The 72089-nt window shown below is 41.6% G+C and overlaps 1 protein-coding gene across 1 annotated transcript; it reads left to right on the top strand.

The window, feature by feature from the left end:
* The first annotated feature begins 22277 nt into the window (after positions 1-22277).
* LOC139448849 (sucrase-isomaltase, intestinal-like) lies at positions 22278-60443 on the top strand. Its single transcript, XM_071230373.1, has 25 exons — positions 22278-22397; positions 38018-38162; positions 40055-40132; positions 40915-41131; positions 41908-42071; positions 42435-42603; positions 43555-43651; positions 44400-44518; positions 44776-44901; positions 45245-45376; positions 47021-47158; positions 47438-47557; positions 48784-48868; positions 49714-49843; positions 50195-50331; positions 50678-50712; positions 51316-51447; positions 51706-51854; positions 52161-52245; positions 53707-53763; positions 54138-54262; positions 54918-55006; positions 55731-55780; positions 59673-59828; positions 60381-60443. Exons 2-25 carry the CDS (start codon positions 38026-38028, stop codon positions 60441-60443), a joined length of 2790 nt encoding a protein of 929 aa, XP_071086474.1. The 5' UTR covers positions 22278-22397; positions 38018-38025.
* The last annotated feature ends 11646 nt before the right edge of the window (positions 60444-72089 follow it).

The following is a 72089-nucleotide window of genomic DNA, read 5'->3' as shown; positions in this document are numbered from 1 at the left end:
GCTAGCATCTTCAGCAGCTCTGATTACTCTGCTGTAGTCATTAAAAGTGAGTTTGTATTCTAACCTATTGCCTAGGGATGCTTGATAAAAGGGCATGTGGGAATCTAGTAATTCAAAGTCGAGCGCAAAATATAAAATAGGTTACCTAATGCACCGGCAACAGCGAGATCTTTTACGACGGTATTATCACCATTTTCAGCACCCACACGCAGTCTCAATGTGTTCCGATTGCAAATAACTTGATACTGTAAGTTTTCCCGCTCTTTATCCGTTCTCCAGAGATCCATGTAACAATAGATACATCGCTATCGTCGATACTCAAAACCTCATTACAGCTAATTTTAATCGCAATTTTCTTAACGATAGCATGACCTATGTTCTGAACGGGCTCCCTGTTACCGACGGTAGAAGTCAAACTAATCGTAAATGCTAGTCGGACAGTTCCCGGAACTGACACATCATGTGCGCCAAGATTAGGAAAGCTAAGCAGAAGCGTTTGATTCTGATCGATGGTACTCGTGTTATTAGTTATAGTTACAGACTGACGAATTGCTTTGACCCCTAATGGATTCCGAAGTCTACGTTGTGGTTTTAACTTGCGTCCGTATTGCGAAGACATTGTTATATTGAAATTATGTAACCGTATGTTTAATATAAAAATGGATGATTTTAATCTAGATGATTTTGATAACCCTAGTACAATCGAAGAGGGTGGTACTGATGAAACCAGCTTTGGTGGTATGAATCTTAACAATGAACTTTTGCAATCAACTGTTAATGATTATTACGATACCTTTAAAGATACCCCAATTGGTCGTGACTATTCAAAGTTTGAATTAGATAGTAAAAGGAATATTGCAACTGATTGGCGCTCCAGATATTGATCTTATGAATTCTCGTACTCGTAAGCCCCTAGCCTTGTCTACGATAGCCGCTAAACATGGCATCAGCACTGTTTGTGATGAATTAGGTTTTGTGGACTACTCACCGCAAAGACTTTCCGCGAAGACTACTAAGGTTCTTCGGACTGTGCATAATGAACTCGGTAACATAGATAATTTGGAAGAAAGCTCGAAGGTGGCCTCGGACGGACTCAGAGAAATCTTGGATACCTGCTACGATAATTCCATGGTCAGTAAATCAACTTATTCAGAGTTCAGTATTAGGGAATTACAAGGTCTTGACAAGGCAATGCGAACAATGCGGGGAGAAATCATCAATAATATAGCCAAGCTATCGGAACTCGACAAGCATATAGCTTATGAGAAAACAAAACTTGAACAGACGGGTGATGAATTCAGTAGATGCCGCGTTGCAGAAAGATTGCGTTACTTAGAAGACGAAAGATCAAGTCCTCAACGATGACACTACACCGGCCGATAAAATTAAAACATTGTTCAGAGAACCGGGGATAACCATTACCAGTATTTTAACCGCATTGGGATTTATTATATTGACTTTGACTCTCGCGTTAACGGGTGGTACAGGAGGTGGTATAAAAGAGTGGATAAAAAAGCATTTAAAAGCATTAGGTTCAGCACTGGGAAAGCTCGCTGGGAAAGCCGCGTCTGCACTTCGTGGTATAATAGGAAGTGTTGTTTCCTGGCTCTTGAATTTATTAGCTAAGACCAACACTTGGCTTAGTTCAAACTTGTGGGCACTGAGCGTAGCAATTGCAGGGCTGTTGAACGTATCCGCTAAGAACTATTTAACCAAATCAGTTCACTAACCAAATCATGAGTAAACCAGCCACGACTCCACCTGCTATAAGCGCTGTTTTTTCGTCGATATGTTGTTGAGTGGCGCTTGCGGTTGTGCGTTAGTAGATGGCTGAGCGTTAGTAGTTGTCTGTGGCTTGACTATTCCCATTTCAGCTGTGTTTGTTTGCGTTATTAATATGGTGTTAATATCTGAATTTGTACCTGGTTTTTGTTGATCGGTAGCGATAACAATTTTATTATTATAGCCTATCACTTGACCGATCTTAAGTTCCATATCACTTGGAGACATGTATAGTCCCGGTGCATAAACGTAGTCTACCTTGGATTAAGCGTACTGTAATACATCTTGATATCGTTTTATAGAAGATGGTATGTCAACTGGTGAATTAATAGCATCCTCAACATTTGCGAAAAAAACTGTTTTTGTGCATCGAGCACCGTCCCAGAACCGATTATTCCTGTTCGTGTTTGTGATTGTGCACAGAGAATTGCCCATACATCAGTTCTTATTGATTCATTAACTCTTACAACTCCTAGGTTAGTAAAATAATTTTCTGTTTTATCATTAAGAAATTCATTCCAAGCATTTCCAGGTGGTTGCTCAACCTTTTGGATGGTGAAAGCAACACCACCCTAAAAATTCATACGATCATCTCTCCAATCGTTACTCGAGAGAGCAAAGCTCGGAAGAAGCCGACCACTTTTCAGTAAATCATTGCTGACTTCTTTAACAGAGTGTGCACCAGTGTACGGAATACCTAGACCATGGTTAACGCCACTCAGACGCCAATCTTTACTCGTAGAAATATTAAATTCCTGAATACGTTCGAATGCCCACCTATTGTACGGTTTATTTGATGCATTCCATGCATGATCCTGCGGTAATGGGGCACTAATTTCTTTAAGTATACGTCTAATCTGATAGTACACGTGAAATGATAAAACAGACTTATTTAGTTCAAATCCTGGGGCATTAAGAGATACACCACATCCCGTTGTGACACACCATATGGCAAAGTTTAACTGATTCTGCCAAAATTGCTTTGGATTGTGAAACCAATCATGCACCATTTTATCGCTAATTGCCGTGAACCTGTATTTTTCAAAGATATCAGGGAATTCAACAAAAAAATTAGCACCAGAGGCACTAAAATCGACTAATTAGTAATATAAGTTGATTTCATATTTAAGTTATGATATAGTATCATTTTATATTTAATATGTATGTCACACTCCCGGGAATAACAAAGGGTCAGTCTATTCAACTGCTTCATACTATCGATAACTCGGATGGACAACTTAAAGTCACTATCTGTGATGTAACGTATTACCGGCAGTGGACCAATATAAGTACTGCAAGAGGTAATAATAATATGTTTATATATGGTGGTGTAGGCATGCACATTACACTACTGCCTAAAAGTTCGTTCCCCTAACACGCGTTGAGAACGCGTGTAACACGCATGTGACACGGGTGCTCAACGGGTTGCACACGGGGTGAGCACCCGTTGGACACGGGTGTGCAACGGGTGTGCGTCGCGTGTGCAACCCGTTGCACACGCGTGTGCCACGCGTGTAACACGGGACCGGATTCCTGTTGAAGTTGACAAATTTATCAAATGAATAGTGAGATAAAACAAAACAGTGAGATGTGAAATTTGAGTTAATGAGCGGCCATTGAGCTGTGCTCACCAGACCGTAAATACAAGGTCGGCCCATCTTAATTAGTGTTCGGTTGCTAGACTTTTATGGCATGAACCATTCCACTAGCGTCCAGTCTAGCCATTGTGGCTAGCCGACAGTAGAACAGTAGTGAATTTAGATGCGAGTTTATTGCTAGGGGAACCCCCGTATTGACACGATTGTCGCGGGTTGGTAAATGTTCGCCATTAATAAAATGATTGTTTGTGGATTGCGAACATATTCATTTGCCCACACGAGTCATTCCATTTGATTGCAAATATAACGTTTTTCGTTCGCCAAATTTATGCTTTAGACAGTACAATTATGATATAGCCGTCACCACTACTAATGTCTCATTATTTCACGTAGGAATATGTCCCATTTCCCCACACACCACTTTCTGTGTTGTATTTTGAAAGAATAAATAAAAGAAGGTTTTGTGTGGGACACTTTTATACTAATTATAAGAGGATGTTGTAAATGAATATGAACAGCCATGCTGTCTGACAGTTGATAGAATTTGAGATCTTCACAATCACCGGGTGTGACCATGTTGACAGAATCTCGTTAGGGTTTGTGATTTTTACATTTGCCCAATGACCATGGTGAGTATTGCTGGGGATACCAAACGTAACAGTTTATTATTAGAGGTTGTGAGTACCTATACCACGTAGATAGGATATCTTTAGGATTTTAATCCTTCTTAGAGAGGCATTTAGAAGTTGGAGTACTACGTTAGGAGAAGATTTATGGGTGACTTTAATCATTTCTTTCTCTGTGGGTAATCCTTTCATGTTGATTGGAGGAAGTCACTCAACCAGGTCATGAGAGGTCGTGAGTTTACTCACTAACTACTGTGAGCGTTTTTGGCATGACATCTTTTCTTGTATAAACATAGAAACGATGCTCACTCACTCACTGTTAATCTTCTGCAGTTTGCTGGCAAAGTGGGGATAAACCTCAGTGTCAAAGACGATCAAATTTAGTTCGAATCCTTGTTTATATGTGACATCTCCCAAATGGGGACATTTTCATAAACCTGGCAAGTGATGATGAATTTTAATATTAATATTATTATAGTTTATGAAATTGTTAATAAAACTTTAATAAAATTGTGCTTCACTCTCACGAAAAATATATTGTCCGTGAGTAAATTTATATGTCACGTTACATCGGCATTTTTCAGTGATATTGGGACTACATGAAACATGGCTGGTTTAAAAGTAAACTCACCTTAAGGTGCTTGGCAAGTCAAAACTTACCTCCCTGTATATGTTTTTTAGGTTTGACAGCAACTATGCTTGTAGATTTCATAGATAGACATGATTGGTTAGCTAGATGTTATCACAATAAGCGAAAATGTCTTAAAAGTCCACAGTTTGTTTAAAAGTACAAAAAGTGTGTTATAGATCTATCAACGTTTTCTTTTATTGAACATAATATTTGCACTATATTGCTGTAAGCTGTAAATAATCTAGCCTCCCCATGTACGTAACTTACATATATTTATGTATGACCAGAACAGCAAATAAAGTTCTGGTAGATAGGTACCTCGGAGATTTAACGTGCGCTTTCCGACTTTAGCCTATCTCGCACACGGGGAAGCACTTATACTATTAGGGTAAAAAAGCGTAATGATTAAATAAAGAAGTGCAAACACCAACCCCCCACCCCCCCAAAAAAAAAAATTAAAAAAATCATTGTAGTAGTCTCTTGGTCAGCTTCTCGTCCTGGGGGTCGGGATTCTGGTAGAGACTCTTGGCAAGGAGGGCGGCGGTATTGGCGACGAAGTGGTTTGAGGTCGGTACGCCACTACTCTGTAAGAAGTGGTACAAGTCTGTGTAGTTTGTGATGTCTTACTCGATGTCCTGTCCCCCCTTCTTGTGCACCATGACGAAAGGGACTCCTTGTTTGGCGTAGAGATATTCCTTTGGGGTGTTGATCTGGTCAACCTTGAGATCCGGCCGGGGCTTGTAGTGGTTGATCGGAATGTCTGATTTTTCCACTAGTAAATAAAGTTCTTTGGTATGACCTCTTTTATCCCTGCTGACGTTATCCTAATGTTCAATTTCAGTCTGCCTCACCAAGCGTAAGAAAGCATTGTACATGATAAACCACACTGATGCAATTGTCTATATATATATTTGTAGATATGAAGCATTCTAGTTAATTGTGGATACACTGGGCAGACAGAATTGTGTTTATTTCCAGGCCATCCTGATCGTCGTTTACTACTATAAGGTGTATGGTTGGAGGCATGATCAAAGGCTCCGCACAGCATTTATTAGATAACAGACGGGGTCGTCCGTTTCGCTTTGAACAACCACCCCACCTGTCTGTAGGAGTTATATAATCAGTGCGCAAATAACTGTGTCAAGTCCACTGCCGGGCTGATGCAGTGTCAGTGTCAGTGTCAGCGATGAACATGAATGCCCAAATCATAGACCTGTAGCACTCACAAGTTGCTTAGCCAAAATATTTGAAAAGTGTATATTCAATTCTCTGATAACAGCAAATATAACCTTAGAAAAAGATTCAACATACAAACAATCAAATGTAGAACACAGACCTATGCTTATTATCATTTCTTCTGGATATGATCAACCTGCGGAACCCTCTATCCGATGAAGTAACTAATGCTCGCTCATTAAAAGAAATCAAATCCTTAATTAATCGTTCTGATGCAATTATTAATAATTTTGACTTCAAATATTTTCATAGATGATGCCAAATTGTCCACTGTCGCCTTAGGCTCGGCTGCAGTGACTTAAACGCTGATAAGTTTAGACGACATGTATCAGACATACCAGACTGCACTTGTGGATATCACCTTGAAGATGCAGTTCACTTTTTCTATAACTGTTAAAAAATACGATAATATCAGAAACACTGTGTATTTCTACACACATGGGTATGGTCTAAACATGATATTACATGGCAGTAGTTAAGCAGTTCTACAAACATGACTCTTCTTAAATCAGTTCATGACATCATTGTCAAAAGCAAAAGGTTTGAGTAGCTTAATTGTATGCATGTAGTAAAGGAAAACTGCATTACCTTATTTCACAGAAACCACTTGCTTCAGTGTACTGGCTTCGTGTATTTCATTTGTGCATTTTGTATGTTTATGTTCATCACTCTCTTATATATATATATCCAGCTGTTGTTAAGTTGTTACCTGGAGAGGTATTACAATAGCAAGTTTTGCTTGTTTACCGATCCAGATTTCTTTTGAAATAAAAATACGTTTAAGCCAACACAGCTAACCCTAAAACACATGATTGTAAACTATTCAAAAAGAGGCACTAATCTCTAGCTTCTTCTCGGGTGTCGAACTCAAACTCAAACTCATTTATTCTTAGAATAACATGACATACAATTATCTACAATTTTTATTATGTACAATTTAACAAAAATAATAAAAATAGGATACGTGGATACTAATACAATTTACCAATTGTATTGTACACATTGTTAAGGAATTTAGATAGGCCTTTTAGATTTCTTACACTGTTATTGGTCATAATTTTCTTAAATGTTTGGAAACTTAAGATATTGCTTATTTAAGAGTTCATATCGCCGTTGGTGTAAAGCTTCACATCGGAATGAATAATGCAATTCATCTCCCACAGCGATAGAATCACAAAGTGGACACTGGCTGTCTTCCCTGGGAATGTTCAGCCATCGACCAGTTTCAACTGGTAATCCTTGGTTAGAAAGTTCTGAATTTTAGTATTGGGAGAAATATTGATTTTAAGAGCAGTAGATATTTCGCAAATGAAGGTTGATTCTTCATGTAATACGACCTTTGGATTTCCGCTTGGGCTTACTAGCTGCCGTGAGTCAATTTGCTCGTTAACGCAACCGAGCGTGACAAGAGACTGGGCTACCAGTCTGCAAGGACAGCTAAATAAACTTACGCATTTTTGAAAACTGATTGGTTACCCGTGATCTATGAAGATTTCAACAAAGGGCGCATGGTAATTAATTTCTTCAGCCTAAACAAACAGACAAATAACGGCGAAAGCTCATCGGATGTCGTTATTTGGAAATACCCCTGATTGTTACAGTTTGATAATAAAAAAAGTATCCCTGAGTGAAAGCATTTGCGGATTTCGGATTGCGTGGATGATACAATTACTACTCCCTTGTTGTCATCCACATTTTCTGGTATAACCCTACACTTGTGTATTTGTCGTAATTCACATGCTGCTCAGTTAATGAATTTATATTATGTATACTCAGTTGTAGCACCACTCAGATTACCGGATAAAGGTTCAAATTTGGTCTTTCTTGTACCTGGGGTAATTATTTAATCTAAATCCAGGTTTGAAGTGAGGTGGAATGTGAATTATACACGTGGCAGCCCAGCAAGAGATGTATGATCAGTTGATTTACTTTTTTTGTAAATCAACTGATCATTCCCAGACATCAAAGGATCAACAGGAAATACGTTGATTGATTAATTATTGTTATCTTGCACAGTGGATATGTCAAAAGTAAGTGTTTACATCTGAAGGTAGGGTTACTAAACCTAGGGAATACACTCATATCATGGCGTGAAAACAGATGTAAAAACAACATACTTTGTTCAAAGGGTAACCGATAATACACTGACTGGTTGTTCATTGTTATCTAACTCAATGTATGTTTGTAAGAACCGTGGACATTATAAAAATAGTTGTCACGTGGGCTTTCTCAGCTAACTTGGCACCTATGTGAAACAATTGAAACAAACTAAGTGATCAGTTAAGAAACAGACACGGGTTATAATATTCGATACATTTAAATAACGTTTAAAAACGATATATTTAAATATTTTAATATATTTCATATATATTCCAAATATTGTTTCCAAATAATTATTATTAAAGTATTTGATTCTCACATAGACATTTGACATCGAATAAGTATTTTTGTACAGCTGCAGACGCAATGGATATTGTTCCTTTATGTTGATATTCCCGGATACATTATAACTTTGGTAGGTTGTAATAATGATATTTGCATTTTGTTTTCATTCATTCGCTGCAGCTTTGAACAGAATCATTCTTGTTCCTTTCCGTTTGGTTGGGAAGTTTTTCGATGCGCGATAGATGTTGTTTTCACAAGTATTTTCTTTTGTAAGCGTGTATATGTTACAGTCAATGTGTAAAATATGATTCACTCAGGCAATTTATTAAATATCTAAATATTTCAGTCATTTTACAAATTGACTGAATAATCCATTCATTTATTTAACCGACTGACTAAAAATGATAAAGACGACCAAAAGAGCTTAAACACATCACAATATATTAATTATGCTAAGAAAAGAAGCCAAACAATACAGAACTGTACTTGGTGATGATATTAAACATAAACAAATATTTGGAATTCGTTATCATATTAATAAAGATGGACATATTTTTCAGTTAATTTGTAAAATAAACTGAATATTTAGGCGTTTAATACATTTCCTTAGTGAAATCTGTTTACATTTTGAATGTAAACATATACACACGGTAAAATAAGCAATGTGCAGATGAAATATTTACTTTGTGTTGCAAGTCAAAATAGTGTACACGAAGATCGCACAATTACCAAGCAAGTGACTTATCAAAACTGCATCACCATTACCGATGCTCCCCACAAATATACCTACATTTCAAAAACTGTATTTCATTTTTGTTGATCAGTGTGACCATATGTCCTTCTACTTTCAATAAAAATGCGCTTACGAATGGCGAGCACAGGTCGAGAACAAGTCTAGATTTCTGCTATATCATCCGGGTACTCACTGAGAAAATACAGTAGTGCACAGGTAACAACTACTCCCGCGGAATTGCTTTAGATCAGTGCTCTTTTGTACGTTGAAATACTATATATTGTGAATGCCAAAATGATGTATCAAGGATCAAGTAGAAGATACATTGACCGGAGTTTATTCAACAGACCGTGAAAATAACACTGCTGTATCTTATTATTTATTTTAGATGACGCAGTCAAAGCTCACTTCTCCTGGCGGCCATTATCGAACGGCCAGCTAAAACACAACCCCGCGCTTACGTCTACAGGTCTCTTCCTGTAGTACGGTAATTAGTATTCTCTCCCTCAAGTGTATCCTCAATGATATAACCCACCCTCATTAATTACATGCTGCTCTTTTCCAGCCTCACGGCTATGGAGCTGTGATAAAGAGTCCAAGTCATCATAAAGTAATTAGGGTCCAATAAAAACAATGCGCCGCCAAACCTCATACATATTATCACTGAAAGTCGTACTACAGACGGTTAATGTCAAATCACAATAAAAGCATTTCAATTGCAATAACATGTTCCAGGACCATGTATTCTCATAACACCATCGGATTTAGAAGCAATGGTCGTATAAAACAAAACACATCTATTTGATCACAACAGTATTCATGTTATTCCCACAAAATCACATAAAGAAAGGAGACATTAGGAAATACATGTGCATTATCATTTTTCGTCAGGATAACAAAATTTTCTCTCCTTGTTACCACCTCCAGGTTCAGCTTAAGACGGGTCCTCCTTTGGTCAAAAGTTTGTTCCCCCTCTAATGAGTGTGTCACGCGTTGCACACGAGTGGCGGACGGGGTGCACACCCGTGTGCAACGCGTTGCACACGGGTATCACACGCGTGACCAACCCGATGCACACTGGTTGCGTAACGCGTTGCCCATGCGTGTAAGGGGAATGAACTTCTAGGCAGTAGTGTATACCTGATGGGAATTACAGCATATGCTCACTCAGTGATGAAATTTTTAAACCTTTGGGACATAGTCTTATACAAAATGAGTCGAATGGGATGCTGATTTTTACAGCTTGAGAAGAAAAGGCTGGAGTAAAGCTTCTCCCATACTTAGAAGTTACACTTGGATTTGAAAGCGGAGAAGTAATACCACCCGGCGAAACATTGCATGGAGTTAAATTACCCGATTTAGTTTCCTATAAAGAGTTGTGCATCCATCTTGATCAGATCAGTACAACGGATAATATTCCACTCTTAAGTCCTTCAACTCTACTCAGAGCTGTTCCAGTCAAAGATGAAAAACATAATAGCGGTAGAAGGAATCTTTCTCAACATTACAATATAAAAAAATTAAAGAGGGGTATCATTTCAGATCTCAAAATTTCTGTATTAGATGTAAAACACCAACCTGTACATATAGGATACTTGAGTGTAACGCTCCGTATTATAAATAATGGTTGATTGATCAGGCCCTGGAACACTCAGACAATGTAATACAATTGCGCTTTCCAATTTCGGAGACACAGAAGGATTCGGTAAACCCGGTACCGATGGCAAGTTATATGCTTTACACTTACAAGATAATGTTTACAAGCAGAAAGAAGTTACATTCACAGGTAATCTAGGAGATTTAAGGATGTCGACGTAAGTAGACTCCATAAAAACACTTCATACAATATTATTCACAACGGTGATAATAAATGGACTATGGTCGAAGCAAACAGCGAGTGGCTACTGAATATCATCATTAGCCCATCGTATGTGATGACGGGTAAGGCACATAATTTAACTAAGATAATAAATAGTGGGATTGTATTTGCGGCTTATATCCCATCAAAACGAAAAAGTGTGTTAGTCACCCCCCTGCCAGAAAACCCAGGTCATATGTTATATAGTCGTCCGGCAGTAAAAATGTTAGTTTAAATTTTGTTACTGAATTCAATGATATTAAACAGAACTTGAGTGCAATACCAAATATTTCTACGCTTATTATTGAAGTCTTGTTTGGAGATGCACCGGAAAATGCCTTCGAAATATTACCCTGTCTATCGATTAAATGGCTAAAGAAACACGAGCGTCGACGTTGCAGTTGCAACCCTTGAGTCGGTGCAAATTATGAAAAGTGACAGCATTTCTCTTACTAAGCTATTCATGCCGTATAATATACATTTGAAAAGGTTGATGTATACTCTCAAAACATTTAAGCAAGACCAATTAAAGACTATTATAAGATCGTAATATACACTATGAGTTTGTATCCGGCGCTCGATGAGGCATTTGAAAAGATGGATACTGTTGATGGATTTAGATTACATCAAATAAGCAACATAAAACATCAAATAGAGAAGGAGAGGGAGTTTAGACTTGGATTGTATCAAAAGTATCGCAGAGCCGTGAATGCTCTCTACGGAGTTGACACTGCACTTGTGACAGCTGGCATGGGACTCGGTGTAGCCGGTGTTGGTTTATTACCAACTATAATCGCCCTATCGTACTTGGCATGAAATAGCGTCCAGAGTCTCAGGACTGGCAGGAATAGCGATAAAATTCATTCCTCGCAGGTTGCAAAAGAAAGTATTAAAACATGATAGTATTTGGATACTCGCCAAAGCAAAGTTGAACAGCATTGAGGATCATATTTCAACAGCAATGGCTGATTGTAAATTATCTGAGAAGGCGTTTCGTTTAGTGCTGTCAGAACTTACCAAATACAACATAATGAAGCAGGAGATTCGATCCAATTCTCGTAAGACCAGTGGTATTAGCGAAGAAGAGAAAAAAGTTTATAGAACAGGGGAGACAACAAGCGCGTCAATTATTCTGTGCCAAAACCAAAGAACTGGTTGGAGATTAAAAATAGATTGCTTACTATCGTTGGATCACATTTAAACGAATGCTTACATAAGTATAAAATAATGGAAAATTACAAACCAAGAAAGGAAGAACTCGAAAAAGCTATCGAATCATTTATGCTCAGGGACAAAATTATCAAATGGAGAGAATTACCACAAGGTATATATTATATCAGTGATGTCAAACCAACCAAATACGGTCATCAATTGTTTCTTTTCAATATTAAGTGTCACAGATCAAAACATTGACATACAAATCAGGCACGACACCTTAAAGATTTACAGGTTAAAGGGTATTGTTTAGTTGGTTAAACTATGTCATGTGAACGTGTACTTTGAGCATGATATTTCTTATTTAAAAAGTTCAAGTGCAAAGATTCGGGACAATAGATTCGTAGAATGTGGAGAGTGTGGAATATGATGGTTGATTTGTTATAATGACTGCTCTGTAAGTGCTGGTCTCAGAAATTATCTGTGAATATCACTGTATTTGTCGAGTGACTGAACATGAGTTGGGCTAAACGCTGCCGTCAACAGTATTTCCTACAGGGGAATGTCCGTGTTAAACCGGGCAGTTAGCCTAGCTCCTTTAGCCAACAGGCGGCGGCCAAAAAATGTGGTTCAAATATGTACCATGTCCGGTACATATATACATGTACGACACATATATAAACACGAGACATGTCTATACAGTTACAACAAGCTGTTCTGCTGATGTCATTCAGGGCATGCCAGGAATCTATGATCGTAGGTTCGAATACCGGTTCGCCCCAATTATGTTTCTAGGTTTGTCAGCACCATACCCGTACTCGTGGGTTTCACCGAAGTGGTAAACGTCTGAGACCTACATCACTTCGGGATTTCCTCCCACATTAAGCTGACACGCTGTAATATAACTGGAATAATGTTAAAAGCGGCGTTAAACCCAACTCACTCACTCATTATTCCCAAACTTGTAGTTAGTTAAATAAGTTATACGTGTTCGCTTAATAAATATCCTTACTGTTGACGCAAATGCTTACGAGAAAATTTGTGTTGATGTGTAAATTTGTTGGCGGGATGGTGATGGTGTAAATACATTTGTTTTAGCATCCTTCTTGACATTCTTCCATCTCCAAAATATGTTATGCTTCAGTTAGATGACTTCTGCAGTTGGATCTGTACAATTGCAATTGTGGACCATGTGTATGAGGGCGGTCGGGTAGCCTAGTGGTTAAAGCGTTCGCTCATCACGCTGAAGATGGGGTTCGATTCCCGACATGGGTACAATGTATGAACAACATTTCTGGTGTCCCCAGCCGTGATATTGCTGGAATACTGCTAAAAGCGGCGTCAAACCATACCCACTCACTCATACCATGTGTATGAAGAGTACCTAAATCCGTAGAGATCTTTGTATGTGTATTTTTTAATATTTATGAATATGCTGTAGAGGGGATGGAGTCACTTATGTCTGGAACCTAGTGGCGTAGAGCGCCATAATGTGTAAATAGAGTTGTGTCCCTTAGCAATTTTCAATTGGAAAAACATGTTATTGCTTTGTTTGTTTGTTTCTTGTCTAAACCCACACTCACCAATGCACCAGCTAGACCAACAGTCCAGTTATTGACATCATGAGCATCGATGTACGTATATGCAATTGGGATACGATGACAGGTCAATGATCCCGACCACTCGTAAGTCGCCTCTTACACCAAACATGGTTGACTCTTACGACAAACATAGTCGACAGTAGTATAGTCTCAGTCCGCAGGAACCCTTTTTGGTTGAGGGAGGTTGAGGGAAAATAGGGAAGGTGATTGGCTGATCCAAGTCACATGATCAGATAGGATGACTCATGGATCAACGGCGCGTCGGGAAAGGGGGGAATGAAAGGTGTGTGTTTTTAATGCAGGAAACCCTTTATATGAAAACAAAAGCAAAGGGTTATGAATAGAGCTATGTGTATAGCGTGCTGCCCTGGAGTACCCGTCAGCCCAGTTTGAATTGAGCGCGCTTGACAACTCACATGGCCTCGTCATTTCAAATAGCCCGCGCTCGCTAGAGCGTGCAACTAGGAACCGATGGAACGTGTCATCCAAGTCGGCGAGACTGACCAACCGATCCCCGTCAGTCGCCAATAAGCATGGGTTACTGAAGGTCGATTCTATAATCCGGACCTTCACGGGTGTAGCTTTTTTAACATACTCACAAGTGTGCTGTGAAGAAAAGAGGGGCTTCCAAGATTCCCTGCACGTGTAAGACAGTATAAACTCTACAGTAGTGTAGCCCGACAAGCAGTTTTACTCTCGCCAGCAAACGATTGGACGTGAACAACATGAAGAAAGCATCAGAGATTAGACTTGACCCTAGATATATATATAGGAAGACTACTTTGAGAAAATCACAACAGAGAAAGAAACCACAAGCAGCCAAGAAGTCGACGCTAAAGACAAAAAAGAGACAGGTAACACCTCAAATGAAAACGATGACAACCAAACAGGGATCAAAGACAACACCCCAACCCGTGAAAATACAACATGTGTCGGAGGTGAAGGCTGTGATGTAACGGGCACTTGCTGCCTTGAAGCGTCAACAGAGTCAAAGGTATAAAAGAAAGCTTCATACCCTCTAATCGCACACCGTATTGGATCACCATGGGGGTTGCCACCTGTCCGTACAGTGAATAAATATTTCAAGGAGAGATGTCATGTTACGACACAGGAGAAATAAACATAGCATACCGCCGCAGTTACTAGCCCACCCGCCGCCGCAAGTCCACTCGCCATTACAAGCCCATCCGCTAACGCCGCCGCCGCAAGCCCATCCGCTACCGCCGCCGCCGCAAATGCACCCGCTATTACAAGCCCACCCGCTAACGCCGCCGCCGCCGCCGCAAGTCCACCTACAGCCGCCGGTGCGTCAAGCCAACCCGCAGTTAAAAGCACATCCGCCGCCTTCGCCATCGCAAGTCCACTCGTGGCTGCCTTATTTACCATGTATATCTGATCTTCGAGAACAATTCAAGTTCCTGATTCCCTCAAATGCGCTCGTTGTGGGACCCAGTGGTTGTGGAAAGTCTGTGTTTACCTCTCATGTACTCTGGCATGGCCTGATCCAACCCCAACCTACCCGCATCGTTTGGTGTTATACTCAGAGGCAGACATTATATCAGGACCTCGGTGAGCAGCTGCCTCAGCTGACCTTTGTAAAAGGAATTCCCTATGATATCTTGGACGAGGATTACTTTGATGCTCGTCAACAGAACGTGTTGGTCCTGGATGATTTCCTGGCCGAAGCAAAGCACGACAAGCGTATTTCCCGGCTGTTTAATCAAACCTCACATCACAAGAATGTATTGATCTTTCTCTTGATACAAAATCTGTTTCCGAGAGGTAAGGAATCGAGAGACATTGCTTTGAACGCGCATTATGTCACCCTGTTTCATTACCCCATAGATAAACCGCAAATCAAACTCCTCGCTCGTAGAATTTTCCCCGAACATATGGATCACTTTATGGCTATGTATGAAAAGGTTGCTGAGACAACCTATGGAAAACTCACCATCGATCTAAAACCTACCACCAGACATAAGGATCGACTGCATGTTAACCTCATAATTGAGGAAAACAGGAGAACAACAGCACAGTCTGAACCTGATCTAAGTAGGGAGAAGTTGACTAGTCCTCTGACACAAGAAGAGAGATTGCCCCAACATCAGCTCACTCCAATTGAAACCGATTCAGACACGAGTAGTGATACATCATTGACTATGGCCACGGCTTGCGCAGATTGCGGGGTGCTGATAGATAACATGCACGATATACAGCAACATATCAGACACTGGTGTCCGGCCAATAGCCTTCAACCTAAGAGAAAGCGTGCCAGACTCGAGAGTGATGACGATGGCAGTGACTTTGACGACCTAGCCTCTTCCCAGAAAGGCAGTGGTCTTGCTGTCAAACCTCCACATGGGAAGTCAACATTCACTAATATGGAAGCCGAGGAGTGGCAAAATGTAGGCTTACAACGCAACTGGAAGCAGGTGTACGATACGTTTCATGACAAGATGAAACTGCAGAAAAAACAGTACAAGCGACAGGGACGAACGCAAGGATAGATTGAGAGAAGATTGAAACTGAGGTGGGAGGATCTAGTCCGTAGTACTCTCAACTATGCGATGGAATATACCACGTACTTTAAAGAGGCACCTCTGTTTCAAAACATGCTATACAACCTGGGAGACATGAATCCTTCCACCGAACAGTCCGTTCTCAAAAATCAAATCAAACTCCTCCTAAAACCCAAGATGAAAGAGATCCTGCCTTTGATGGATATGCCGGAAATAGAAAGTGAGACTGAATCTTATAGCGTTGCAGAGGATAACGACGGTGATGATGAGAAGGAGGATGATGATCGTGAGCAGAACGATTGGGCATAAATACCCATCACTACTATATCAGTCTAACAGTCAGAAGAGAATGCTGAGTCAACGCCACGCGTCTAGTTTGATTCATATTTTGAAAACACGTCGTAAACTGAGGCGTTTGAACGATAAGAAACGCCGAATTTCCCTCTACGTGAGAGGAATTGTGAAAATGGGACCTCCTGGACGGAAATCGTTACAAGCAATGGATGAAGCATAGACTATAGACAACCATTCAACCTTAAAACAGCGTAGGAAAGGAAACATTCAACAGTGCGAAATGTGTTTCAAAACATGGACTCGCTGTTTAAACAATAGGGCCTTCGAGCAGCAGCAGCATGTGTATATGAGTGACTAAATAATGTTCCAGAGTGAATACTACTGTCCATTCGTACATCACGGCTTTGTATGGAACCGATTGACTCGAATCAATAAATGATACGAATGAATTGTTTGTTTTTTCTCAGTTTTTGCATATTCGTCATACTACACCCGTGAAGGTCCGGGTTATAGAATCGACCTTCAGTAACCCATGCTTATCGGCGACTGACGGGGTTCGGTTGGTCAGTCTCGCCGACTCGGATGACACGTGCCATCGGTTCCTAGTTGCACAGATCGCTGCTCATGCTGTTGATCACTGGATTGTCTGGTCCAAGCTCGTTTATTGACAGACCACCGTCCTAGAGCTGGAATAATGCCGAGTGTGGCGTAAGACTAAATTCACTCTCACTGACACCAATACATCTAAAAAGTAATGTCATCATTTAAATGGTGAGTTTAAACGCGTATTTTACCCTTACAAGGACGAGTGCATTCCACACACCCTTCCTGTTATCAATGTGTCACTGTTTACAGTTTGGGCGAACATAACCCTATAGACATGTGTGCGGGCGAGTTCAATCATCAGAAATCTGTCATTTACGATGTGTTTATAAATATGAACTGCTAACCACGCTCATAGTCATGTTGCGCGTTGTGGTTAGAACCGTAATTGATCTATTGAAAGGTTTCATACATTCGTGTTCGGATATAGGTACAACATCTACACGCACATACTTTCCTGCATCATTCAAATGTATTAAATACCGGATACGTTTAATAGACACCAACGAAAGAAAGGTTTAATGAGAGGAATACACATATTTATCATATAATGAGTAGGTTTCTCGGCAGGATAAAGCCAACGGATAAAAATGATATCCGTTGGGGTCATATGCGGATAGAGATGAAAATATCAAAGGTCAAGTAGGGACTACTTTCACTGTTTATAAACAAACATGGCGTCGCAATCGTCATTTGGCGATCGAGTCAGAATTAACCATCGGGAATCTGGTTAAACTACAGGGATAATTGCTATCATTATCAAAAGAACAGTCTAATATACTGAAAATCAGTTACTAACTGTGACGTAGCTAAGGCATGTTATAAGTTTTGGCAACTTTGGAGATATACATTTCGAAACAATTTGGCGAGGGCACGAGGCCTAGCCAAGCGGGATCAGTAGCCGTATCTGTGCTTGTAGACCTCTGCAGCTTGAAACCTTCTCCACAAGTTAACATAGTTGGATTTGGAACCAAATATGTTTGAATTGTTACCTTGTTTCCTTTTGTCGCTGTGTGTACAACTGACTACACTTCTAAACGTTATGACAGACCGACTGTCAACAACGTCTGACCGTGGCCGTGACGTCTCATAGACTAGGGTTAGAGTAGCTTCCCTTTGACAAATGGCAGTTACTCTAGCGGAAAGACTGATGGATTGCCGCGAAAGGCAAATAAAAACAATTGTTGTTTTGCGTATATGTTGCTTCGCCACTGTATAAGAAACAGATTTCAGTTGGAACTATATTGGCTACTGTCACTGTCTGACTGACACATCACTTACCCTATGACGTATTATATATTAATGCGCGCATTCCAGGAAAACTCGCAATGTTTCGGTAATGTTTGTGAGAGAAGGAAAGCAATTTTGAAGCACACAATTAAAGAAAGACATTATATGATAAAGAGGTTATCACGCTTGTGTGTTTGGGGATGGTAAATATCCTGTATTAGGAATAAACACTATGTATTTAGCTCGCCAAGGCTCGCTAAATACAATGTTTATTCCTAAATAACAAATGTACAACACATCTTCCCTAACATATCATAAATACGGGACACTGGTCACACAATTTATGAATGGGAAGCTTCAGGCGAGGCTGGTATGTTGACATTTATTGTAAGGCCAGGGTATGTTGACATTGTTATGGGCGGTCGGTCGCTTAGTCTCTTTGCTATACATTAGCTATGAATAAACCTGCTTCAACATATATTTCCAATAAAACATTTTCCTCGTCAAACAATTTTCCATGATAAACTCTGTTCTCTCTTCGAATTAAGGGTGATTATTGTAAACATGAAAATGTCCTATAGATTGCTTCCATCACTTTCCCAACAAACCTAGCTTCGTGCCGTCACACTGGTACATGCACTTATCAGTTTTCTATCTATTTTCAAAATAGCACGTTCTGAAGTAAAACTGTGCACATCATGTCACACGGTTAAAACGCAAACCGTAGGGCTTATTTGTCATCGCGTTAAATGGAAAAGCTAGCATTGAAACATCAACTATGTAAGTCGGGACAGGGCTGAATAATTCTTTACAAATGGTTCACAATAGTACGCAGCGCGGGTGATTGACTACCTCGTTCTTGCGCGCTAAATGTAATCAAACGACACTGCTAGCTTGCTGATTGTGTAATCTTATCTATTTCTTCTATGCCTTTTCCATACAGGCTGTCTAACGTTCATGGTGTACAACTTGTAGACAGTATAAGATGGATTTGATCCAGCTAGACGTACATTATTTTTTTCCCCCTACATTACCCGGCGTATGTCATGTTGACACAACCCGTATCTATTGTGGTATGATTGTACTTTCAACACACACCCTGTATCAAACCAGGTCGCACGCTCTAGCGAGCGCGGGCTATTTGAAACGACGAGGAAAAGTGTCATGAGTCATCCTATCTGATCACGTGACTTGGATCAGCCAATCCCTATTTTCCCTCATCCTCCCTCAACCAAAAAGGGTTCCTGCGGACTGAGACTATACTACTGTCGACTCTTACGACAAACATTGTCACCTCTTCCGACAAAGATAGTCGCCTCTTATGACAAACATATTCGCCTCTTACGACAAACGTAGTCGCCTCTTACAACAAACATAGTCGCCTCTTACGACAAACATTGTCGACTCTTACGACAAACATAGTCGCCTCTTACGACAAACATAGTAGCCTCTTACGACAAACATAGTCTACAACAAACATGCAGATTTGAAACCGGCAGAGGGAAAAGGTGCGGCTGGCCCAGTTCCTGACCTAGGTGACTCTATACCGTAAAACCGTAAATAAATGCCTGTCTTAAAATGGCGGCTGCCTCAAATATACGTTGCGTCCAGGGATCTAAAAAATGCCACTTTTTAAATGCAACTACCTCCAATTCTGATTAGCAGCCTCACAGACTGCTTATTTAATCACCAATGCATATAAAAACTGTAGACACAGTGTGCAAATTAATGACATTGTTCAATGCAATAATGCAACACAAGCGAAGACAGTAGTCCGCTAGTGGACGTGGGCTATTTATTTTAAGGATTATGGAAACAGGAATTGCTTGGTTATCAAAAACGTACTTGAAGGCATTGAAAGTGATACACGATGCTGTTCAATACCGGGCCAGTAGAGTCATACACGTTAGTGTTTAGTAACAGGCTGTTGGAATGATACACGATGCTGTTCAATACCGGGCCTGTAGAGTCATACACTTTAGTGTTTAGTAACAAGCTGTTGGAGTGATACACGATGCTGTTCAATACCGGGCCAGTAGAGTCATACACTTTAGTGTTTAGTAACAAGCTGTTGGAATGATACACGATGCTGTTCAATACCGGCCTGTAGAGTCATACACGTTAGTGTTTAGTAACAGGCTGTTGGAATGATACACGATCTTATTAAACATCATTGGGCGGTGAGTCTATTCCACCCTACAGAGACAGGCTTTAGGTGCTGGGGCCACCCAAATGGGGATCGGGTCAGGACAGGGACCATGTCAGTGTGTATGTAAGCCTTGTCTAAGTAGCCTGTCTCGACCGGCAGCAGGCGATCCATCATCAACACTATAATGTCAACAACACTCATAGTCAGCACTACACATTCACATTATCTCTCCTGATTTAGGTTGAGGTCGTATGTGAGTTGTACATTTACACTAGCCCAAAAGAGGCCTTACTTGTCTTCCAAAAGGAGCGGTGGGGTAGCCAAGTGGTTAGATCGTTCGCTCGTCACGCCGAAAGGCCAGGTTCGATTCAAAGCTGGTGTTCCCCACCTTGGTATTGCTATTGGAGATGTTGATTGAGGTGTCGGTGGTGTTTGATGAAGGGGATAGAGATTAAGAGTAAACATATGGTTCAGGCGTCAGGGTAATGATGTGGATGTTTAAAGAAAGACTGAGTTAGGACGAGATAGAGGAACGAAATTGGTGTGTCAGGAGCGAAGAGGAGTGAGTGCGTTGTTTCATGCAGGGGTGGATATGATGGTGGAGCTACAGGGTGGGGGTGGGAGAGTCAGTCAGGCGACATGGAGCACGGGGCAAGGGTGAGGATATACGGTCTGAGATGAGGTGAGGTCAAATGGGGTTTAACGTTGCGTCCAAGATTATTGCTCTTCTATAGCGACGTGCGTGCACGTGTGTGTGTGTGTATGTGTGTGTGGCTGCTTATAGTGGTCCGGACTGATGCCGATTTATAGTGCCAGCCCACTGAGATACCATACCGCACTTTAACATAAATACCTCACTCAAACACAGTATACTGACTCCTAACCGACCAGTCCTTGTTTTAGCCCCTTAATATCCAGCGCCAGACAGGGTAACAACAAGTACCATCGTTTAACGTCTTTTGCTATGACGAGGACGGGATCGAACCCCGGACTTTCCGCTCTCTACCACTAGACCACGGAGGCGGTCCAATCTGGTCTGACGTATGTACAGGGGTATGTGGCTGACATGCAATTGGATGGTTGCCAGGCTAGTACTTTTATTATTACCGACACATCGTGTTTCCTGATCAGCTACCGAGGTGTGCGGCACGAGGCTCCTGGATGCAGCGGGATGCGGATGAAACACATGAGGCCTGTGTGTCCACGCAGGCAACCCGGCTAGCATGATGCATGTATGTTAAGAGAGCAATAATACAATCACGGTTGTCAAAACCAATACATGACAACAACGGGCAGGGACTGTGCAGTCAGGTCACGCATTGGTCCCCTACTTATCACTCGGTGTCATGGTAACTTGTAAGAAGTATTTTGGGGATTACACTTTCTTAGTAATGTATACATTCTGATACTTTTTGTTTGAATACCATCTGGGATTCGAACCAACACTTCTCAGTGTAAGGCATCTAATCGACGAAAAGTACTCGAATTTGTACTTTACTAAGAAAGTGTTGTCCCAAATATAACATATATTCTATAACTGCAGCTGGTTGACACATATCACAACTGACGAGAACCGTTTATACTTCTTATATGTTACCATGACACCGAGTGTTAAGTGGAGGACCAATGCGTGACATATAACATATAACATATGCTACATTTGACCACTTTCTACAAAGGCCTTGTTTATTCTCTGATGTAGTTATGTCACTACATTATTTATTTAATAATTATTTTATGTACATTGTTTATTTATTATTTATTTTATTTATTTATGTACATTATTTATAGCATTATAGCATTATTTATTAGGCTGTGCAGCATTGCTTCAGTGTAGCGAGGGTCGTATGTCAGAACATGTTTACTGACAAACACACCGGGTTGGGGAGTGCATAGCTCCACACCACGACGTCACTACGACAGGCTGAGCCGAGACTGAAAGGTATTCCAAAGGGATTTTTCATCTCGCCCAACAGATATAGCCGTTATACACCAAGGTAAGTGACATAACGCCACCAGTGGGTCTAGTCCGTGTAATATAGCCGGTATACAACAAGGTGAGGGGCTGTCGTGCCACAACGCCACGACTGGGTCTACCGTCCGTGTAATATAGCCGGTATACAAGGTAAGAGATTGCCATGCCATAACGCCACCAGTGGGTCTACCGTCCGACAAATATAGCCGGTATACAACAAGGCAAGTGATTGCCATGCCACAAGCCCTCAGTGTGTCTATGTAGCGGAGATATCCACGCAGAACAGTGTCTCGTGTAATCCTTGTACGAGTGATACCCTAAGGCCACGACGAGGTGTGCTTCATCTGCATGTCGACAGGATCCAGGCATTGCCTAAAAGTCGGGCCGGACCGGGCCGGGCCAAGACGGGCCAAAGTGATACTGGCTAATTAATTCATTATCGGCGATCATACCTACATATAATTGATGCAACATACACACATGACAATACTGAACAATCACCAAACAAAAAAGTGCACCATAAACAAGTAATTCGGAGTAAATCGCTTGAAAACCAGAAAGTGGAGCAGTGTGTAAGCGTCGCAGATCTTGGTGACATGTAAAAGAGCAATCGTTAAACGAAAAAAGATTTGAAACGTATCAAATACTTCTAGCTATCGTGATACAACGTTCCATCTGTGAGCATAGTGTTTATATTTATAGGAACGTTCTATATATAAGTAAATACCTCTCTATTATGTCACTGATCGACTTATATTTAAAGCAGACACGTTGGTTCATTAGACCTCTTCTCCCTATACTCTCACCAGTCACACAGGTGTTCGGTCCGACTTGGCCCGGGCTGTCAAAATCAACTTTAAACTCACATATGTATCATCAAATGGATTCACATCTATAAACTAGTATAATATCTACCTACATACCACTTTATAGTGTCTCAGATCGCTGTACTTAAAGAAAACAAGGGGCTCAAAGTGAAGCATTTTTACTGTATTTTCTTAACCAAATCTATGTCAGAAGTGTTCGGTCCGACTTGGCCCGGGCTGTCAAAATCAACTTAAACCTAACAGATCTATCTTTAAATGTGTTTACACCTAAGGACTAGTGTTATATCTACCTAAATACCACTTTATAGTGTCTCAGATCGCTGTACTTAAAGAAAACAAGGTACTCAAAGTGAAGCCCTTTTCCCTCTACATTCTCAACATAGTCTCTATCAGAAGTGTTTGTCTTGCGTTGGGTCCGACTTGGCCCGGGCAGTCAAAATCACATTTAAACACACAGATGTATCTTCAAATGCGTTTACATCTATAGATTAGTGTTATATCTACCTATATACCACTTTATAATGTCACGGTACATCGTATTTAAAGAAAACAAGGTGCTCAAAGTGAAGCATTTTTATTGTATTTTCTTAAGAAATTCTATATCAGAAGTGTTGGGTCCGACTTGTCCCGGGCGGTCAAAATCAACCTAAACCTCACAGATATATCATCAAATGGATTCACATCTTTAGATTAGTATTATATCTACCTAAATACCACTTTATTATGTCACGGTACATCGTATTTAAAGAAAACAAGGTGCTCAAAGTGTTTACATCTATAGATTGGTATTATATCTACCTAAACACCACTTTATAGTGTCTCAGATGGATGTACTTAAAGAAAACAAGGTGCTCAAAGTGAAGCCCTTTTCCCTCTACATTCTTAACATAGTCTCTATCAGAAGTGTTTGGCTTGTGTTGGGTCTGACTTGGCCCGGGCGGTCAAAATCAACTTAAACCTGACAGATGTATCATCAAATGGATTCACATCTTTAGATTAGTATTATATCTACCTATATACCACTTTATAGTGTCTCAGATCGCTGTACTTACAAAAAACAAGGTGCTCAAAGTGAAGCCCTTTTCCCTCTACATTCTCAACATAGTCTCTATCAGAAGTGTTTGTCTTGTGTTGGGTCCGACTTGGCCCGGGCTGTCAAAATCACATTTAAACACACAGATGTATCTTCAAATGTGTTTACATCTATAGATTAGTGTTATATCTACCTATATGCCACTTTATAATGTCACGGAGATCGTATTTAAAGAAAACAAGGTGCTCAAAGTGAAGCATTTTTATTGTATTTTCTTAAGAAAATCTATGTCAGAAGTGTTCGGTCCGACTTGGCCCGGGCTGTCAAAATCAACTTAAACCTCACAGATGTATCATCAAATGGATTCACATCTTTAGATTAGTATTATATCTAGTAAATACAGAAACAGAGGGTCTTAAATTGTTAGGCCCGAAAGTCTTTTTAGGATTTATATTGTGATTAAGGAAGTAGAGGGTAGAGAGAGAACAAGATAACAAATCTTAACAAAACCTACCTGCCAAACAAGTGCTAGTTCGTTTGTATCCGTAATCCGTCACAAACTGTGATGAACGCATAGTGTGTTCGATGAAGGAAATACAGCCCTTCAGATCTTTGTTTACTGAATATACCTTGACCTATGTTCAGTGATATAATTTATAACATATTGAAGCTACATGGCCGCCCATAGTTTCGAGGAAATGTCCTGGCTGCACTTCAAGGTTTCGTGCTCAACAAATATGTATGAATGTGCATGATGTCTCATCTTGATGTACTTTAATAATGCTATTCGACAAAGAAGATGTACAGATGCCTCGACAGCATTTTTGGCAGTCAACTACAAGTACAGGTAAACATGGCTATTAATGCTCATGTGTGTCAGGTTGCCCTTACCTCGCCGTCACACCTGTACACAAAGCAAGTGAATAGTTTAAACTAGGCTACATTTGCATTTCTTTAGCCGTTTACAGATGCCTCGACAACATTTTTCACACATGAATGACTTCAACCTTGGCTCTCAACTAGTACAGGTAAAACATGGCTATTAATGTTCATGCGTGTAAGGTTGCCCCAATCTCGCCGTCGTATCTGTACACAAAACAAGTGCATAGTCTAAACTAGGCTACATATGCATTTCTTCAGCCGTTTCAATAATGCAGTGCGCTGTCACAGCATGCTGCGTAGGTCTGTACAGCACAATGTATTTTATTAGTAATTGGTCGATCCTTCATAAATCATATTTTTGCCATTCATTCACACATATGCCTCGGTAGAATTGAGGTAGGGGAAGGACTTCTGGTCAGATAACAAGGTATTCAGATATCCAGAAACTCGTTTATCCGGACAACATTTTAGAAAAAGCAATTGTCCGGATTAGCGAGGTTCGACTGTATAGCGCGTGATACATGACAAAACAGATGTGTTAGGACCTGTTATACAGTTATACATAATATTGCATAATTAAAATTAACAATTTACAGTTGAAGCATCACATTGTGGAAACATAGTGCGCAATATGAATTTATATATACAGTGCTCATATGAAGGATATGTACAATGTGCTGGAAAGTGAAGACAGTGTGCATCTCATACATATGCTAATATTATACATGTTAGTGTTGTATATAGATTTAACAATATTAATGATTAACAGTTTGGAAACACTAATATGCTAGCTACTGAATCTGTTAGTCGTTTCAATAAATTTGTGTACAGACAATAATATTTTTGTATTCAGGAAAACATCTAAGTTTGGATCACAAAAAAGAATACTATTTAGAGTTTTTTGTCCTCCAAGATTATCGATAGCTCTCAGTAATGTCTCCCTAATATCATCATATAAGGTACATTGGAAGAAGAAATGGAATGAATTTTCACAAGGAGCTCCGCATTTACAGGAAATAGTATCAGATAATTAACACGAAACAGGTTGGAATTTAGTGTGCTACAATTGTGGTGTCTCAATCTAGTGTGCAATATATGTGTAGATCTTTCACCGCAATTATAGTGCATAGGTGTTGATGTAGGCTGCTCAGATGCGACAGCTTTAAAATAACATATTGACGGACTATCCCTGATTCCTGATGATAGATTATTCCATTGGCCTAATGTATCCATAATATAAGACCTTTTTAACGTAGATGTCCGTGCAAATGGAACTACAAAATCATGGCGGTTTCTGAGATTATAACTGACCTTCTGTGAAACAGCTGGTGGTATAAGATCAGTTATATATGAAGGACATGGCTTATTTATTATTTTATACATAGTTACAAGTCTGTTGACGTTTCTTCTATACGCTTATATATATATGTGTATCCACGTCACACACCTAGAACAAGTACACTTGCGTATCATTCAACCTGTCGGATCGACTTGTCCCGGGTGGTTAATAATCTTAAACATCACGACTGTAAAGCAAAGTTGCTTGCTTGCTTGCTTGCTTGCTTGCTTGCTTGCTTGCTTGCTTGCTTGCTTGCTTGCTTGCTTGCTTGCTTGCTTGCTTACTTACTTACTTACTTACCGTTGTCAAGCAAGACTGGGAACTAGCCCCTGAAGATTATCGGGCTTGTGTAATGTATAGTGAGCCGACCCCATGTTGTGACAATGGTCCACAGCATGTTTCCCCGTGTCATCTTAGTTCTTGTCATTGGGCTTGCCCTCATTTCGCCTACACCTCATTTCGCCTACAATAATTCAAATGCTTACTTACTTACTTACTTTGGAGATTTTAACGTGCGCTTTCCGACTGATGCGTATTTCGCACACGGGCCCGGCCAGGCCATTTAATGTGTTTCCGAAAGGTGCGAAAGTGGTGTGTGCAACCCAAGAGGGGGCTTTAGGGGTTGCTTATATATAAAAACTTACTTACTTACTTTGGAGATTTAACGTGCGCTTTCCGACTGATGCGTATTTCGCACACGGGCCCGGCCAGGCCATTTAATGTGTTTCCGAAAGGGGCGAGGGTAGTCTGTGCAACCCTAAAAGGGGGCTTTAGGGATTGCTTATATATAATTTGGGAATTTTGAGATTTGGAATAGATGCCGATGGGGTTGGGGAGGAGAACTAAGGGATCTGGGTATGGTGGATGTTTGTTTGTTTATGTGATTTTGATTTGGTAGGTTATTATGTTTTTAGATGCGTTTTATTAGTTCCGTTTTGATTAAGAATACGCCTAAGGCCTTGAAGTTTTCTAGTTTATTTTGTGGGTTTAGTATTGCTTCTAGAGTGAGAGCCTTGTTTAGATTGAGGGTGGTTTGTAATGCGGGTTCGATGTGTGAGGTAGTGTGTGCAGTGGATGAGTGCGTGTTCTGGGGTTTCTAGTTGTTTGCAATGTGGGCAGTTACCTGTAGTGTGTTTTTTAAATTTTTTTAGGTGGTTATTTAGGTTGGTGTGTCCTGTTTGGAGTTTAGTGATTACTCTGTCGATTTTTTTTGATGGATGGAGAATTTTTGGTTTGGTTAGTGGTTTGCTGAGCACTTTTTTGATTTGGCTATTTGAGTTTAGATAAAGGTTATGCCATTTTTGTGATTTTTTGCTTGTTTACACTTTTAATTTCTGATTTTGAGATGGGTAAGTTTAAACGTATTTCTGGGATTTTGAGGAATAGTTTAGCTGCTTTATCGGCGTTTTCATTACCGTATATTCCTACGTGGGCGGGTATCCACAAGAAGGTTATTTGTTTGCCTGCCTTAGTTCGGTCGTTGGAGCTTTTAAGTATTTGATTTATTAATTTAGGTCGGTTTTTGGTATTTTTGTTTTGGAGGGCTTGCAGTCCACTTAGGGAGTCGCTAAATATTAGGATTTTTTTGTGGTTTTTGGATTCTTGATTATGGAGGGCTAAGGCCATGCCCATTAGTTCTGCCGTGAATATTGATTGGTTATTTGGGAGTCGGAAGGATTGTGTGGTTTTAGTTGGTTGTGTGGTATGGACTCCGAAACCTGTGTGTTTGGAGGTCGGATTTGAAGATCCGTCCGTGTAAATGTGACACCAATTTGGCCAATTTTCGTGTATGTATGCAAGTGTGGTGGTTTTAGCTATGTTTGGGTCGGTTTGTTTATTTATTTGGCTAGCTAGTGTTGTGTCTATTTTGGGTGTTTTAAGTTTAGGGGTGAAGATATTTGATTGTTTGCAGTTTTGTTTAAGATTTTTAATTTGGTGTTCATTTAGGTAGTTTGTTATTCTTTGGGATATTGGGGTAAGTAAGGGGTGTTTACGAGCTAGAGCTTGGTTTTTAGGGCTGATATTTTGGTTTATTAAGTTTTGAATGAGAGGGTTTGATTGGGACGCGGCCCAGAAATTTAAGCTTAGCTGTTCCCTGCGTAGACTTAGTGGCATCTCTCCTGTTAAGGCCTGAGGTGAAGTGTAGGAGGTGCCAGTGAGTTGGAAGTGAGAGGTGTGTTTTTAGGGAGTAGGTGGTGGGTACTGGTTGAGCAGGTTTGTTGAGATGTGTTTAGGTTTTTGAGATTGTTATTTAGGGGTTGTGGATTATCCTATTGTTTACCTATGTGGATTTTTAGTGTTTTTGTGGATTTGCGGGCTTGGGTGTGAGTAGATTTAAGAGAGAATGTTGGTGTGTGTTTTGATAATTACCTCCTTTGCTGGCTATCAGTGAAACTGTGCTGGCTTGGGAGGCTTTGCTGGGTGAGGTTGGCTTGGTGGCTGGTTGGCTTGGATGGCTTGGTAGGCTGGAGATGTGTTGCTAGCTTGGAGTACAAACTGCGACTTATAAAAAAAAAGTTGCTAGATATATAGCGAACTTTAATTTTTGGCGTCTTTTAACCATCACGACAATAATACCGAGTGGTCGTAGTCAGGTTCAGGAGAAGTGTGTTTTCACAGAACGAGCTGCTCGGAGATGCATCACGTATTCTCGCGGTATGGCAGATTACAACTGTCTCAGATAATCCTGTTTTCCTAAACACACTCATAGATAATAGAAGCATTAAGCAGGGTTGAGGGAGAGGTTTATCCTTAAATGCAAAGTGTCTCACCTTACCTTCTCCAAGTGTTACCCTGTGAGTATGATCCTTTGAAAAAACACACGACGGACACACCAACCTAAATAACCACCTAAAAAAAAATTAAAAAACACACTACAGGTAACTGCCCACATTGCAAACAACTAGAAACCCCAGAACACGCACTCATCTACTGCACACACTACCTCACACATCGAACCGCATTACAAACCACCCTCAATCTAAACAAGGCTCTCACTCTAGAAGCAATACTAAACCCACAAAATAAACTAGAAAACTTCAAGGCCTTAGGCGTATTCTTAATCAAAACGGAACTAATAAAACGCATCTAAAAACACTATAATCCACCAAATCAAAATCACATAAATAAACAAACATCCACCATACCCAGCTCCCTTAGTTCTCCTCCCCAACCCCATCGGCATCGATTCCAAATCTCAAAATTCCCAAATTATATATAAGCAACCCCTAAAGCCCCCTCTTAGGGTTGCACAGGCCACCTTCGCCCCTTTCGGAAACACATTAAATGGCCTGGCCGGGCCCGTGTGCGAAATACGCATCAGTCGGAAAGCGCACGTTAAATCTCCAAAGTAAGTAAGTAAGATATAATACTAATCTATAGATCTAAATCCATTTGATGATACACCTGTGAGGTTTAAGATGATTTAGACAGCCCGGGACAAGTCGGACCGAACACTTCTGACATATATTTTCTTAAGAAAATACAGTAAAAATGATTCATTTTGACTTACTTACTTACTTACTTTGGAGATTTAACGTGCGCTTTCCGACTGATGCGTATTTTGCACACGGGTCCGGCCAGGCCATTTAATGTGTTTCCGAAAGGGGCGAAAGTGGTGTGTGTAACCAAAGAGGGGGCTTTAGGGGTTGCTTATATATAATTTGGGAATTTTGAGATTTGCAATAGATGCCTATAGGGTTGGGGAGGAGAACTAAGGCAGCTGGGTATGGTGGATGTTTGTGTGTTTATGTAATTTTGATTTGGTGGATTATAGTGTTTTTAGATGCGTTTTATTAGTTCCGTTTTGATTAAGAATACGCCTAAGGCCTTGAAGTTTTCTAGTTTATTTTGTGGGTTTAGTATTGCTTCTAGAGTGAGAGCCTTGTTTAGATTGAGGGTGGTTTGTAATGCGGTTCGATGTGTGAGGTAGTGTGTGCAGTAGATGAGTGCGTGTTCTGGGGTTTCTAGTTGTTTGCAGTGTGGGCAGTTACCTGTAGTATGTTTTTTTTAAAAATTTTAGATGGTTATTTAGGTTGGTGTGTCCTGTTTGGAGTTTAGTGATTACTCTGTCGATTTTTTTTGATGGATGGAAAATTTTTGGTTTGGTTAGTGGTTTGCTGAGTACTTTTTTGATTTGGCTATTTGAGTTTAGATAAAGGTTATGCCATTTTTTGTTTTTTTTGCTTGTTTACGCTTTTAATTTCTGATTTTGAGATGGGTAAGTTTAAGCTTATTTCTGGGATTTTGAGGGATAGTTTAGCTGCCTTATCGGCGTTTTCATTACCGTATATTCCTACGTGGGCGGGTATCCACAAGAAGGTTATTTGTTTGCCTGCCTTAGTTCGGTCGTTGGAGCTTTTAAGTATTTGATTTATTAATTTAGGTCGGTTTTTGGTATTTTTGTTTTGGAGGGCTTGCAGTCCACTTAGGGAGTCGCTAAATATTAGGATTTTTTTGTGGTTTTTGGATTCTTGATTATGGAGGGCTAAGGCCATACCCATTAGTTCTGCCGTGAATATTGATTGGTTGTTTGGGATTTGGAATGATTTTGTTGATTTAGTTGGTTGTGTGGTATGGACTCCGAAACCTGTGTGTTTGGAGGTCGGATCTGAAGATCCGTCCGTGTAAATGTGACACCAATTTGGCCAATTTTCGTGTATGTATGCAAGTGTGGTGGTTTTAGCTATGTTTGGGTCGGTTTGTTTATTTATTTGGCTAGCTAGTGTTGTGTCTATTTTGGGTATTTTAAGTTTAGGGGTGAAGATATTTGATTGTTTGCATTTTTTCTTTCAGATTTTTAATTTGGTGTTCATTTAGGTAGTTTGTTATTCTTTGGGATATTGGGGTAAGTAAGGGGTGTTTACGAGCTAGAGCTTGGTTTTTAGGGCTGATATTTTGGTTTATTAAGTTTTGGATGAGAGGGTTTGATTGGGACGCGGCCCAGAAATTTAAGCTTAGCTGTTCCCTGCGTAGACTTAGTTGCATTTCTCCTGTTAAGGCCTGAAGTGAAGTGTAGGAGGTGTCATGTTGGGTGCGTGTAATTAGTTTGAGAGCCTGATATTGTATTGAGTCAAGTTTTTTAGATAGAGAGTTGTTGAGGGTGTTGTATATGGCGCAGCAGTAGTCTAGTTTTGATCTAATTAGTGATGTGTAGAGAGAGAGGAGGGTATCTTTGGAGGCCCCCCAGTTTGAGCCAGTTAGGCATCTTAGGGTGTTTAGGTCTTTACTGCATCTAAATGTTAGGTTTTGGATGTGAGCATCCCAGGTGAGATGTTCATCGAAAATAAGTCCTAAGAATTTGGTTTGTTTTTCAAATTTGATCGTTTGGTTGTTTAGCTGGAGGATTGGGGAGGCGGGTTTCATGTTTTTATGTTTGAATACTATTCCTGTTGTTTTTTCTGAGTTAAGGGAGAAGCCCCATTTGTCAGCCCATTGTTGTATTTTATCAAGAGATTTTTGGAGTAAATGTTGGGCCATTTTAATGCTTTTAGTGCGGATCCAGAGGGCTCCATCATCCGCGAATTTCGATGTGTTTACTTTGGGGGATAAGCCCTCGAAGAGATCGTTTATCATTATATTAAAGAGTGTGGGGCTGAGGATACTGCCCTGGGGAGTGCCATTTTCTAGGGGACATTGGTCCGATAGTGTTTGGTCTATACCCACGGTTATTTTACGATTGTTTAGGAAGTCCTGGATGTAGTTTATTATCTGACCTTTGAGTCCTATTTTTTGAAGTTTTTGTATTAGCCCGTCCTGCCCTACCATGTCGAAAGCTTTAGAGAAGTCTAAGAAGATGCCTGTGGTATATTGTTTATTTAGTTGTCCTGTCTTAATATCTTGCTCTAGTCGGGCGAGGTTATCTAGGGTTGAGCGGCCAGGAGTGAAACCGCTTTGATCTGGGTTTATGATGTTTTTTTGAGTTAAGTAATGTTGTAATCTATTTTTAGCCATTGATTCCATTACTTTACATAAGTTTGAAGTTAGAGATATTGGTCTATATGAGTTAGCTTCAATTTGAGCCCCTTGTTTTCTTTAAATACGATGTACCGTGACATCATAAAGTGGCATATAGGTAGATATAACACTAATCTATCTGAGGGGTTTAAGGTGATTTTGACCGCCCGGGACAAGTCGGACCCAACACTTCTGATATAGAATTTCTTAAAAAAATACAGTAAAAATACTTGACTTAGAGCACCTTGTTTTCTTTAAATACGATGTACCGTGACATTATAAAGTGGTATATAGGTAGATATAACACTAATCTATAGATGTAAACACATTTGAAGATACATATGTGTGTTTAAAGTTGATTTTGACCGCCTGGGCTAAGTCGGACCCAACACAAGCAAAACACTTCTGATAGAGACTATGTTGAGAATGTAGAGGGAAAAGGGCTTCACTTTTGAGCACCGTGTTTGCTACTGCAATAAGTTGTTGCATTAGGTGTTTAAGAGGTCGCCTTCTGCCTAGGCAATTTCGGCTGACCTGTCCCTCTTTGGGACACCTGTGTGTGAGAAGGGTTCACATATCTATTGTGAGTTCGGTGTTCACATAAATTCTGTTTTTGCATTGATATGATTTCTTTTTTCTTATATTGATATGATTTCATTTTTATCCTTGGCTGCTCTGTTTATATACGTTCGAGCAGCTGTCCATCTCTCAGAAATAGAGTTAGTTTGTCCTTCGCTATTGCATCTCTTTGCTTTAGGAGATCTATGACAGATAGCGGATCTAACTGCAATTCTTGTTTTAACCTAGCCCGGGCTGGGGCATGGTCTTGACATTCTAGTAACAGATGGTCAATGGTTTCAGCCTGATTGCAAAATGAACAAACCTTGTCATAGTGCTTTTTGTGACCAAGTCTGAGGCGTGAGATAGCAGTTTCAATTTTCCTTTCATTTGAGTATGAGTTTGGCTTTTGTTGGACCTTGGGTTGAATTTTGTATAGCCATCTGCAGATCTTACTTGCGTCCCTTTGGGCTTGCCATCCTTTTGCTATGGAGGCTTTGATTTTGCTTTTTATCTCTAGTTTGCTAAAGGGAATAGGCTTCATATCCGCTTTGTCTAGAGCTAGCTTCGCCAGTGAGTCTGCTTTTTCATTTCCATGAATATCTACGTGAGAGGGGATCCAACACAGCTCCACCTGTTGCCCTTGGTCCGATAGTTTTGTATATTCGTATAGAATATTGTTGACTGTGTTTGGCCTGGAGTTTGAGTTTCTCCCACTGATGGCCTGAAGTGCACTTAGCGAGTCTGATAGGATGACTGCAAAGTTTGCTTCCGGGAGTTCCGGTATGAGTTTGAGTGCATGATGAATTGCCTCCAATTCAGCCGTGAATACTGACTGACCATCAGGCAAGCGAACTGAATGTGCTTGGGGTTTGGAGCTGTGGATATGGATCCCGTAACCAGCACTGTTGTTGATAGGATTCTTGGATCCATCAGTGTATATATGGGCCCAGCTGTCCCAGGTAGTTTGAATTTTAGTGATAGCTACTGATCGTAGTAGGGTTGGGTTTTCTCTTTTAGTGACTTCTGATGTTAAAGCAGTGTCAACTTTGGGAGTTTGTAAAGTCCAGGGAGGGTGTAACCCTTTGTAGTGACTTTCTGGAGGCTGAATGTCATGACAATTGTGACTTCGAATGAGTTCACGTGCTAATATCCCAGATGGCTTTAGTGAGGGATTTTTTCGAGCTAGGGCTTCATCTCGAGCGTTTTTGTCTTGCCATATCTTTTTAACCAAAGGGTTTGATGTTCGTCCCCAGAACGATAATATTGCCTGCTCTCTTCTTAGTTTCAATGGGAGTTCTCCCGTTTCTACTTGTAGTGCTTCGAGTGAGGTGCCTGTCGCCGCGCCTGTGGCCAGCATTAGGGCTTTGTATTGTATTCTGTCTAGGCGCCTCAAGACAATATTTGATGCTGAGTGAAAAGCCTCACAACCATAGTCAATTTTTGATCTGATAAGAGCTTTGTAGAGGTCCAGCTGAGTGTCCCTCGATGTGCCCCAAGATGTGCCTGAAATTGCCCGTAATACGTTCAGGTCTTTTTGACATCTGTTTTCCACATATTCTATATGCTTGCGCCAAGTGAGGTGTTGATCAAGGATAACTCCAAGAAATATTGCAGATTTTTGGAATTTGATAGGTTTGCCTTTTATGGAGACACGGGGTATCATAGCATCTTTCCCCCGGCGTTTGAATAAAACTCCAACACTGCAATATGAGACACTAAAGTGTTATATAGGTAGATATGATATTATAATTAGCCTATAGATGTAAAGTATGTGTTGTAATTTTAGAAGCGCTTTGACAGTTATTAACACGTGTCGTGTCAGTCCTATGACATTCGCGAATATCCACTTGCAGAAAACATCCTGTGTTGGTTTAACATAAACTAGTAAAGGTTAATTAGGTATGCCAAACACGTTAATTAGGTCGGTGAGAAACCTTCTCATCAAAGTAAAGACACAGTCAAGACACTGACTTTTCGGTATGAACTCTCGGTATGTAGCTATAATTATCAGTTTATTACATTGCTGAAGATACATTTTGATTCAAACTCAATTGAATGAGCAAAACTATCCGTTTCTGGACATTTGAGATCTGCCTAGATATGCACGTTTCGTTTTATTATTCTGCAATCCATTTTTAGTATTACCCGCTGGCCCGTCCCGGCCCGACTTTTCTTGGCCCGACTTTTAGGCAATCCCCAGGATTCACCTGTATTCTGACATTATGCATGCCTCTGAACATCTGAGATGAAAAATGCACCTAAACAACCCTTGTATCCCACATCTCTCCACCCCACCCCTCCCCCATATCACCAACACCCCACCCCTAGCCCCACACCCCTCCTAGCCACCGCTCACGACGGACACCCCTCCACACCTTCAGCCCTTCCCCTCTCCCAGTGTTATTAAAGTAGGAGACGATCCGTCTGTAGTAGCAGCTGGTCCTCGTCCGTAGTAAAACAGGAAAAACAATATTATTCAAACATACAACTGCGTCATCAAAATGCGCATAAGTGTTTTTAACACTTCAGCTGTCGAGATATCTGGTATGGTGGGTATATAAGGACGTGCAACAGGTCCTGTTTACTCAACACACATTTAAGACTTTAGCCTCACATATTACATTACCGCATTCCTACACTACGGGCCTGGCACACCAGTACCACGTTCTCTTATGGAGCACATATTTGAACTTAAGGTGTATGGACATGACACACTTTGAATCAGCCAAGCTTGAGGGCATAAAGGCTTGTTTCTTGAATGTTATGTAGCTTGCACGTATCTTTGTATGTGTGAACACAACGTACTCCGATTGATATTCAGAGTTTGTATGTTCAGATTAATGCTGGGTGTTCAGTGAGGTGTAACAGACTCATACATGCCATGAATCCGCTGTTGAACGACCCCGGCCTTACCCTCTTCTTCGGCTTTTCGTCCAGCCTTCGGGGTGGGGGCAACCTGGTGTGGCGGGATGGTTAGAGTGGGTGAGTGAGTGAGTGAGTGAGTGTGGTTTTACGCCGCTTTTGCAATCTTTCAGCAATAGTGCGGCGGGGACATCAGAAATGGGCTTCACGCATTATATTCATGTGTGGAATCGAACCTGGGCCTTCGCCGTGACGAGCGAACGCTTTAACCACTAGCCTACCCGTTTCGGAATGGGAGGGTTGCAATAATAATATAAATGAAATGGTAGATGAATGTAAATAATTTCAAAAAGTATAGAAAAATGTATTTTTTGTTAAAGTAACATATCACCAAATGATTCACACACATACACACAGTTACGCACATACACACGCGCACACAAACACACACACAAACGAAATCACACTCGCGCACAAACACACACAATAACACACACACATACACACCCACACACACACCATGCAGAGGATAGCATCTCATTGGACATGTGTGTGTGTGTGTGTGTGTGTGTGTGTGTGTGTGTGTGTGTGTGTGTGTGTGTGTGTGTGTGTGTGTGTGTGTGTGTGTGTGTGTGTGTGTGTGTGTGTGTGTGTGTGTGTGTGTGTGGCAACTCCCGAAACGGCATCCTGGATTCCGAGGGGGCGCGTGCATGTTGTCATAGCAACAACTATCCATTTTGTCTGTTGTCAAAAAGTCAATATGGGTTTATTCAAATTATATGTCAATGGCTTTGCGGTAACTGGGGTGTGTGAACTTTTCATAGAAAATATGATATTATAAACCAGGTTTAGAAACCCCGATTTGGTCAACGCTAAAACAAAATGGCCGAACAAATGACTCGATGACACTTTTGTACATCATAGGTTAGCCTGACAATAAATAAATATGAAATAACAAATTCTTTCATATCGAATACTGATCACCATATGTGAACTTGTAACTAGTTATATATACTGATCATTATAACGCGGATAGCTTATACTAGAGGTAGCAAAGTGGTCAACAAAGTTTAATATTTATAAAAACCGTCGGATCCAATTTGCCCCAAGGTATCGATATATCGAACATATTCTCGGCCCCAAACCGCTTTTTTCAATTCGAGATAAACAATACATAGCGTTATCTCGAACTTTGAACCTTTATCTCGAAGTTGGCAACTGCCTCATTCACAGTTATGAGAAGCGCCAATAAGCATTTCGCGAAGCTGTGAGGTTTATCAAAATTCCGGATATCTCGGGGTTGCAACACGGTCCCGCTAGGTTCGAGATACTGAATGTCAGTAAGTTTGGCTTCACCCGCGTTTAGCAATATAATAGGCTAGCAATATCATCATAGGGAACACAATAAACTCTTTAACAAGGCTGCGCCACCGCCCCTTTTACCTTTGAAGATAAGAGGTAAATCAGGTCATCATTAGGTCATCTTAACATGTGCACCAATGTAGTTGTTGTGCACCAATTTAGATAAATACGGGTGCTCCATGAAAACACATTCCTGACGTGAGCCGGAATCAACAGTAGCAGCTTGTCCAGTTGCACGTAGTCAAGCAGAGGTGTAGGTGATATGGGATATAACGTCATGTTCAAGGTTATTGGCTACCTCAGAGGGTCTTTGTTGCATCTCACAACACGATTACGTCAACGGGTCTTTGTTACATGTCACCACAAGACTACGTCAACGGATCTTTGTTACATATCACTACAAGGCTACGTCAACGGGTCTTTATTACATCTCACTACAAGGCTACGTCAACGGGTCTTTATTACTTATCACTACAAGACTACGTCAACGGGTCTTTGTTACATCTCACAACACGAACACGTCAACGGATCTTTGTTACATCTCACTACAAGGCTACGTCAACGGGTCTTTATTACATCTCACAACACGACTACGTCAACGGGTCTTTGTTACATCTCACTACAAAACTACGTCAACGGGTCTTTGTTACATCTCACAACACGACTACGTCAACGGGTCTTTGTTACATCTCACAACACGACTACGTCAAAGGGTCTTTGTTACATCTCACTACACGACTACGTCAACGGATGTTTGTTACATCTCACTAAACGAGTACTTCTGTTGTATCTCATTACAAGAACTCCTGTTTATGTTTCAGGTTAAGATATGACTGGCGATGCTGTTGGGGGCTCCACAGCCAAGAGGAAGATCGCGTTTGCTGTGGTCCTTGTCGTGTGTCTGGCTGTCGCTCTCACTGTGGGACTCGTCCTTAATTTCCTAAAGGAGGAAGTACAACCAGCCGAGTAGGTGCCTCAAACCTATACTAACTCTCCTGTCTCCTTCCGTCATTTCCGCGGTCCTTCAAATATATTCTTTCCCACCTTTATTCCACAACACGTCTTTCCCCTTTCATCCTCGCGGTCCTTCAAATATATTCTTTCCCACCTTTATTCCCAAAAACGTCTCTCCCCTTTCATCCTCGCGGTCCTTCAAATATATTCTTCCCCACCTTTATTCCCCAACACGTCTCTCCCCTTTCATCCTCGTGGGCCTTTAAATATATTCTTTCCCACCTTTATTCCCCAACACGTCTTTTCCCTTTCATCCTCGTGGGCCTTCAAATATATTCTTTCCCACCTTTAATCCACAGCCCGTCATTTCCCTTTCATCCTTGCAGGCCTTCAAATATATTCTTTCCCACCTTTATTCCGCAACACGTCTTTTCCCTTTCATCCTCGCAGGCCTTCAAATATATTCTTTCCCACCTTTATTCCACAACCCGTCTTTTCCCTTTCATCCTTGCGGGCCTTCAAATATATTCTTTCCCACCTTTATTCCCCAACACGTCTTTCCCTTTCATCCTCGTGGGCCTTCAAATATATTCTTTCCCACCTTTATTCCCCAACACGTCTTTTCCCTTTCATCCTCGCAGGACTTCAAATATATTCTTTCCCACCTTTATTCCACAACACGTCTTTCCCCTTTCATCCTTGCGGGCCTTCAAATATATTCTTTCCCACCTTTATTCGACAACACGTCTCTCCCCTTTCATCCTCGTGGGCCTTCAAATATATTCTTTCCCACCTTTATTCCACAACACGTCTTTCCCCTTTCTTCCTCGCGGGCCTTCAAATATATTCTTTCCCACCTTTATTCCCAAACACGTCTTTCCCCTTTCATCCTCGCGGACCTTTAAATATATTCTTTCCTACCCTTATCCCCGAACACGTCTTTCCCCTTTCATCCTCGTGGGCCTTCAAATATATTCTTTCCCACCTTTGTTCCCCAACACGTCTTTCCCCTTTCATCCTCGCGGGTCTTCAAATATATTCTTTCCCACCTTTATTCCCAAACACGTCTTTCCCCTTTCATCCTCGTGGGCCTTCAAATATATTCATTCCCACCTTTATTCCCCAACACGTCTCTCCCCTTTCATCCTCGTGGGCCTTCAAATACATTCTTTCCCACCTTTATTCCCCAACACGTCTTTTCCCTTTCATCCTCATTTCTCTTCAACCCTTTTCCCTTCCCCATTTTACCTCCTCTTCTCTCTCCGTCTCTTCTGTTCATACTCTTTCCTTCACCCCTTCTCTGTGCCAGCTTTTGACCCCATCTCCTTTTTCTCCACTTAAGATGTTACTCGTTACTTTTTCTGTCTCTCACTCTCAAGTTCCTGTTCACGGTCACGTCTACCGTTATGTCCCTCTACCCCGATTATCTCTCTCTCCGTCCCTCGTCCCTCTCGTCCCAATGCATGGCCCGCAGGGATTGAAGGTAAGTATATAGTACCCCAACCACCCATGCTTGTTGTAAGGCGACTAAATGGATCGGGTGGTCAGTGACGGTGACTTGGTGGATTGCATGTCAACGTGTCAGAGTTACCTGGATCGTTGCTCAAAGTATCAATGGCCCGGCCTTTGTATACGAATGAAAGAAAGATTACAAGTATGTTGCCCAGATTTTTGTGTTGCCCAGATTTTTAGGTTGTTGCCAATCACTGTATTGTCTGGTCTAGACTTGATTATTTACAGACCCCCGAATATACCTGGAATATTGATGCATGTGGAATTAAACAACCATCAAACAAAACAAACAAATACTAGCGAAGTATTCTGTGGAAGGTGAGTAAGATCCTCAGATGTTTACCGGGTAACGATTATTCTTGCAATGTCTGCGTTTGGTTGATTCGTTTCAGGATCGGCAAGCGTTCAGATGTCATCGTTGATTGTCATCCAGAGTCTGACACTACGGAAGAGAAGTGCAAAACAAGGGGGTATGTAGTTGGATTCGTCAGTACGATACCGTGTCATTTGTACATCATCTTCACGGGGAATGTAAATTTTAAAAAAATGTTTTCTATCGACCTCTTGTGTGTCACAAAAGAAGTAAAGACCTGCATCGTTCCCACACTAAGCTGAAACTGCCTCCGTGTTGCAGTGGCTAGAGTGTCCGCCCGGAGGGCGGGAGTTCTGGGTTCGAATCGCGGCTGCGTCAAACCAACAACACGTTTAAAGATACTTGCAGTTACCCTGCCTAGCGCTCGGCATTCAGGTGATAAAACAATGACTAGTTGGCTCGGAGTCAGTATACTGTGTCTGAGTGGGAAGTCCATGTTTAAACTGCCACATGATATCTCAGTGAGCTAGCACCATAAAAACCGACATAAGTCCGCACTAGTACACGCAGCCACACACACATGCACGTCGCAATATTAGTGCAATAATCTTGAACGCGACGTTAAACCTCATTTCCCCTCACATCACACTGAGATAACAGGCAGGGGGGAGATGGGGGTGCATGGGGGTGCATGGACGAGAGGAGCTTTTTCGAGAGCATTAAGGGAAATCGGGTATGTTAGAAGTAAACTTAGAACCTTGTGGTTATACATTTTCTGCCAAATTGTACGATTACTAAACGCGAACATTGCCAAATCACGAAAACCAAACTTACTTTCCTGAAAGCATTATATGACTGAGCTACAGTTCAAGGTGGCGTTATATCACGCGTTCACACTAATAAAGACCAATAATCCATTTGGACTCTCCTTCCGTACAGCTGTGTATGGGCACCGGTGTCTGACGAGCGCGCCCCCAAGTGCAAGTTCCCCGCCGGATATGGCTACAGGATTGTGGATGACGTGAAGGAGACACCGATGGGCATGCGCATTGAACTGGCGCGGACGCCTCATCCTCAGTACCTGACTGGGTCGGCGTCTATCGACAACATCTACCTCGACGTGGAGTTCCAAACCGACGCTCGCCTCAGGTTCCGGGTACGTTGACGACTTCGTCAAAGACACTTTCTGGAATGATGGAATGATGTTTGGAAGATTCGTTATGCTACGAACGAATATTGCCCATTGGTATACACCCATTGGTAATATACATGTCCAGCCAAACACCGATGTGTCGAACTTTGATGTGTCGAACTTACGGTTGTCACTACGTAAAAGCATGGGCGTGTATCCTTTGTTCATTTCAGGTTGTGTCGAACCTCGGATAGCTCGAAGTATTTACGTATGTCCTTTCAACTTCGACACAACGGTGTTTGACCGTATACTACTCAAAAGAAGCTAAAAGAAATCCGATTCTTTTGAATAACTTATAGTTAATCTTTCCCTCCATGACAAATTAACCAAGACAACTTAACTATAGTAATATTAAAGAATCGGGTGTTCTTTCACATCTTTTGAATGTAATACAATCAACTATATTAATATAGTTATGTGCTTATATTACTAATTTCACTACACTTGTTTGTATTGGCACAGAGACATTGTCATTGGCTACATAGTCAGAGATACATAATTCAGCTGCATAAATAATTATACTTCTATGATAGGTTATAAAATTCATTGATGATGAAATGTAATGAATGAATTACAAAAAAATATAATTTTACATCTAGATATTGTCTTAGGTAGAGCGTAGAACTTTATGAGCTTACTGTCTCTCAGTAATTAGAAACACGGTAAGTAGCTCAACAACTATTTCAAACCTACACACGTGTGCCCCACACATGTACTATGCTCCTGTGATTTTCCCGCAGTTCTATCCCAAGAATGGCACAAGATGGGAGTTACCGAATAGCATTCTGAACATTACGTCTCCTAGCACCAAGGCGAGCGAGACGTCGCGGCTGTACAACGTGACCATCGTGGATGATCCCGTGTTTGGCGTCCTCGTCACCCGGACGTCTGACAACCAGACAGTGTGAGTCAGACAAGGCCAACCTCTACACATTGGTATTGTTGATTAAACACGTTTCATACAAACGTCAAACATGTAGCTGTTATTTTAGCAACAGGAAACTGTACCCAACTCCATTCTTCTATGAATTTGGGAATAATCGATTCCGACATGTCAATCAGAGGTTTCAAATCTCAATCGGACCAGAAGCTAATTTACCTCTTTCTCTTCCATGTGCGGTAGTAATATCAAAGCCTCATCTGAGTCATCACCGTATCCAACTGTGGTATATCCCTTACTGAATCATGTCCAGTTCCTAGGCAGTTACACGGCAATGCATATATCTCCTGCACTCTCCTATCTCAATGTCTCCTCACCCGTCTGCAGATTCAACACAACTCTGCCAGGCTTCGTCTACTCCGACCAGTACCTGCAGCTGACCACCCGCCTGGCGTCCGACAACGTGTACGGCTTCGGAGAACACAACCATCGCCAACTCCGCCATGACCTCGGCTGGAAGACGTGGAGCATCTTCACCAGGGATGTCGCGCCCGTTGTAAGTCGTAGGTCGCTGAACATCGATTGTTCTAGTTTATCGTCTACTTGCGACAGCTTTAGCTCAATGAACGCTATGGCTTACTGCATCAGGGGATTGTTTTCAGCTCTAACGCTTGAAAGCCACGACCATGGACAAACCTAGAAACATAATCAGGTCGAACCTCATCTTCCCGAGGCAAGAGAGTAAACTGACTTTAAAAGTTCAGTTTCCACCCTTGCCGAAATATGCTGGAATTCCTGAGCTCGATCGTAGCACCACCAGTGGCTATTACGAGTAATGTCCTTTCTATGCCTCTCCTATTGACCAATGGGATTCAATCTCTCGTATCGCTTGCATTTGCTTCAAACAAAAGGGTGGCGCCCAGTCAAGACGATCTGATCGATAATCAAGATCTATATTGTGATAAAACGAGTCTTATATCGCGAAGTGCATCAAATCACGTGAGCACCTTGATTAAAAACATGAAAAGGTAAACAAGAAAATATCTGTTGACAACGAGTTAGCGGTGCATATGCTATGTAAATCCTGCAGTCGACCGAAATTTGCATGGCACTTTACGAACTGGATTTCGATTTTGGTGCCCGACTTTAATTTGACTATGCATAGACTCATTAGTCCAGCCAAAAAGTAACTCCATAATACCAACCTAGTTCGGCAAGGGTGGAAACTGGACTTTTATAGTCAGTTAACTCACTTGCCTCGGGAAGATGGTCGAACCTATGTTCACAGTATTTTGTTTCTGAACATAATTAATATCTATGGAATACGTGCAGACTTGTGTGACCAAGGGACGCAACTCTGCACTGCAAATTCCCAGCTTCGAGTTCACAGTATTTCGTTTCTGCACAACTTAATGTGAACATAATTAATATCTATGGAATATCTGCAGACTGTGCCACACGCTATAACGCAGATATGTAACGTTATAATGGGGCACATTACTTCCAGGATGGGTGGAACCTGTACGGCGCTCACCCCACCTACATGAACGTGGAGGACGGCGGTAGTGCCCACATGGTCTTCCTTAAGAACAGCAACGCCATGGGTAAGAAACGCACTTTCTTTGAATGATGAAAATATTATATGTTCTGATCACATTACAGTAAACTACGGTTATACCGAACTCAAAGGGACCACTAATTCTAATTCGTTATAACCGTAGTTCGTTATAAGCAAATGTACGGAATATATACAGCAAATAGACAGGACCCCAAAAATAGTCCGTTATATCCGTAGTTTACTGTAATGATTTTTTCCATTACCATCAAACACTAAATTAAAGTAAGCCCTGATGTCAAACACACAAGTGACACGACTACCGGAGTACACGCTTAAGAAATAGGGGTTGTTTTGAGGTTCAGCATATATCAAACACCCATACTATCTATTATGAACAAACTCACTCTCAAGTTTTCATTATTTTAATAAGAAGAAATCCAGGGACGTTTTATGGTAGGGAAGCCCCAACATTCGTCATTTTAATCAAAACACAATATTCCCGTGGTAGATGACACATTCCAAATACCCTTTTATGTCCAAAGGAAACAATGAAATATTTTTTCCAAAGTTTTGTGTTAAAATATATCCAATGTACGTCGTAAAAGAAGCGGGAAGTGAATTTCGTATAGGATTTATGTTAACTACTACTCACCAATGGTGTGACTGATTGACCGTGTGGCGTAAGTCGGTGCTCACACTATCAACCACAGGTTTACTTCCCATGGGTTTGATACTGTGTACCAGGTCGCCCTGTTTATCTACTTAATGTTTAACGACTCATTAACTCTTAACAGAGGTGTTCCTTCAGCCGTCTCCACACCCGGCCATCACGTTTAGAACTATCGGCGGCGTCCTCGACTTCTACATCTTCCTCGGCCCCTCACCTGGAGAGGCAGTACAACAGTACACGGAGGTAACTGAACCTAAATTGTCGCTTACTCCTGTCAGTGGGGTAGCCTAGTAGTTAAAGCGCTCGTTCAGTCAGAAATGAATCCCCACTTTTTACAATTTGTGATTCCAATTTCTGATATAACATTTGAAGTCACTGTAGTGCTATATTGTATGTATGAACAGTGTGATGAAAACGATATCGTTTATTCAAATTTATTGTTATCTTGTATATAACTTTGTGTATTATGTTACAATATGGTGCTTATGTCGTGTATTTAGGCTGTGGGTAGACCCGTCATGCCCCCCTACTGGACGCTAGGCTTCCACCTCTGCCGCTGGGGCTACACTAACATCACCGACCTAAGGGTGGTCATCGACAGGAACAGGGAAGCCGGGACACCATATGTGAGTAATAATAGAAATAATGATGATGGTAATAATTATGACATTATTGCTGATATTTTTATTGATGAAGACAATGATGATATACGTGATGATAATTAGTGTGATGATGATGCTAATAACGACGTTGTTGGTGATAGGTACCGTCATGCAGCGTAAAACAAACATTTGGCTGATGATGATGATGATGTTGATGATGATGACGATATTGCGACGTCAACAGATGTTGATGCTATTACTGTATGTAAAGTGACTGTTGACAGTAGGGACAATTTCATGGTATAGGGAGGCGATCTGCCTAATCGATATGTCCAAATGTCAAATTGACCGGTGTCTGTCTCCGCAGGACGCCCAGTGGGCCGACCTGGAATACATGTACAACAAGTTCGTCTTCAGCTACGACCGCGACACCTTCGGCGGACTCCCGGACCTCGTGAAGGACCTACACGACCACAACCAGAAGTTTGTTGTCATCGTGGTGAGTAGATGTGTGGTCTTGGTGGTTTGACGTGTCATCGTGATGAGTAGACGTGTCGACGTTGTGATCACACGTGTTGTCGTGTTGTGTAGACGTGTCATCCTGGTACGTACACGCGTCGTTGTTGTGAGTAGACGTGTCATCCTAGTATGCACACGCGTCGTTGTTGTGAATAGACGTGTCGTCGTGGCGAGGAGACGTGTTATCGGGGTTAGTAGACCTGTCATCATTGTGACTTTGTAAACCGTTACAAGACTTGTCTTCCTTGTGAGTGCACGTGACATGGTCATGATTAAAATTGAGTATTCGGCAGGGAAAACTGGATACCACATTTATTATTAACAGTGTGACTTATACTTATTTTAATGTACTATAATTTTACTGACTTTTCTCATACTGCTAACGAGGCGGATTCGGTTGTCACAGAAGTATCCATGTATTATAACGTCATACCATTCTAGCGTGACGTCATGTCCTCGTCACAATTGTAGGAATTTACGAAGGAGGAGATTGGCATACCTTTAGCATTGAGCAATGTCGACATCTCCTGACTAAACGTCTAGATAGTCCCATGTTACTTTGTTATAAAACACATATCACAATTTATCATATAATGGGTAGGTTTCTCGGCAGGATAAAGCCAACGGATAAAAACGATATCCGTTGGGGTCATATGCGGATAGAGATGCAAATATCAAAGGTCAAGTAGGGACTACTTTCACTGTTTATAAACAAACATGGCGTCCCACTCGTCATTTGGCGATCGAGTCAGAATTAACCATTGGGAATCTGGATAAACTACAGGGATAATTGCTATCATTACCAAAAGAACAGTCTAGTATACTGAAAATCTGTGTCTAACTGTGACGCAGCTAAGGCATTTTATAAGTTTTGGCAACTTTGGAGATATACATTTCGAAACAATTTTGCGAGGGCACGAGGCCTAGTCAAGCGGGATCAGTAGCCATATCTGTGCTTGTAGACCTCCGCGGCTTGGAACCTTCTCCACAAATTAAAATAGTTGGATTTGACGGAAATATGTTTGAATTGTTACCTTGTTTCGTTTTGTCGCTGTGTGTACATCTGAGTACATTTCTTATCGTTGTGACAGGACAGACCGACTGTCAACAACGTCTGACCGTGGCCGTGACGTCTCATAGACTAGGGTTAGAGTAGCTTCCCTTTGACAAAGGGCAGTTACTCTAGCGGACAGACCGATGGATTGTCGCGAAAGGCAAATAAAAACAATTGTTGTTTTGCGTATATGTTGCTTCGCCACTGTATAAGAAACAGATTTCAGTTGGAACTATATTGGCTACTTTCACTGTCCGACTGACACATCACTTACCCTGTGAAGTAATAAATATTAATGCGCGCATTCCAGGAAAATTCGCAATGTTTCGGTAATGTTTGTGAGAGAGGGAAAGCAATTTTGAAGCACAGAATTAAAGAATGACATTATATGATAAAGAGGTTATCACGCTTGTGTGTTTGGGGATGGTAAATATCCTGTATTAGGAATAAACACTATGTATTTAGCTTGCCAAGGCTCGCTAAATACAATGTTTATTCCTAATGCAGGATATTTACCATCCCCAAACACTCTCGCGTGATAACCTCTATGTACTCTCATTTCTTCTGCAGGACCCTGGACTGGGCAACGACCCCAACATCAGCAGAGACATACAAAGGAACAGTCCCGGTTACGACGTCTTCAACGATGGCGTCAGGGAGGGGGTGCTGGTGATGACTCCGAACAACTCAGGTCCCCTCGTAGCCGAAGTATGTATGTGGGATGGTCACTTGTAATGGCTGAAACAACAGATGACCTTTGGTTAGCCAGCAGTCTTACTCTTATTCTCACAAAGTGAGCAGATAGCTGGAGACAGCCTATTCTTTCGTAACCCATGGACATCCTGGGTTAGTATAGGTTAGCTTAAGCTTGTAATGAGAGGTGATTAAAATGAATCAGGTTGTCGTGTATAGTTGATGGCGGGTCATCGTGAGATGAGGTGGGTGACTGCTGTGTGTTGCCAACTCAGTTGTGTGCCGTTGTTTCAGGTATGGCCAGGCACCACCGGGTACCCTGACTTCACCAACCCAAAGACGGAGGCCTGGTGGGAGAAGTGGGCACGGTATTTCCGTAACAACGAGAGTATCGAGTTTGATTCCCTCTGGATCGTGAGTAGTGCAATGCAACCACATTATCTCCCCATAATAGGCTGGTGGGCTCAGTGACCACACTTGACATTCGAATGCCCCTCCTTGTTGTTGGGTTTTAAACATAGGTCTTATAGTGAAATAAACTTCATATTTTCTCATGTACATGTATATTCAGATCCTTTTCAGCACTTCATATCAGACAATTATACAACCACTCACGCATTTCAGTAGCTTGCAAGCATCTTCTTTCTTGTAGTTCTCTGACTATAAATAAAAGGCACTGTAAGATTCCGACTATGCCCCACTAACGATGATAACAAGAGTTCTAGAAAAGATGAGCGATTCCTGCCTCCACCGGTGACACCCGTTACAAACACATGCACAGACAAATGTCCATCTGAACAGACGGGGAAACATGGTAAAAGGGGGAAAATGGGGAATTCATTTTGACATCGGTTTAGTCACTGATGCGTCAGATGTGGAAATGTCCTCCACATGTCTACCATAATAACTGACTAAGGCAGGGAATGCTGTAACCCTGATCAAACAACGCTGGAATCGTATGATGCTCTTTGAAATATACGTAAAAAAGGATGTTCGATTGTACCTTAAAAATTGTGAAATGTAGGAAGCAAATCTCAATTCCTCATCCCATTCGGATGCAGTTTTCTTTAACACTACTGTATATGGATCTCGACTATTTACAACACCACGTGGTCGGGTAGATTATTCTGTTTTATCAGATGGATTTATTAAAGCTAGGGGTCGTTCCCAAAACGCTGTGCGTTCATCGATAACGGAGATGACACACATATAAACTCTGGCCAGGGACATACACCACCCAGAGATACGACATCCACATTGACTCGGTACTAGGGCCAGAGACTTCACATAGGCCACCCAGAGATCTGACATCACTTTAGACTCAGTTCAAGGGTCATGGACTTCACATAGACCACCCAGAGTTCTTGCATCCACACAGACTCGGTACTTGGGCCAGAGACCTCATATAGACCACCCAGAATTCTGGCATCCACATAGACCAGTATTGTTACCATTAGCTTGAGTGGTGTGATATATTTGTGCCAGGTCACGTATTTTGCGATGTAACAATTGTACTATGGCATTTATAATGGAACAGTGTTGGGAAATCTTGGCATTTGTACCCAGAATCTGATTTGCTTACCAGGGTCACATGACATTTCAGTGTTCTGAAGTAAAGTGCCTATTCATACATTCTTCAGGACATGAACGAACCCTCAAGTTTTATCCCCGGATCTGTAGACGGCTGTGAGAAAAACAAGTGGAACAACCCGCCATATACCCCAAGTAAGTGGCACATCCTGACATACACCCCAAATAAATGGAACAATCCGTCATACACTAGAGGTAAGTGGAGCAAACAAACCATACATCCCAAGTAGGTGGAATAACCCACCATACACCCCAGGTAAGTGGAACAACCCACCATACACCGCAGGTAAGTGGAAGAACCCACCATACACCCCAAGTGTGTGGAACAACCCACCATACACCCCAAGTTAGTGGCACAACCCACCCATACACCCCAAGTGTGTGGAACAACCCAACATACACCCCAAGTGTGTGGAACAACCCACTATACTCCCCCAAGTGTGTGGAACAACCCACCATACACCCCAAGTTAGTGGCACAACCCACCCATACACCCCAAGTGTGTGGAACAACCCAACATACACCCCAAGTGTGTGGAACAACCCACTATACTCCCCCAAGTGTGTGGAACAACCCACCATACACCCCAAGTTAGTGGCACAACCCACCCATACACCCCAAGTGTGTGGAACAACCCAACATACACCCCAAGTGTGTGGAACAACCCACTATACTCCCCCAAGTGTGTGGAACAACCCACCATACACCCCAAGTTAGTGGCACAACCCACCCATACACCCCAAGTGTGTGGAACAACCCAACATACACCCCAAGTAAGTTGAACAACCCACCATACAACCAAAGTAAGTCTAGGAGATACATTTTAAACGCTATCTATGCCCCATCATTCCTGTCTGGTTCATCATTACTGTCATGAATATGGCAGGACTTCCACCTGGTCATGCCATATAGCCATGTTGGAGATGGTGTGTTCCGTTACCTCTGTCTTTGGTGATAGGATAATAATGTGATCATTGCAGACATCTTGGGCCGCGGGGAGGACGGAAGTATGTATGACAAGACTCTCTGCATGGACTCCAGACACCACCTCGACAGCCACTACAATGTCCACAGTCTGTATGCCCACACACAGGCCATACAGACATACAAGTGAGTGAACAGGCCATACAGACATACACTTGAGTAAACAGGCCATACCGACATACACGTGAGTAAACAGGTCATACAAACATTCAAGTGAGTAGACAGGCCATACAGACATACACGTGAGTAAATATGCCATACAGACATGCAAGAGAGTAAACAGGCCGTACATACACGTGAGTAAACAGGCCATACAGACAAACAAGTGAGTAAACAGGCCATACATACACGTGAGAACACATGACACGCATACATACAAATACATACACGTGACATATAGACACACACGTGCGTACACAGGACATACGCACGTACAAATGACTTGTCTCCCTGTTGATGAATGTTGTTTCCATGCAGTGCTTTGGCGAATATGTTCCCCGACAAGCGGCCGTGGACGATGACCCGATCATCGTTTGCGGGGACGGGGAAGTACGCCACCAAGTGGATGGGGGACAACCAGGCCCGCTGGGAACAGATGAAGTGGTCTATTATCGGTATGTCACGGGTTAAACGCCATTGCTTATAACTATAACTATTACTATATAGCTGTCGAATGTCACGGGTTGAAACACTGGATAACCGTACGCTAGTGGGTAGTCGTACTACACAGCGTTACACTCTTCTGGCTAGTCGAACGTCAGGTATTAAATCATCGATGGTTATTTATACATGACGGTTTGACATTCGAGAGGCTGGTCATACGTCATAGCTTGAAACATCCCTGGCTAGATGGATGTGACGGAATGACACTCGACACTCCCTCCCTACTGATATCATAAATTGTCCATCTGAGGTGTCTGGATCAATGGAATTAATTGAATACCTCTGCATTATCTTCAGGTATCCTAGAGTTCGGGCTTTTCGGCTTTTCATTGGTAAGTACTCTTGCTTTACACACTATTAACTGTTTCCATTACAAATTAACCTGTTTACTCGAGGATCGTGAACACGTACTCAACCATCGTATATAGCGATCAGCACCAGAAAATGTCCAATGAGTCTCCCAATGCTGAGCCTCCTGAAGATCCGGGATAGAACAGACCTTCAGCAGCCCATGGCCATGCTTGCCGTAAAAGGCGACTTTGCTTGTCGTAAGGGGCGACTAACGGGATCGGGTGGTCAGGCTCGCTGACTTCGTTGATGGATGTCATCGATCCCAATTGCGTGGATCGATGCTCTTGATATTAATCACTGGATTGTCTGGTCCAGACTCGATTATTTTACAGACCGCTGTCATATAGCTGGAATATTGCTGAGTGCGGCGTTAAACAACAAACCAACCCAATGTTGAATGCTGTCATCGTCTGTGTTTCTACATATACACGTCCCGAGGAACGTCAGTATGACAGTCATAGTCTCTGTCAGAGCCAGGTTTCAAAATTCCATCCAGTTCACGCAGCAAGTCGATTTTTATCGTAACACCGGCAAACCGGCCATTGAGATGTTCTCCATGTGAGTTACCTCCCCTTTGGCTGCAGAACGGCGCGGACATCTGCGGGTTCTGGTACGAGGCGGAGTATGAGATGTGTGTCAGGTGGCATCAGCTCGGCGCCTTCTACCCCTTCGCTCGCAACCACAACGCCCTCGGGGACGCCCCTCACATCTTCAAGGTGGGTGCTGGCCATAGGGTTTGGGTGGGTTTTTTTTCATTTCGATTAGTATATACAATGTTGTAATCTTTGTTGTCCACTTCAATATTTCAATATTCATTATGTTTTGCAAATATATTAAGTTAAAAAAACGATGTTGAAAGAAAATGCGCATTTGATGTCCTTCACTAAAATATATAAATGATTCCGGTAAATTCTGATATTTTTTTTTCTTTCACAGTTTTGTTCAATAACAAATTATGCCGGTCTCTCTCCTAGCCCCAAGATCCCGCTGCCTGGGACGCCCGATTCATCCGACTGGCTAAGGAGGCACTCGTCACCCGCTACAGGCTGCTTCCTTACTTCTACACGCTCATGCACAATGCGCATGCGCGGGGAGACACCGTCATGAGGCCGCTGCTGTTCGAGTAAGTGCTAACACAAACAATCACAGCATATAGACTTGGGACCGGTGGGAAGTGATCGTGGCCCTACTGCTACCGTAACGCCTATACTTAAACAGTCGCAGGGCTACGATAACATTCTAAAACGGGCACCTGCAGATGAATATTATAAATAAGAACCTACGCTTTTAAGACAAGAGCAATATGTCTAGGAGCAGACTTATACTTATCCGAGCCTTAAACTGTATCAAAGAGAAGTTGAACACAACTGACTCAAAAGTAATAACTTAATATGCGTGTTAGTCTGTCTGAGTGTTGTCTGTTATACAGGTTTCCTGACGACCCAGTCTGTCTGAGTGTTGATGAACAATTCCTGTTGGGCTCTGCACTACTGGTGTCTCCCGTCCTGTACGAGGTAACCTCACATAGCTAACAACATGTACACACAACACCAACTGGGATCCCGCCCTGTACGAGGTAACCTCACATAGCTAACAACATGTACACACAACACCATCTGGGATCCCGCCCTGTACGAGGTAACCTCACATAGCTAACAACATGTACACACAACACCATCTGGGATCCCGCCCTGTACGAGGTAACCTCACATAGCTAACAACATGTACACACAACACCAACTGGGATCCCGTCCTGTACGAGGTAACCTCACATAGCTAACAACATGTACACACAACACCAACTGGGATCCCGCCCTGTACGAGGTAACCTCACATAGCTAACAACACCAACTGGGATCCCGTCCTGTACGAGGTAAGCTCACATAGCTAACAACATGTACACACAACACCAACAACACCAACTGGGATCCCAGGAAACGAGAGAATCATGTGATTAACGTAAACACAAACAACATTGAAAGATGTATATACTGATAGAACTGAGTGATTTATAGGAATATAGCTGGAGAAAGTTTAAATATACATGGATCGTTTCAAGAAGCAAGAGTAAGAAGGTTAAACGACGGGGTTTACCCAGCGAAGCGCATCAAATCACCTTGATTAAAAAACATGAAAAGCTTTGGAATATATCTGTCGACGCCAGTTGAAGGTACACATGTTCTACAAGTACTGCAGTTGCCATGTTGTTCGTGAAACGGATGGAGATTTCCTTATCCGATTTTGATTGAACTGTGCATAGACTCGTTAGTCCGTAATTCCAGCCTAGTTCGGCAAGGGTGGAAACTGGACTTATGTAGATGCAGGTTGGAGACATTCCTTCTCTTATGTGGACGGCAAGTTTGCCCACGGAGATTTCCTTACGCGAATTTGATTGAACTGTGCATAGACTGTTAGTCCGTAATTCCAGCCTAGTTCGGCAAGGGTGGAAACTGGACCTATATAGACGCAGGTTGGAGACATTCGTACTATGATGTGGACGGCAAGTGTGCCCACGGGCGATCATATTAAGGGTGTATCGGGGATTCGAACCCATGATCGGCAGATCACAGAACTGTGAATGGACGAACTTTTGCGAATTGCAGCGACCTCGACGACTGAGCCAGAAGTGACCCACAAAAACCATGATACAGGGCGATGTGTTGATGTCAAGTGATCATCTTCGAAAACATAAAGGATGTCATTTAAAAAAAATTCGATTATATTTATATATGTTCCCTATTTTACTCCCATCAGGATATTTGTGTAATTCTGTGTGTATTCAAGTTGATATTCCATTTGGTTGTAAAAGGCAAAATAGTTTTAAAAATTATGTATGAAAGGATCACTGAAAACGAAGTGGTGTGTTTTTAACGTTACCAGCTTTGTATTGTACTGACGGTATTTGACGACGCGTGTCGTGTATAGGTGCACTCAAGCACATCATAAACGTTGCTGACTTGTTGTCATATCTGTAGGGCAAGACATCCGTGAAAGCATATTTCCCAGAAGCCACCTGGTATGACTACTTCAAGGTAAGTCACAAATACATCATTGTTTTAACTTTCGTTAACTTTTGTTTCATTACAACTACCTGTAAAATGTCAATAACTGTGTACCCCGATTGAAGTCACGCGACTCTATAACCCGTAACCTTCGTAAGTGTCCGCTACCACCTCGTCCATTTCCGTACATTTCTGTGGCCGAACATCGGGCATGTAAGTGCTGTAAGCACGACCTTGTTGGGTATTGTTTCTCCACGCTTAATCAGGGAGTGTTCATTTGTTTGCAAAACGAATGCGTACAACTAGAAGCATAATGATAAATCATACAACTTGTTTAAATATTAAAATAGTGACAAATAACTGTGATGATGCTCTTCGAAGAAACATGTTTCATTTTTTAATAGGGTGAAAAGGTAGCAGTGAAAAATGATCACCTTGACCTTTACACGCCGCTCGAGAAATTCAACCTTCACGTCCGAGGTGGACACGTGATTCCCTGGCAGGTGCCGGCAAACACAACACACGCCAGGTAGGGCGATTATCTGGGATCTGGGATCAATCATAATCATGTTCTGTATAACGTAAGCATGTATCGCACTCAGCAATATTCAAACTATATGCCGGCGGTCTGTAAATAATGGAGTCTGGACCAGACAATCCAGTGATTAATAACATGATCACCCGATCCCATTAGTCGCCTCTAACGACAAGCATAGTCGCCTTTTACGGCAAGTATGTGTTGCTGAAGAGCTACTCTACCCCGGATCTTCACGGGTCTAGAGAAATAGCTATATGCAGATAGATAGTGATGCAAGTATCAGATGTGGATGAGTGTGTTGAGTTAAACGCCGCGTTAAGTACGGGCGGTGGACACCAAGACGCGCTTCCATATTGCCCCCATTAGGGAATCAAACCCAGGTCTTTGGCGTAGTGATGCAACGAGTGTACCACAAGGCTACCCCACCGCCCGTGGATAGATCCAGATAGATAGAGAATGATATAAAAAAATGGCTTTATTAGATTAAATTTCAAATAATCAAGTTATAGGTTAAACACAAGCAAGTTTTACATGGACAAGATCTGTCAGTGTCCAACAAACATGTATACTTGTTTACCATTCAAGTAAACGTGAATACTTGACAGAAATGTGGGGGTATTTTAGATCGCTCAGTTTGAAATTGCAGCCGACAGAACAAGATGGGCGCCATTGTTGCCCTGGACGAAGAAGGAAGAGCACAGGGAGAGTTGTTCTGGGATGACGGGGAGAGGATTGGTGAGGTTGTTCTCGGATAACGGGGAGAAGATAGGTGAAGTTGTCCTCGGATAACGGGGAGGAGATAGGCGAGGTTGTTCTCGGATAAGGGGGAGAAAATAGGTAGAGTGATACGCTTCGGGTGTGTGTGCTGTCTTGCATATAAGTTAACCTTGTGATGAAGTGAGTACAAGAGTTACTTTTCTCAGTCACTCAGTATTATATCACGACGTGTCAGCAAAGCCCAAAGTGCTGCAGGTTTTAGATACTTACCACTTGGTACAAGCGACGGGCACGCGGTTGGTGCGCACATACCAAGAATTATTAGGGAGAATGTGGGAATCGAACAACAGACCATCGGATTCTGGTATACCTGAGGGACGCAACTCTGTACAGCGAATTGTACCGCCTAACACCACGTGGCAACCCGTGACGCCTGTGGATAGTAGTAACACTCAACCAATATTGCCAGGAATTGCCTCCACACGTTGTTCCCAGACTTGTGCCGTTAAAAGTTAACTCTTTACCCCAAACGCCCCTCAGGCTTCAGAGGGAAAATCTTTCTCTAAGGCCTCACAATTCGCGGTAGGATATGGAGCACGGTGTATGTTAAATGTCTGTCTTCAGAGGTTTCACAATTCGCGTTACGATATAGAGCACAGAGTATGCCAAATGTCTGTCAACATTAGATTTTAGACGTAAATAAAAACGTAAATAAAAACAAGTAATATATTTACCTTTTCAGATACATACGAGAATAAACAGTATTCACTGATCAAGTTTGGTATGACCAAGGTAGGTACCTGATGATCAATAGCTCTCCATATTTCATAACAATTAATTGGTTTATCAATAGATCTCAGATCGAATATATAATCCCTGTACATACATGTAGATACCGAATCAGAACTTGATACCTTGGCAAAAGAAATGGAGATTCGCACCTCGCTGATGTGAGGGGGAGTATATTCAATCACAGCACAAACTATGCTGCCAACTTGAAAATAAATCCAGAGTGAACGGCCACCAGCAGCTCAAGGCGACATAATTAGTGAAGTGCCAGTAAAATCGCCCATCTTTGTCGGCTGCATGATCCATGATTTATATCCCCTGTCTGCCAGCAACACAACCCTGTCCCACTCTCATTAAAATCAGATCTTAGTTCTCGCTATCGCTAAACAAAGATCTGAGGACATCCCATTACGGGTCACGTCAGAACGACCTTTCATCCGACCAATCAAAGCGTCGCTTACCAGATCATGAAAGTGACAGTCGGAATGTGTTTTCTAATCATGCAACCTCGAAACAGTTAACACGGGATATTCCGAACGACAGTTTCGGCCCATACGAGAGATTCCGTCAAAATCATCGTCTATCTCTCGCTTCCGGGGGATAAAAATTTGAACGGAGGAGGCGTTGCACAGTACGTGGGAAGCACTGCCATACAATCGCAACCATATATTAGACATTCCGTTATGTTCGTTTGTTCAGTTTTCAAAATTTTAATCGAGAACTGTGTCAACATATTTTTCAATCGTAGTCTGAAATGGAAGTCGCCAGGTTGAAACGAGTGCCGTAAAGCTCGAGAAAGCTGCTTTCTAATTGGCTTACGTCGACTTCTTGTTAGTTGTTTCAGTGGTTGGTCAAAGTTCGCGAAAGGTCGATCTGACGTGACCCGTAATGGGATGTCCTCAGATCTTTGTTCAGCGGCAGCGAGAACTTAGATCTGATTTTAATGAGATTGACCCTGTGGCTTCCCTACGAACAACAGCAAAACAGACATCAGTATTTTAACAAATATCTGTCCGTGAAGATCCAGAGTAGAATAGGTCTTCGGCAACCAATGCTTGCCGTAAAAGGCGACTTTTGGTCCAAATTGCGTGGATCGATGCTCATGATATCCATCACTGGATTGTCTGGTCCAGACTGGATTATTTACAGACCGCCGCCATATAGCTGGACTGTTGCTGAGGGCGGTGTTAAGCAACAAACAAACAAAACAAACAAATTATATGACCTCAATTTCCCTTTATGTCAAACGATACTCTAATGTATGTACTGTGTAACAAAGCATTCACCAATAGTCCAGCTAAATGACGATGGCCTATACGTAATCCAGTATATGCCCACACCAGCAACACGCTCAGCTGTCGGGGCACAATGACATACAAATGGGCCGATCACTGGATTGTCTGGACAAGACTCGATTGTTTACAAACTGTCGGTATGTGGCAGGCGTACTGCTGTGGGGCGTCAGGCAACACACGCTTACGCTCACATAGATCTTGGTTTAATTCCCCACGTGTGTACAATGAGTGAACCCAACTTCCGGTGTTTAGTTCTGTAATGTTGCCGGAACCGTGAAGTTGCGGGGTAGAATAGGTCTTCAGCAACCCATGCTTTCCGTAAAAGGCGACAATGCTTGTCGTGCGGGGCAAGTAACGGGATGGGGTGGTCAGGCTCGCCGATTTGGTTAATACATGTCATTGTATCCCAATTGCTTGGATTGATACTCATGATGTCAGTCAGAGGATTGTCTGGTCCAGACTTGGTTATTTACAGACCGTCGTCATATAGCTGGACTGTTGCTGTGTGCGGCGTGCTGAGGTCGTCATCTGTGTGACTTTTAATCCCAAAAGAACAGCTTTAAAGATTCAGCTCATAGTGTCGAGGTTGAAAAAACTCTTTTCAAATTATGTCTTTTTAATTCTGTATATCTCAGAATAAATCATGCCTCAATATTTTCTCAGAACTACAAGGCAAAGAAACTGTGCTTCTCAGAGTAATGTCTTAGTGATGTAAACTTTTGAATTGGGAAGATTTTCTACTATATGTATGGCTTGAATAAACCTCTTCAGATTTAAACTCTGTTTTACTTTGGTAGCCGATGACTTCTTTTTCCCACCTCATTACATACAAGGAAGCGGAATATAAAACTAATTTTTGATAATTTAACCAGTGGCCTTGCGTATTTGGTAGGTCACAATCTGCAGACAGTGAAGGAAATTTTTTTTATAAGTCCTTTGAATCCAAATTCTTATGTTTAGATGGGTGGTGTTGTCATTGTCAACCCGCCATCAGCCAAGATACATTCCCCTGTTATAAAGGCTGCTTTTTCCGAGGCAAAGAAGGCAACAATGTGTCCCATTTTCTCTGCCGCACTCAGCAATATTCCAGCTATATGACGGCGGTCTGTAAATGATCGAGTCTGGACCAGACAATCCAGTGAATAATATCATGAGCATCGATCCACGCAATTGGGATACGATGACATGCATCAACCAAGTCAGCGAGCCTGACCATCCGATCCCATTAGTCGCCTTTTACGACAAGCATAGTCGCCTTTTACGGCAAACAAGTGTCCGGAGACCAAGTCACTTGCCAAACAAGACACCACAAAGGAGACATGCAGCTCTTTTCATGCAAAACATTTCCACATTTTCTTTAAAATATCTCAACTTAAAGTTGAAGTAAACTTAAATGCCACCACCATTACTCACTTGACTCTCAGCACTCATCTTGGCCATACAACCTCCAATGTACTTCGCGTGTGATACATGTCAATGCTGCACTCCAAATACCACGGGTGGTTAAAAGTTGTTCTTGTTGGTTTGGTGTTTAACGCCGCACTCAGCAATATTCCAGCTATATGGCGGCGGTCTGTAAATAATCGAGTCTGGACCAGACAATCCAGTGATTAGCTTCATGAGTATCGATCCACGCAATTGGGATCGATGACATGTATCAACCAAGTCAGCGAGCCTGACCACCCGATCCCGTTAGTCGCCTTTTTACGACAAGCATAGTCGCCTTTCACGGCAATCATGGGTTTCTGAAGACCTATTCTACCCCGGATCTTCACAAGGGTTCCATTTTACATGATGGGAATTATCCCGGTCTTTGCCGACAAAACACTCACAATTGTACTCGTTCCGCACGTCGAAGTATTAACCACACACACTGCAACAGAATTGTTTAGCCCTAAAACTGTGGCAATATCTTTCATTCACATTAAAACGTCTTACCGAAGAAAACATGAACTTACATGTGTTACCAGTTTATATCTTATTGGCAGTATTTCAACCATACAGTTATTAAGACAAGTTTTTTATGACGTTCATAAGGACTGAATATGTTTTGATCACTGCTTCAAGACATACAATGATTTCTCTCAAAGGAAGAGCTAGGCCCTTTGTGCCGATCTTAGGCAACAGGAAGTGACGTAGAAATTACAGGAAACAACACTATCCCATAGGCCACCTTTCAAAAAGATGTTTTGCGGTGTAACCTGTCTTATATGACGGTTATTACTTTTTAAGAAATGGACAAATGCATGAAGTTTCTCGAACTTAAAACACATACCTAATTTTAGACTTTGTCTATACAATGTCATTCTTTGGGGGAAAATTTCTGAAAATCGGCAGTCTTCTTAATGCGGTAGATACACAGAGACAGAGGGCCGCTATCACCTGACTATAACTAGAGAAACGAGGCATCTGTTTTAACTTTCACGGCCTCCGGACCACCCTTCCGAGCCTCCGGCCTGTGTATTAAGTACAGGACACAGACAACCACATTTTTGTCTCAACAGCGGAAGTGACTCTGGACTAAACTAGACGGCTTGTTGTAGTCGGTGGAGTATATTTGGTGAGCCAAGACTGAATCATGGACGTGTTTGTTTCTGCAGGCTGGTGAACTGCACTTCGGGCCGACAGTGTCAGGGTCGGGGTCAGCGTTGCCACCGCTGGACATGTTGGACATCTACGGCCTCCAGACCATCCCTGTGACCGTCACGCTGGACGGGGAACAGGTGCCCGTCACCAACATTAGGCAGTCATTTGAGGTGAGTCCCGTGGATGTCATGCTTTTTACATGTAGAGTAATATATATTACTATATTTGTTTTCAATAAATTAGGTCAAATTTGGTAAAATATGAAGAGTCTGTCAAAGGAAAACATACACCCATGTTTGATGATCGCTAAAAATGAAACAAATATGAAATAGTTATTCGATGATGATGTGTTTGATACGGGAATCATAGTTGTGTTTTGGATCTTAAATTTGCAGTGTTTTCAGCCAAGTGACGTTTCGATAAAGTTTCTCATGTTTTGGTCTAATCCAATTTTAAAGTGATTACTTTCTTTTGCCCGGCAGTGTACTTCAAATAGTTTTATTTCACACACACATATATAGAGTGGGTAAATATTGTTTACCACCTCAAAAATAATAATATGGAAGATTTGATGAACGTATGTGATCCATAATGACAACAAATGATATTTTATATTGGTGTGAATACAATACAGAACAGAAATCAAGACATTTAAAACAAACGGTGTGTAATCATACGTATATTCGTTTGACACACGATCATCTCACACTCTCCATCCACAGATCATTCAGCTACTGAACTTGAACATGACCCTCACAGCCAACCACACCATCACGTGGTCGTAGAAGCCAATCAGACATGGGCTTCACTTCCAACACGAGTCAGCCAATCAGTGGTCGCCTCAATCACGGAATCACCAAAGGCTTCGAACATCGGATTCCATCAAAGCAACTAGTTTCAATCTTTGATTCATCCCGCTTGTATCCCACCAATCAACACTCTCCATGACGTCATACTCCTTATATAGGCATACTCTACCTCAGGATGTTTAGTATATGTTTAGTTGAAGCCCGGTGTTTAAGCCCGGTGCTTCATGTAAAAGAAAGCAATTGTTTCTGTGAGATATTCTAATAAATGAATTTCTAACCAAGAAGAAGTGACCGAGTTATAATTTCTTGCTGTATTTCTTGTTGTATTTCTTGCTGGACTTCACGGCGCTGATCTGAGGTCGACGTGGTATAACTGTAATGTTGCTGACTACATGTCGGTGCGGTTTAACTATAATGCTGTTGACTACATGTTGGCGTGGTATAACTATAATGTTGCCGACTACATGTCGTCGTGGTATAACTATAATGCTGTTGACTACATGTCGTCGTGGTATACCTATAATGTTGCTGACTGAACCCAGAGAAGCGCTCTTAAAAGGTGAACAAGATCGACAATGAAAGAAGCGCGTCTATAATCTTTTTTTTTTTGTTGGTGTTCTAAAAATAGACGTGGTGGTGGAGGGAGGTGGTGGAGGGTGAGTGGGTGAGTAAGTGGGTGGTGGTGGGTGAGTGGGTGAGTAAGTGGTTGGTGGTGTGCAAAGGGCGTAGACTGGCAGGCACCCTTGGCACCTGCCGCATTGTCATGGAGGTAGCTGTACTGCTTCTTTCTTCTCCAAGTCCGAGCGACACCCTTTACACGGTGGCAAACGGTATGCCACTGAAATGATCTCCAAATCCCAGTTTTCTGAGTTATTTTTCATGCTGCTGCTGATGATGATGATTTTCTTTTTTTTTCTCAAGTGACACTGATCCACTCGAATAGTTGTTCTCTTGTTTTATAGGAGAGGCACTGATACCCTGCTTCCTGGTTGATTCTCCAGGCAGCAGCTCCGATTGGTTCGTTCCGGTGCCTGGTCTGCACCTCGGTTTTCCAAAATGACCTGACCCCTTTGTTTCTTTTCCATAGGAAATGGATTTTACCATGGGAGAGAAAGCACAACCTCGTTTCGACCAATCAGAGGTTGTGCTCGGACCATGCTGGTCTCTGATTGATCGACAACCCAGGCTTCTGATTGGTCAGATTTCGATCCGTTTTTTTTTCATGGGTAGTCTTGGTATTTTTTTAGGTGGACGGTCGTCTGAATGCTAAAGGTGGACCGTCATAGGTAGGCATGAACGTGATGTGGGAATGTCTACGTGATGTACGTTGTGTCACCCCATGCAAATTGTGATGTCATGTGTGTGTCTTCAAACAGACGTTTACGTTGATCCATAGGATTTATATTCCATGCCTACGTGATGTACGTCATGTTTTGTTGTGTTGGTTCGTGTGAGTGGGGGATTAAAAAATTAAAAGAAATCCACACCCAGATAAAAACCGGATTGAAATCTAACCAATCAGAGGCTTGGGTTCTCGACCAATCAGAGACCGCGCTCGGGTCATGCTGGACTCTGATAGGTCGAACCGGGGTTGTGCTTTCTCTCCCATGGTAAAATCCATTTCCTATGGAAAAGAAAAACAGGGGTCGGTCCGTTTTGGAAAACCGAGGTGCAGACCAGGTACCGGAACGAACCAATCGGGGGCGCTGCCTGGGGGAACCAATCAGGAAGCAGGGTGTCAGTGCCTCTCCTATAAAAAAAACAACAGCGAAGCCACTCACACACTGACATTGTATGAAATCAACCATGCCACCTCGATACAGTTGCATGAAGTGCCAGACCGACAGTCACAGTTACCTGCTCTGTCCTGAAGTGACATGTACCGAGTGCCACGCTCAAGGTCACCGTTACTATGTCTGTCCCAAGATAAGCAGACAAGATAAGCAGAAGACTCCCCAAGGCCCCTGTTACAACTGCCAAGTCGTGGGTCATTTCGCTGCAGATTACCCAGAACCCAGTCGAAAGAAGACTCCCCAGCGCTCCTGTTAAACTGCCAAGTCGTGGGTCATTTCGCTGCAGATTGCCCAGAACCCAGTCGAAAGAAGACTCCCCAGGGCCCCTGTTACAACTGTCAAGTCGTGGGTCACCGACGACACCTTCAGTCCACCACCACCACCACCACCCACTTACTCACCCCTTCACCCACCACCACCACCCACTAACTCACCCACCACCACCTCCCTCCACCACCACCACCATCTCTGCCTTTTCTATTTTTAGAACAACGAAAAAAGATTTTAGACGCGCTTCTTTCAATGTCGATCTTCTTTACCTTTTACGAGCGCTTCTCTGTGTTTTCCCCCCTCCCGCCCGGAAACGAATGTGACGCCATCTTTGAGGTGCACACGCCACCGGAAACGGATGTGCCGCCATCTTGGATGCGCTCGCCACCGGAAACGGATGTGCCCCCATCTTGGATGCGCACGCAGGACTGCGCACACTAAACGGGAAGTGACGTCATCAGAGGTCACGTGACCCCGCCGACCAATCAGAAGCCAGGAGCGGTTCCAGAGTCCTGCTGCCAACTACCTTCATGGTCAGTACTTGGTCACACCACCTCTTGCAGAATTTGGTCTATGTATCGGTTTGCTGTAAGATTGCCATGGACAACCACTAACTGTGATCTACCCATGTAGGATATGGCTCCCCACACCATGACAGTCCCTCCACCAAATCGTTTTATAACTTTAATGTTGTTGACTACAGGTCGACATGGTATAACAGTGATGTTGCTGACTACAGGTCGGCGTGGTATAACTATAATGTTGCTGACTAGATGCTTGCGTGGTAATGTTGCTCACTACAAGTTGGCGTGATATAACTGTAATGTTGCAGATTACATGTCGGCGTGGTATAAGGATGTTTTTTGCTGACTACAGGTCGGCGTAGAAAAGACCGCCTCCGTGGTCTAGTCGTAGAATGTCTGCCAGGAGAGAGGGATGTGCGGTGTTCGATCTTCTGACTTTTCGCTCTCCATGCGGAAGCACTAGACCACGGAGGCGGTCTAAAAGAACTGACGGACGCCTGTAGCCCCGTTTTGCTTTTGTGGTTACCCGCAACATTAAAAGCGTGCATGTTGCTCTCAGCATATCCTCAGAAAGACACGTTCCAGCTAGTCGAATACGGTATTGTTGATTGGCTAGCACTTTCAATTCGTACCAGGTACGACTCTCATAACTAAATAACGCACGCCACGATACTGTTGTATCATTTACGATTTTGGAGTACACAATTCACACACTTATTCAACAGGGACAGTACTGTATGGATGAATTATGACACAGGCCTAAATGCATTTGTATGTTTGCTGTTAGTGCCGTACTGAGCAAACATCCAGGTCTATGACGGTGACCTTTAAAAGATTGAATCTGAAAAGTCAAGATTACTCTACTCGTATAGCAACGTGCATGCATGTGCGCGTGCGTGCTTTAATGACCGCTTGTACTAGTTCAGATTTATGGTTTTATAGTGTTAGCGGGGTCACGGGTGGCACGGGTCGTCTTAGGCACCGCAATTCGCTGTGCAGATTTACGTCCCTTGGGCACGCCAGAAACCTATGATTGTGGGCTCGAATCCCGGTTCGCCCCGATTATGTTTCTAGGTTTGTCAGCACCATACCCGTGCTCGTGGGTTTCACCGAAGTGGTAAACGTCTGAGACCTGCATCACTTCGGGCTTTCCTCCCACATTGATAAGCTGACATGCCGTGATATAACTGGAATACTGTTAAAAGCGGCGTTAAACCCTACTCACTCACTCACTTATAGTGGTAGCTTTCATCTAGAAAGGCTAACCTACCGCCTTAGTGATACCTGGCACATTGTTTGTTTGTTTGTTTGTTGTTTAACGCTGCACTCAGTAATACTCCAGCTATATAACGGTGGTCTGTAAATAATCGAGTCTGGACCAGACAATCCAGTGATTGATATCATGAGCATCGATCCACGCAATTGGGATCGATGGCATGCATCAACCAAGTCAGCGAGTCTGACCACCCAGTCCTGTTAGTCGCCTTTTATGAGTCAAACAGCATGGATCACAGTCACTGGATCAAATTTAGCCGCCTTGAGGGACCAGTTCTCCACGCTGATCATGATTCTGTCACGTATGGACGTCAAGCCTTTCCAATTCTTACATTTGTAATTTACAGAATCTGTTATTTCCGTTTAAGATTGAGTTAAAGTTTGAAAGTATAATTGACTCTGCTTTTTAATGTGCATACTGAAGCTTTTATTATCTTGGTATACTACAAATAACGATCTTTAAACATATACAGTAAACTACGTTTATGACATACAAGTTTATAACGAACTGATAGGTAACGTACTGTTTGTTGGACCAGGACAATTGCTGTGTATATCCTGCATATATGCTTATAACGAGCTTCTGTTATAACGCACCTAAATTAGTGGACCCTTTGAGTTTGTTATAACCGTAGTTTACTGTATATGATCTGTATAATAAACAATATATGATCGATAAAGATGATTTTTTCAATTACTTTAATGTGTTTAAAATATTTTCAATGGAACAGATGGAACAGTATTCTTAAGTAAACGAACTATCGTGTGAATCTAGGCTTAAACGTCCCTACAATTTGGAGCAGCATTGTCAACAAGAATGTTGCAGGGTGAATATATTGTCACAAATGTTCAAACGATCTCGTACAACAAAAATTAATTTAAGTGATCGAGATTGTACTTATCAGAATAACTCATTCCTTGTTGGGTTCTTGTGATTTACTTGCATTTTTTATTTATGACGCCCATGGACTTTGGCACGAGCCATATTGCAGGTTACGGAAAGATGCCAGTGATTGATATCATGAGCATCGATCCACGCAATGGTATACGAAGACGTGCAACGATCAAGTCAGCTAGCCTGACCACCCGATGCCGTTAGTCGTCTCTTGCGAACGCGGTCTATTTAGGTGCCCGAATAGGTCGACTGGCTTCTATAAACTTGAGATATATATTCTCGGCAAAATCTAAGTTCTCGTGTTTTGTTAAGTGATAGGATGGTCATTAGCATACTTGATTCAACATATCACGTGAATCTAAATATTCAATAAATACGATTATGTCTCCTTAACGCAAAAGGACATCAAACGACCGCAAATTCAAATGGCTTCACTACAAGAGGAAACTAACGTCATTTAAGCTTAATGTGGGAGGACAGTTGCAAGCAACAACAGTGGTATGTGTTTGGTGAAACCCACGCGCATGGTTTTGGTGCGGAGAAACACGAAGCCTAAGGGCGAATCGTAGATTCTTGAAAAGTGCACACCCTTAACACAGTATGCTTCCTCAGCCCTGTGGGCCACACGAGCACAGTCATAGTACAGATAAATACTGAAAGACGAACTTTGCTGAAACCCACGTGCATGGTTTTGGCGCTGACAAATACTAAGGGCGACTAAGATTCGACTAAGGGAAATCGTAGATTCTTGAATAGTGCACACCCTTAACACGCAACACTGCACAAAACAGTATGCTGCCTCACGAGCACAGTCATAGTACAGATAAATACTGAAAGACGAAGTTCCACGACTGCATTTTATTAATGAAGATCATAATGAATCATTGTTGGGAATTCCTGTTGGCATGGCACCCCCGTCACTTCATCCACAATTAAATAAAGAACCTCTTCCTACATATTGTACGTTCCAAGAATTATAGTCACAGATTAGCAAATGTATAAAATAAATCTATACAAATTCCTTTTTCTTGAAAGAGGACAATGTCGTATCTTTACTGATATCCATTCTCTTCTATGCATCAAGAAAATTAAGATTTGAAAATGGCTGTGACATTTCTGTATCAAATTATTTAACTGATACTTGAGAGCAAAGAGTCATCCAGTCCCAAATTATGATGGACCTGTAACAACAAGGATCATTGTGTACATATTATTTATTTAAGAAAGCATGGAGGACCTAATGTAACACTTTAACTAAAACCGTACCAAGAGGACTATATTTCTGAACATGACAGCAGTGTTATAACTACCTGTTAGGACGTATTTGAAGACAACGTCTAGCGCCAAACTTAATATTCTAATGTAACCTTGACGTCAACGCTAGAGAACAACCTCATTCATACGACAAAATGTGTGGGGTGTGGGTGAGGGTGTGTTTGTGTGGAGGGGTGTGTGGTGGGGGGGGGGGGGGGGGATTGGTTGGTGTTGTTTGGGAGTGTAAATAAGTCATCCTTGTATCCTCGTAATAAGGCGGTCTGTTTACTCATTGCTGTCTATAAGTAATGATCACAGTTTCCATACAGGCAGTCTCTGAAACATCGTTGCATATAGGTAACAGGCACTGTGCCTGTACTGGCATTCTGTGAAGCATTGTTGCCTATAAATAACAGCACTGTGCCTGTACTGTCATTCTGTGAAGCATTGTTACCTATACGTTACAGGCACTGTGCCTGTACTGGCATTCTGTGAAGCATTGTTGCCTATAAATAACAGCACTGTGCCTGTACTGGCATTCTGTGAAGCATTGTTACCTATACGTAACAGGCACTGTGGCTGTACTGGCATTCTGTTCAAGAGAGGTAGAGACACAGTGTCTGTGCGGACAGCGAGTTAAGTACTGTTGTCTATAACTATAGCTAAAATGGATAGAATTATCAGTAAACCGCCCGCATGTTATCAAGAATCAGCGGGCCACTGTAACTTGATAATGCCCTCATATGACGACGACGGGCCATTATCACGCCCGCTGTTATGTGACGTCATAGGGTAGGCATAGGTGACGTCACGTTAAATAGTGACGTCATCTGGTTTGTTCTATGACGTCTCCATATTTGTAAAAGTGGGTCAGTGACATTTGTGTTGATTGCAGTAAATGTTTCAAAACCGATATTGTTGTTTCTTTTTATTTGATACAAAATTCCATTCATTTTAGCTATAATAAAGGTAACGCTATTTTTCAGGGCATTATCATTTGCAGAAGCCCTCCTTCATCGTGAAGTTAATGGAAGACCTCGGGCTTCTGCATATAATAAGGCCCTGAAAAATAGCGTTACCCTTATAGTAACACACCCATTTTTTATACAATACACCCTTGAAGATCTGGGGTAGGATAGGTCTTCAGCAACCCAAGCTTGCTGTGAAAGGCGACTATGTTTGTCGTTAAGGTAAAGGTGTCTATACAGGCTACCAGTTAAGCATTGTTACCTGACATGTAAAAGTAACGATCACAGTTTCTACTTCTTTTCTCGACGAGCATTTCATTTTTGTACTCATCGCTTTTCTGTCAAAACGATGGAACATTCTCAGTAGTATAGGTAATGGGGGTTCTGGACCACTTCCACTGGAGCCAGATTTATATACCTATACTGCTACTACAGATGGAATCTTTTATGCAAAAAATGATGATGGGATTCAACGATTATCATGAGATTAAACTAAATTGACTCCAGCTCACCACCAACTGGAGTCAATTAATGCTTCTATGATATAAATTTTTATAGGTAATTGGGGTTCTGGACCACTTCCACTGGAGCCAGATTTATATACCTATACTGCTACTACAGATGCGATTCAACGATCGTCATGATTCGTATTAAAAGAAACATCAATATTAATTAATAATGGATAAAATTTACTATGGCCCACATGGATATTGGAAAGGTATGGGAGCAATAAGAAAATTAGCCACCGCGGCTAAGGTATCTAAAGATGTGGCCAAGGATTGGTTAAAGAAACAAGTGATGTGGCAAATATACTTACCAGCCCGGTGAACTCGAGGGAGGCCTACGTCGCGCAACCGATCCGATTTGGTCTCTTAAGACATATAACATTAGTCGGTTGGTTATGAAAGAAGGAGAGACGATTCTTTATTATCTTAAAGATGGACCGGGCAGGGCATTTGTACGAGGAGAGTTGCTCATAGTTCCCGACGATACAGTATTACCACCATAACCATAAGCATAGGTAGTTACACCATCCTTATCAATCCATCTCTTTGTATCTAAGGGGGATAATGATGTCTTGTTCATTCTTAATCCATATATCCTATGATTGTAACTTCTTAAAGAGTTCATCTCATGTTTGAACATTCTACCATTGAATAATGCTTCTTTATACTGTTCGTGTTTGATATGCTTTTTTACAACATACTTCTTAACACCCTTATCTTTTCTTATCTCTCCATTATCGGACTTCTTTTTAGAATACATCTTAGGTCTTAATCTGACATACTCCGCTATAGGAGTCCCAGCACATTCATCCTTCATCTTACCTAATACCTTTTTATTTACTCCATGTGCAGTGGATTATCTTTTGGGTAATCGCTCGTGTCGTACATATCTATTTTTTTCTGCCATATCTTTATACACATCCTCGGTTTGTATTTCCATCAACAAAGACTCTGTGTCGGTATATAACACCTCGCATCTATCGCCGTATTGCTTCTTAAGTTCGTTGTAATAAAAGTCATACAATAAGTGTTTTGACAAGTCGAGAATACTCATACCAACGTACACCGGTCTGTTGAATTTTATATTACTCTTCTGCATATGCAACGCGGCTAAGTCGTTATCGAATATCTTGCTTCTATTAAAAGACGGACTTGCTATAAGTTTCCTGAGTCTTTCTTCCTCATTAGATCTGACTAATTTAACATCAACACTCTTCCTTACATTCTCCATAGTTTTACCAAATACTGAGTTATTCAGGAGCTTATATAGATTCTTTTCGAAATCGCTGGTGGCTATCTTTCTTAAATCTGTGTTCAACCTTATATAGGGCTCCATCCAAGGGCTTTGATCAAACTTTAGAACTCTGTGTATTTTCTTTAGTTTCATACCTAACGAAAGATATAACTGGAGATTTCTGTAGTGAACTATATATTTTGTCTTATCCATCAAATTTGGTATGAGTTTTTCTACGTTAGCTAACCTTGTATTACCCATCAAGGAGTTTTGATATTCCGACATCCAATCTTTATTCACCATTAATCTTTTGGGAGCTAGCGGATAACTGTTATGATCTTTATGTAACGAATTTGGATATTCCAAGTCAACTTCTAGTATGTACCCTTTATTCACATCATTCACTTCGATACCATCGACCCACTCAAAACCACCCATGGGTAAAGGTTGACTCATAGCCGATCTGTACAAATTGTTGGCGTTGAGATATAATATATGTGTGTCGGGTTTACTCGGATCATATCCTTCCACTAATTTATTATTAGCCCCAGAATACCTTTTCGCCGCCATCGATATACCACCTCTTAATCCTTTCTCAATAAACAAGTGCATATCGTAATTGGTGAGTAGTTTTAGTTCTACGCCAGTCTTCTTCAACAATGCATCCCACGATAGTCCGGGACTGGAATAGTACCATGCTGGGTCCAAGCCGTATTGTTTTAAACATGTCTTTCTAAATATCTCGAATATATCAGCGAGTAACAGTACATCGGTTTTTAAGTAAAGATTGTGATAATCACCTAAATTCTTACAATCTAATTTATCCCACACCGTCAGAGCGTGTTCATAATCGGCATCGGTTATTTTAGATTCTGTTAAGTTACTATAGAATGATTCGAGGGGTGGTAATTTAGTTTCGTCGAATCTAGACCAATCATCCATATATTCATAAGGATATACACCTTTTCTCAGCAATAAATGACGTGGTAACCTATCTGTATATTGATTTGTTATCGCAAAGTCATTGGGATTGTTCGCATTAGCTAAATTGTCCAGGGAAGATAAAAGAAACTGTACGGAGTCTATGAATCTAGGTCCATTACTTTGCTTTATTCTGGGTTTCCCATCCTTGTCCGTATAATGTATGGTTTTAGTACCATATGTACTATATGTATTTTTCCATATTGTTAGGAATGCACGTTAAGCCACCGTCGGTCTTTGAGATAGCTTGCATGATGAGATGAGAATCGTATCCTCTAAGGTTGTGAAACACAGCGGGGATGGGTATTGTTTGAGAATTCATTTTTAGTTTCGAGTTACACTCGTTATGCGCGGCTCCCCAATAATTACCCGTGACGGGGCAATGATCCCTTACAGAATCCCCATTCAGGTTTTTTTTACAAACATGACAACTCGTTGACCTCCTATAGGCCCTCCAATTATCCTTCGTCATACACATGGGTTTCTTACGTGATACATTTTCCCTGATTATTCTCTCTTCATTTTGTAGATACTCTAGGAACTTTCCCGCTGCATCGGGACCTCTGTAAATCACGGGCGGGTTTGTTTTCCCATCATACCTTACAACTATATATCCAAACCAACAAGGAATATGTTCTTGATTTTTGTACGTAAAACTACTCTCTTGATTATTATCTTGATTATTTTCTATAGGTTTTATAAGCGCTTCGAAGTCGGCGTAAATGACGTAGTACTGGCATTTGATTACAATTATGTTCAAATTTTAATATATTTTTCCCCTCTTTAGGCATATCAATCCTGATAGCAGTCTGTCCAACACCTCTACAGTCTTCTTTATGCGCTTTCAACAGATCTTGTCTGCTGTACCCATGCAGGCATCTTTCACAGAAATATTTCTTTTCTTTATGGGTTGTTTGATCGTATAATAGCCTGCTTAAACTCTTTATCCATGTATAATGATTTACCATCTTTTTCGATTAGAAATGAATTGATTCTGGGAATATGTTCTGGAGCAGAGCTTATCCTGTGTAAAACAATTCCTTTAGAAGAATGTCCGAAAACATTTATAGCTAAATTATTTTGCTTTTCCACCTTATCAATTTGTGATATTGGTGTAGGTTCGTCTATACCATCGAAGTTGAGTCCATCGTTTTGGGGATAGCTAGAAGGTCTATCTGGATGTTTGTCTACGGGGAACAATGCAGATCTTATCATCATTCTTAAACAGTCATCGGATTTATTTTTTACATTAATTATGTTTTTTTTCTTTCTATAATATGGGGGTAAATCTATATAAGATCCACCTTTGAAGGGCATATAATTTGCTATATCTAAATATAAACTATCGATTTTATCCACACCCCAACCCGAACCTCTATTAGTCCAGTGTTCTAAAGTTTCCTGTATCCTCTGAATTGATGTATCTAATGATGCGTTTATAGAATCAGATTCGGTTATAACTTCTTGATTGCTTTGGAAATATGGTTCGGTATATTCTCTGCTATCGTTCGTGTTACTTTTACTCAATGACATTTTAATCGTCAGCTGGTATTTTATACAATTTAAATCATCTAATTTCTCGTTAACTTTACTCGATATGATGGGCTTAACATCATTAACATCCATGTTGGAATAAATATCCATCTTCCAACCTCTTAGATATTTACCAATGCCGGCGGATGTGGGTACAAATTTTAATTCTTGTTTTATCTCAACATCATCTTGTTGTTTTTTCTCAACATCATCGGGTTGATTATTATCAACATCATTATTATCTAGTAAAGCGATCAATTCAGCTTTTCTCATTCGAGAAAAACCTCTCAGTCCACTGTTTTTTGCTTCAGCTTTGAGTTCTCTAACAGTCTGGGGTTTGTTGTATTCCAAACTGAGTAAATCGATCAATTCAGCTTTTCTCATTCGAG

This window comes from Haliotis cracherodii, unplaced genomic scaffold (assembly GCF_022045235.1).
Source record: "Haliotis cracherodii isolate W230 unplaced genomic scaffold, xgHalCrac1.p SCAF_7, whole genome shotgun sequence".
In the NCBI taxonomy this organism is placed as follows: Eukaryota; Metazoa; Mollusca; class Gastropoda; order Lepetellida; family Haliotidae; genus Haliotis; species Haliotis cracherodii.
Note: the sequence above shows the minus strand (reverse complement) of the source record. Positions and strands in the feature narration are given on the sequence as shown.

Excerpts from the sequence above, each read along its gene's own strand:
- LOC139448849 (XM_071230373.1), top strand. The coding sequence starts at position 38,026 with ATGACTGGCGATGCTGTTGGGGGCTCCACAGCCAAGAGGAAGATCGCG. Across the intron at positions 42,604-43,554 it reads CCAGGGATGTCGCGCCCGTT|GATGGGTGGAACCTGTACGG; the intron begins GTAAGTCGTAGG and ends CATTACTTCCAG. Across the intron at positions 47,558-48,783 it reads AGTTTGATTCCCTCTGGATC|GACATGAACGAACCCTCAAG; the intron begins GTGAGTAGTGCA and ends TACATTCTTCAG.